This window comes from Notamacropus eugenii, chromosome 2 (assembly GCF_028372415.1).
Source record: "Notamacropus eugenii isolate mMacEug1 chromosome 2, mMacEug1.pri_v2, whole genome shotgun sequence".
Classification (NCBI taxonomy): domain Eukaryota; kingdom Metazoa; phylum Chordata; class Mammalia; order Diprotodontia; family Macropodidae; genus Notamacropus; species Notamacropus eugenii.
The window spans coordinates 71,714,018-71,774,965 of NC_092873.1; the positions used below are offsets into that span (position 1 = coordinate 71,714,018).

At 37.3% G+C, this 60,948-nt stretch overlaps 1 protein-coding gene across 1 annotated transcript; it reads right to left on the minus strand.

Annotated features, from left to right (window-relative positions):
- Nucleotides 1-13,586: 13,586 nt before the first annotated feature.
- Nucleotides 13,587-56,363, minus strand: LOC140525470 (ketosamine-3-kinase-like). Its single transcript, XM_072640900.1, has 6 exons — nucleotides 56,055-56,363; nucleotides 42,225-42,376; nucleotides 41,147-41,238; nucleotides 37,816-37,898; nucleotides 15,870-15,992; nucleotides 13,587-15,317 (listed from the first exon to the last, which is right to left on the minus strand). Exons 1-6 carry the CDS (start codon nucleotides 56,193-56,195, stop codon nucleotides 14,979-14,981), a joined length of 930 nt encoding a protein of 309 aa, XP_072497001.1. The 5' UTR covers nucleotides 56,196-56,363; the 3' UTR covers nucleotides 13,587-14,978.
- Nucleotides 56,364-60,948: the final 4,585 nt, after the last annotated feature.

Genomic DNA, 60,948 nt, shown 5'->3' on the forward strand with positions numbered 1-60,948 from the left:
CTGTAAAAGTTCTTTCATGTCTCTTTTATGTGAGATAATTGATCATATTCTAGCTCTCCCTTCCCCCTTCTCCCAATGTATCCCCCTTTCTCAGTCCTTAATTTTATTTTTTGGATATCATCCCATGTCAACTCACACCCATGCTTCCTGTCTATGTGTATTCCTAATTATCCTAACACTGATACAATTCTAAGCAGTTACAAGTATCCTCTTCCCATGTAGAAATGTAAACCGTTAACCTTATTGAATCTCTTATGATTTCTCTTTCCTGTTTACCATTTTATGCTTCTCTTGAGTCTTGTATTTAAAATCTTAACATTTGTTTTTTAAAATTCTGAGTTCCAAATTCTCTCCCTTTCTACTCCCCCATCTCCTTAAGGGGGGAAGCAATTTGATATAGATTATACATGTTCAGTTACACAAAACATTTCTATATTAGCCATGTTGCAAAAGAAAAAATAGAGAAAAAAAGAGAGAGAGAGAAACCCAAGAAAAATGAAGCTAAAAAAACTATGCTTTGATCTGTATTCAGACTACATCAGTTCTTTCACTGGAGGTGGATAGGATTTTTCATCATAGGTCTTTTGGAATTGTCTTGGATCATTGTATTGCTAAGATAACTGAATTGTTCACAATTGATAGTCTTACAATATTGCTATTGCTGTGTATAATGTTCTCCCAGTTTTAATCATTTTACTTTGCATCTGTTGACATGTCTTTCCAGGTTTTTCTGAAACTGTCCTGCTCATCATTTCTTATAGCATAATAGTATTCCATCACAATCACATACCACAAGTTGTTCAGTCTTTCCCCAGTTGATGGGGATCTCCTCAATGTCCAATTCTTTGCCACCACAAAAAAGAGCTACTATAAATATTTGTGTGTGTATATGTATATTTATATATATATATATATATATGTGTGTGTGTGTGTGCGTGTATGTATGTGTATATATATATATATATATATATATATATATATATATATATATATATATATATATATATATATATATATATATATATGTCCTTTTCCTTTTTTTTCTTATCTCTTTAGGATATAAACCTAGTGTTAGTAGTATTGCTTGAGTCAAAAAGTAAGCCGTTTTATAGACCTTTGAGCATAGTTCCTAATTGCTCTTCAGAATGGTTCAGTCAGTTCACAGCTCTACCAATAATGTCACAATTTTTCCACATCCCTTCTTTTCTTTTTCTATTAGCCAACGTGATAGGTATGAGGTGGTACCTCAGAGTTGTTTTAATTTTCATTTCTCAAATTAACAGTGATCTAGAACATTTTTTTCATGTTACTATAGTTTTGATTTCTTCTAAAAATTTCCTATTCATATCCTTTAACCATTTTTCAATTGGGGAATAACTCATATTCTTATAAATGTGACCCAGTTCCATATTTAAGAGATGAGATCTTTATCAGAAAAACTTACTGTAAAATTTTCCCTACAGTTTTCTGCTTTCCTTTTAATACTGGCTGCATTGGTACGTGTGTGTGTGTGTGTGTGTGTGTGTGTGTGTGTGTGTATGTGTGTGTATGTGTGTGTGTGTGCATGTAAGTCATTTTTTATTTCATGTAATAAAAATTTTTCATTTTATCCATTTTATGTGGATTTCTAATGCCACACCCCACCCTCACCCCCACCAACTAAGTAGTGGAGGCCATTCTTAGTCTCATTTCTTACCCATCCTTAATCACTGAATGAGCTTGCTTCAGTCAAACCAATACCTGCTAAAGACCTTAGCTTAAAAAGGTCAAGATCTCCCACTGCATCCAGTGCCACCTCCAGTCATCTTGATCCATATCCTGCCACTGGACCCAGATGTCTCTAAGAAAGCAAGGATGGTGACTTTGTACAGCTCTTCCTCACTTAAATCCAATTCACTTGCATGTCATGGCATTAACTCCTAGATGTCATGGTCCTCTTTGAGAATGAAGGACAAACAACAACTTATTCTTCTTGCGTCCCTACTTGCTTAAATTTTCTTCCTTCCTTTCATTTTACATCCCTCCACTGGACTTTGATTAAATCCCTTCAAAATTGCCCGTCCTTATTCTGATTGAACATTTCTACTTTCTTCTACTTGCTTAATTCCTCTAGTCTTTATTTCCTAATCATATCCAAAACTGTCTACAGAATTAATCTTCCTTCTGATGAATTTCCCTTTAGACTTTATTACACAAAACAAAAAATTGTTATACTGTCACTTTTTTTGTCTTCTTAAAGGCTTAAAAATGAACTATGGTTCAATTATTTGGGGGCCTTTGGGGCAATTAGAATTGGTCACAATCACACAGTTTTTTTAAGTGAGACTAAAATAAACTCACCAGCCCATGCTATAGTTTATTTGCTTTGGGTAAGATTGTTCAATGATCATTTTTCTAATGTTCAGTAATCAAAAGTGTCAAACAGTTTACCAACTGAATTTCTAGTAAGCTTAGACCAAAAGTCATTTAATTTAACAGAACAATCCATGCTTTCATCATTCCTAGCTGAAATAGCAGCTTACTTTGACTATAGGATTTAAGCAGTTTTCCTAGGAAGGGAGAACAGTGCCACCTGTTCCCATTGTCACCCTGTAAAGGGATATTAAATGGGAAACCAGCAGTAGTGGTGACAAATGACTCAGGGAGGACAATTATTAAGAAGTTGCTACAAGTGACCCTTGTGGAAGAGGGCAATGACTTGTGGGGCATCCTCCACTGGTGTCAGTCAAGGTACAGAATACAATTATTTCCCATAGAGCTTTCTCCTTTATGAATGAGTCAATTTAGAAAAGCCAATTGAATATAATGAATTTAAGCAACCAATTGTTTTATCAGCTGAAAAGCTATTTTACTTTGGATTTATCTTCCAGATCAGTTGTTTTTCCAATGATATATTTCACATTTTGTCCTATTTTTCTTCATTCTTTTGATTTTGTTTCATTTTTTTCTTGATGTCTTGTGGAGCCATTAGCTTCCATTTGCCCAATTCCAATTTTTAAGTAATTATTTTCTTCAATGAACTTTTGTACCTCCTTTTCCATTTGGCCAGTTGTACCTTTTAAGGAGTTCTTTTCCACTAAAAACTTTCATACCTCTTTTTCTATTTGGTCAATTTTGCTTTTTTAGGAGTTCTTTCCTTCAGTGTGTTTTTGTGCCTCTTTTACCATTAGGTAAATTCTGTTTTTTAAATAAAAGTGCTATTTTCTTTAGTATTTGTTTGTGCCTTTACCAAGTTATTGGCTCTCTTTCCAAAATTTTCTTGCATCACTCTAATTTTTCTCAATTTTTCCTCCACTGTTCTTGTCTTTTTCTTTAGTTCTTTGAGAATTCTTGTTGGGCTTGTGTCCAATCTATATATTTTTTTTATTCTTTGCTTATATCTGTTTTCACCTTCTTGTTTCCTTCTGAGTTTTTGTCTTGATCTTCTGTTACCATAGTAGATTTTTATGATCATTTTCTTTTTGTTGTAGTTGTTTGCTCAATTTTCCAGTTTATTTCTGGACTATGAATTTTATGTTAAAGTTGGGCTCTGCCCACCTAGGGCTGGGGAGAGCATGGTCTCAAGCTTCATACATTTAAGCTACTGTTTTCACAGGTAGCTTTGGGGGTTTGTAAATTTTTAGTCCTTTTAAGGAAAGGTGTGGTCTCTACTCTCCTGGTCTGAGCTCCAGTCCTTATGCAGGAAAAACTTCTGCTCTCTTTCCACTGCAAGTGCTCCTCTCCACCCTGGAACTGTGACCTGGAACTGGGAATGTGAAATGGAGTTACTGAACAGGGCCCACACTGCTTCCAGGGCTAGCAGATAATACTATAATGTCTTTCTGACCAGTTGTTCAATCCCCTTAGCATCTATAGGCTAAGAGCTCCTAAAATTGCTGCTCAAGTTGATGCTGCTGCTCTTGGAGCTACAGTAGCAGTCTCCAAGGCCCACATCTGATGTTGCTGCTGGGTGTGTTCCAGGCCAGTCCCCACCCCAGTGTCACAGGTCTCTCCTTCTGACATCATCTTGGGCTGGAAAAATGTCCCTGACTTTTTGTTGGCTATGCCACTCTAGAATTTGATTTGATGTTTTATTTTAAAGTTATTTAGAAGGGAAAGTGGAGAAGTTCAGCTGGAATGCTTCCTCTACTCTGCCATCTTGGCTCCTCACCAAATTTGACCCTCTCTACAGAGGGTTTAAACATCTTCTGTGACATTTTAAAATCCATTCATACCTAGGTAAGTCACTCAACTGCTGTCTAACTCAATTTTCTCAGTTGCAAAATGGAGATAATAATAGCACGTACCTTTCAGGGTCATTATGAAGATCAAATGAGATAATATGGGAAAATGCCAGGAGCTCCTCAATGGAAATGCCATCTGAAAATAGTACCAGTGTGTGTGTGTGTGTGTGTGTGTGTGTGTGTGTATATTACTGGGAGGTTGAAAGATGACCTTATGAAGGTAATGGCAGGATATTCTTGATTCAGTTTTTGCAGTCAGCTATTTCCTTCTGAACATGAATATTTCCCATTGATAAACCCTGAGCTTGGCCATGAGATCCTTTGAATAATGCAGATCTCTATTACATGATTGGCTCCTACAAAAGGTATTTTTTACTTTTACCTGAAATCAAGCAGAACTGAAGAAGCTTTGACTATGTTCCCTATGATAGGTTACTCTATGATGTTAGGCTTATTAGCCCTGAGGGAATGAATGGTCTTGATATTAGTATAGCTATATCTTTTTCTTTCACAGCAAATTTCTCTGACAATGGTAGAATTGCAAATATTTTATAATGAATCTTACCGTTACGTCGCTTGGCATCACTAAAACCCCATAACGAGATGCAGATAGAGACCCCTATTGCTTTCATTTTGACTGTTCTGAATTTGTAGCCATTACTTGTTTCAACTTTAAGGGTAAATCAGTTCTTAGATACCACTCTCTTTATTTAGTGGTTTAATAACTATATATTCATGTAGAAGATAATGTTCCAGACAGTATCACATTCTTTCTGATTGATATAAGAATAAAATATTTTATCGAAGGAAGGCAGTGATAAAATGAAAAAAAAATTCATTTTTAATTAAACAATAAGAAAAACATCAAATTTAGATTATTTCTATTTGGAGACTAAGATATATATGGTTGGCCCCCAAATGTTTTCCAACAGGTAAAAACATATTTAAAGAACTTATGATAGCTGTAATTGTATTATTAGCTTTAGAACTTTTGCCAGTGTGTCATTGAAAACAATAACAAAAAAACTAAGCAAAAGTAGTGATCTTAGATGATATATTTTAAATTTTATCCTGCAGGTGATAGGGAACTACTGAACCTTCCTCAGAGCCATTTGGATATCCACAGATGAATTTCATACAAAAGCCTGAATATACTGGCTTTAAATATGTTCTAGTTGATAAATTCTCAAGTAGGATTGAACACAGTGCCAGGCACATATAGGTACTATAGAAATGTTTATTTGCTTCCCTTCCCACTTTTACATACAGAATGGCTTTAATACTTGTAAAAAAAAAAACAAAACTTTTTAATCATTTTTTTCACATTGCTCTGTCTCTGTCTCTGTTTCTCTGTCTCTGTCTCTGTCTGTCTGTCTGTCTGTCTGTCTGTCTCTCTCTCTCTCTCTCTCTCTCTCTCTCTCTCATATCAAGAGACAAAAGAACCCATTTTTCAAGTCAGGTTCTCAAGGACCCTTTTAAAGATTCTTTCTCTAGTCTATACATTGTATTATCCATACATATCACATACAGGACTCAGGAGGAGAAAGAATAAATAGTATGTGAATATTAAAAATTCCCTAAACTTTTGAATGACTGGACTAGTCTGAAATTATTCCTATAGCCTCAAGTTAACCCAGAAGATTTGCACTGGGTTTTACCATATGAACTAATTACAGGAAGGCCAGTGGGATTAGGTTTTGTCAAGCCCTAGCAAGATATAATAAGTCTTATCACTAGTAGGTTTGAATAACATGATTTGGAATCTGGAAAGTGGATATACCAGAAGAAATATCTTTGCAAATTCACCCAAGGCACAAAGGGGAAAGGCTCATCTCAGTATAAGCAGACAGAGCTAGACAATTTGTAGATAATGATCAATGACAGATTCCTTTGGCATAGAATCTCAAAGAAAAAATATTTCCCAAAAGACTTCATGAAATAGACAGCTAAGACAAAGTTAACAGAATAAAAAACCCTGCTATCGATGGATGTTATTCCTTTTTGTCCTCCTAATTATAAAGGCATGTTTATCATACAGTGCCTGTTAAGATGTTCTCATTGTTTAGGGAGATTAAGATTTAGGTGTCTAATTTAAGACAAAAATCAGAAGTTTAAATCCAGGTTCTTCTTGTTCTGATTCCTTCCAAAGTTAATGTTAATAATGTTGAGACAATGTCTATGACTAGAAGGATCCTATTCTTAAAATTCAAGTTATCAACTCTAAGTGTGAATAATTATGCTAAACAGTTACTGTTCTTCAAAATAACAGGAGCATAAGTTGTGTAGGGGAAGACTAGATTTTGCATGATTCTCCAATATTGCTAAGAGGTTTTGTTCAAGCTGGTTTTTAAAATTTTTTTAAATTTCTTTTCAGATTTGTTGTAGTATAATTGGTTAATTTGATTGATTGATGTTTACTATTTAGTTTTTAAAAGAACATTCTGGATTTCTTATGATTTGTTAATCACGTGTTTGTTTCATAAGCCATTATAACCCTCTTTGAACTAAGCTGCCTTTCTGCTATATAAACAAGTCATTTGCTGTATGGTGAATCTTAGATTTTAAGCTAGATGGTCCAAGATAAAAGTTTATCTAGGGGAAAGGGGAATGGTTGAAAGCATATTTTTAAAAATTAAAAGTTGGTATAACTAATTCAATTTTATTCTGTATTCACTATTTTGCTCCATATGGTCCTAACATGAACTGGAGTAAGACCTTACTTCACTGTCTTTTCTCCACCCACCCCATCCCCCAATTTCTACAAAACATCTAATTGGTGCAAAGGGCTTTAATAGCCCAAGTCCTTTATCTTTTCTCACAAGTGATATGTCTAGAATGAATAGTTATACTAACAAGAACACATTCCTTTTCTCTCTCTCCTGAAACTAATAATATTCAGCCTCTTTAACAAGCACTTTTTTCTCTTTGTTTAAGCAGCTGCTCTATAATGAGTAGCTATTTTTCCTCTGCTTCATATAACAAATTGTATAAATACTACTAGCCAAATTGTAGGAGACATACATTTACATCAATAGTTTGGTGGCGTGTATCTCACTCTGAACAAATAAAAACTTCAGTGTTCCTGTCTCTGAATAGTGACTGGTCTATTAGCAGTGAGTAGTCAACAAATCCAAGGAGAACTTTTGCAATAAAGAAGGGAGGAGAAAGGAAAAATAGAATCTAGGACACTGGAACTAAGCATTTTCCTCTCTCATCACTCTCTTTGACTTCATAAAGAGGAAGTGGAAAACTCTGATAGTTGTAATGAGTTGCTATGATTCCCAAGGACTCATAATGAAACATGGTATCTACCACCTAATAGAAAGGTGATGCACTCAGGATGAATACTGAGATTTTTTTAGACATGTCCAATGCCAGGATTCATTTTATTTAACTATGGATATTTGTTGCAAAATATTTTTATTTTCTTTCTTTTTCAATAGAAGAAGGGTAGAAAGGAGAAGAGAGGTGGAAAAGAACGTAGTTTTAGTTAATTAGAAATAAAATTAAGTTTTAAAAAGTGGTCCAAGTTGAATACAGCTAAGATTAAAAAAGAAACAAGTAACTAGGGAAATAAAATCTTTGCAACAAGTTTCTCTTATAAAAGGTCTTATTTCCAAGACCTATAAGAATAAGAGCTATTTCCCAAAATATCAATGGCCAAAGGTTGTGGACAGGTGGTTTTGAAAGGAAAACATTCTTTATTAATAGCCAGATTAAAAAATGTTCCAAACCATTAATAAATAAATTAAAATTAGAGTAATTCTGATGTTTTACCTGACAGCCCTCAGATTAACAAAGTCAATAGAAAAGGAAAATGACAAATGTTGAAGAGGTTGTAGGGAAACAAGAACATTACCAGCACAGCTGGTAGAGCTATGAATTGGTTCAACCATTCCAAATAGTAATTTGAAACTACAGCCCCAAATTTACTAATTGTACATGTCCTTTGACATAGCAATACTACTACTATTCCTATATCCTAAATATATGAAAAAAAGAGAAAAGAACTGATGCACACAAAAATATGTATAGCTGTTCTTTTTTGAGGTGGCAAAGCACTGGTGCCCATCAACTAGGGACTGACTGAACAAATCATAGACTATGAATCTGATAGAATACTATTGTGTTATTTTGTTGTTCAGTTGTTTCCGATATGCCCAACTCTTCATGACTCCATTTGGGCTTTTCTTGGAAAAGATACTGGAATGGTTTGCCATTTCCTTCTCCAGCTCATTTTACTGATGAGGAAACTAAAGCAAACAGGGTTAAGTGACTTTCCCAGAGTCACACAGATACTGAATGTCTGAGACAGCATGTGCCCTGAGTCCAGGGCAAGGCACTCTATCCACTACATCACTTTACTGTTAGTCTGGCAGAAATGATGAAGGGGATAGTTTCAGAAAAAACTGGGAATGCTTGCATGAACATACACAAAACAAAGGAAACAGAATCAGAACACTTTCTACAGGAACATTTTAAATACATACAGTCTTTAAAGACTTAAGAACTTAGAACAGAGCAATGACCAATCAATTCTCCAAAAGACATATAATAAAGACTATTTCCCACATTTTGATAGGGAAGTAATGAATTAAAGAGACAGGAGAGTTTCTCCTACAACATCATAAGATGGTTTGTCCACAGGTCAGGTGTTTTGTTTTGTTCCAGTATTAAATCTGAGGTACTAGATTGGCCTGGCTGGTCCTGGTTTCAAACAGGTGGCAGTTTTGGAAAAGATGGAATAATCTCCTTGAAGAGGAAAAGGAACTATGTTGAGGAAGATGAGCCAGGATGACTTCTATGCTTCTGGCAATGCCCCTCATGTGTACTTATTATGAGGCTTTCTCTATTATCCCAGAACAATTAATGAGTAAACTGCCTGTGACCCACCATTCAGCCAATGTGGATACAAAGAGAACTTTACCCTGAGGATAAAACTATTGTTGATTTTGCAAGTTTGGAGATGATCATGATTTCCAGCTCTCATGAGGAGATTTAAGCTTCTTCCAAGTTCTTCTAAATGAAAGAAAACTGTTAACATCAAATGTAGTATACACTGCCACAATCTCTTAATCATCCTAGAAATGTCAGAACTCCAGTAATGTCTTTATATTCCCACCCTTAAGATGTCATTTAGGCTGAGCTGAGTCACACCTTAAGCCCCAGCCCTGTAATGTTTCCTTGTAAACCAAACCAGCTTAAGCCAACTCTGCCCCAAAAGTTGCCCCTTATGTCCTTACTCCTTCTGTTGGGATTCATGGGATGAAGGGCATGAATGAAAAGGTTTTCCTTGTTCAGATTGCCAAGGGCAGCTGACATCTCAATGATCTGGCCTTGCTACCCCATACTAACTCCTTTTCTTCCCCTCATGAGTCTCTTGGTTGGAAAATGCATTATGCTCTGCACTTGTGGGTGACCCCAATTTTCCTTTTCCTTCATTTATGTATTTGGTTTATTTCTGGACCTGAACTAAGGAATTTCCTTAGAACTCAGTTTCCATCAAAGAGGAACAAGGAGAGATTAAGTCTTTTTTTTTGGATGGGAAGGCCATCCTGATGAGGGTTGGAAAGGGGAGAATGGATTCTGAGAACCCCCGAAGACTAGAGTACAGGGTGGGCCACCTGGAATGAAATTGTGGACTCACACATTCTTGAAGTCAAGGTGGTAAAGGTTTATTATGCTTTTCAGCAAGCAAGAGTTCTTAGGGAACCTGCAACCTTAGAGGGGTATAGGTAGTATTTATATAGGATGTTCTATAGTAAAATATGTGCCAAATATGCTAACTAGGTGATTCAGGGTAGGAATAGGGAGTGATTAGTTCTTAAATGAACATGCACTTTTAGTACCTACTGAGAGGTATTTTATCCAGAGTTCACTGGGAAATAGCCCAAGTGTGGGCTACACGGAGGTGTGGTTTTAGGCCTGAAATGTCACTAAGTCAACTAGCAGTCAGGACTGACTAAGGAATACCAGGCTGCTCTCATCAATGTCTTATTAGACAAGATAAACGTAAGGGAGTATATATATGTCTAAGTCTAGGATACATATGATTGGTCAGTGAGTAGCAAATGCTGTTATGACCCAATACACAGTCCATTCAGCTAGTACACAGCTGGTTCAGACTAATAAGTTCTGTAAGTACAGCTGGCTATTGTATCAGGAAGGGAGATAACGGTTGTTGTTAGGGCAGACTATATCTCTGGGCTGGGGAGAAACTGCCTGGGAGAGTGTTTTGAGGCTAAGGAGACATGATTTTTAGGGAGAAATGTGATTTTAGAATTGGGGTCCAAGTACATGCACCAAGTACAAGTATAAGCACCCCATCAGAATGAGTTGTATAAATTTATTTGCCACAGACATATGGGCATTTAATAAATGTTTGCTTAATGACTGATTTTGTATCATGGACCCCTTTGGTAATCTGGTAAAATCTATGAATAAGAATATTCAGAATACTCAGAATAATATTTGCTGCCTACATTCATAACTGAAGGAGATTTAAATTTCAGTTAAAGGTTATTTTAAATAAAGAAAGTGGAAAAGACTTCCACTTTCTGCAAAATAATGGACAAAAGTATCTTCTTGTGAGAAACGTGTTTGCAAAAGAATAGGACATTAATTACTGAACCCAGGAAGACATTTATTTCATTCTTGCAAGAGCAGGTAACCAATGCATAGGCGTGTTTGTTCAAGACAAATACGTAATTTTTATACTTTATCCCAATTCACATTTCTCTCCCCTGCTCCCACTGGCTGGGAGTTTCAGAGTTTACAACCTATCTGAAAACGTCTAAAACCCATCCCTATGTGGTCTCTGCTTCTGATTACATTTCACATTTCAAGCTCTTCCTCCTCCCACCCCCCATTCTTATTTCCTTTATACTTTATTTAGTAAAGGAATGACAAGTCATAAATATTTTTAAATGAATTTTTGATATGAGCTGAGCCCAGAATGTCTGGGTTTCCTTCATTATTAACATAAGAAGAGCTCCAATATTCAAGATAAAGTTGTAGAAAGAAGTTCTCCTCATCAGATATGCTGATAAGCAGGTGCCCACATTCTGGTGAGTGAAGTGTTAATCAGCATCCCCAAGACTTTCTCTCTAATCAATGTATTTTCCTGCATTCAGCAGGAAATAAAAGACTTTCTAGTATTATATGATTTCTGTGGAAACATAAGTTCAATTCATTTCTTACATCCTCATACTCCTTAACTGAGCTAAGTCATTATAATTTCAAAGTATTTCAAAATATTTCATTTCAGTTATTTTATTATTTCTTTTTTCCTTTACATTGTTGCATTCATTGTGCATACTGCTTTCCTGGTTCTTTTTACTTCTCATTTCATCTAAGTCTTTCCATGCTTTTCTGTATTCATCATGGTGATTTTTTTTACAACTTAACTAATTTTCCATTACATTCATATAACCACCTTTTGTTTATCTATTTCCCAAATGTAAACATTTACCTTTTACCCCCATTCTTTGATATCATAAAAGTTCTGCTACAAATATTTTTGTATGTAAAGGGCCTTTCTTTTTATCATTAACTTCCATAGCAACAGAATCTCTCACTCAAAAGATATGGACATGGGGCCAATAGGTGGTGCAGTGGATAGAGGACCTGAGTTCAAATCTGGCCTTAAACACTTGACACTTACAAACCGTGTGGCCCTGGGTAAGTCACCTGCAGGAAAAAAAAAGGAATGGACATAATAATCATTTTGTTTGCACAATTCCAAGTTGCTTTCCAGAATGGTTGCACTAATTCACAATTCCAACAATAGTGCTTTAATGAGTTTTGTGTTACTATAAACCCTCCTCCAATATTGTCTGTTCCCATATTTTTGGCATAGGATTTGCCAATTTGTGGAGTGAGAGGTGTATCGTAAGAGTTGCTTTAATTTCCATTTCTTTTATTATTAGTTATTTGACCCCTACTATTACATGGTTGCTAATAATTAGCATTACTCACATTATTTTACCACTTATCTATTGGGGAATGACTTCTGGTCATATATTTGTTAGTTGTCAATATAGCTGAGATATTAGATCTTTATCAGAAGGATTTGATACAAAAACTTTCCCCCAGTCAACTTCTTCTCTTATGGATGGATGAATTTTGTTCATGTGAAAGCTTTTCAGTTTCATGTACCCAAAATTTTATAATCACTTCTAGCCTTTGTTTGATTAAAAATGTACTTCCTACCCATAGTTGTCAAGGCCAGGTGACATGGTTAGTTTTAAATTTTAGGAATATAAATTTGGCAACTATGCAGAAAATGGATTGGAATATAGAGCAATTGGGAGAGGGAGATCACTTGGAAAGGTATTGCAGTACTGCTGAGGTTTAGGGGTACTGGGACCTTGAAATAGCAACACATGAGTCCTGCTCAAATGAATTCGACTCAAGCCTTCTTTCAGCCAAAGAAAAACAAAGTTTATTAAAGATCTGCCATATTGGGTAGACTCTTAAGGAATCTGAGCATTTGTAAAGCTTGTATTGGCAAGCAGAACAGAGTGAATCTAAGCACTTTCAAGGAAACAAGATAGATCTTATATACAGAAAAACTGTGGGAGGGATCTAGGGGTGGTCAAGTAGTCTGGGGTACCTGAAGGAGGGGTCCAGGGAGGATCTTGAGGAGGAGTCTAAGGAGGATCTTGTGGAGACTGGGGTGACTAGATGTCAGAAGCGAAGAAGCAAGAGAATGAGATTTTGATAGGATGGAGGGAAGTAGCTGGAGGCAATCTGAAGGTAACTGACAATGGAGAGCAAAGCCAGGTTAAGAGTAACAGAGATTTGGGCTTAGGGATGATGAAAAGCTTATGACCTCAGATGAATGCCAGATAAAGTGGGAAGATTTAAGGAGAATTCAAGGGGGTTCCCAGAGCCTGTACTGATTCAGTAGTAATGGCAAAATGGAATAAGGGCCTAAAATAAGGATGAAGTTGTGTGAATGGATGCAAGTGAGTGGATGTGGTCCCTTAATAATCCATTATGTATGTAATAATAAATTTACCTAAACTCTTCCCAAACCTGTTTTTAGCTTGTATCATTTGTACATTTCCTCAGAGTACATAGAACTTCCTTTATTCATTTGTAATCTTTTATATTTCTTATCTGTATTTCTCTTCCCTACTCTCATTTCTTACCTGTCTGCAGTACTTGGGGGCTTTTCTGACTAACTTTTAACTTTTTTTTCCCCTCCTTTTTACAAGAGATGGTTCATTTGGAAGACAGAAAGAGATATATCTGGAAATGAAAGTGATGTAAAAACAAAAGACGTAAATTAAAATTTTAGTAACAGAAAAGAATCAATTACAAATGACACTAACAAGAAAGCAACAAGGTCAAAATGGATCTTGTAAGAAACAATCTTTGTCTATTTTATTACCATACAGGAATGTTACAGCTGTTATTTAGCCAAATTATAAAACAAACCACAAAAGTAAATACGTTATCAGATATCACTCACTGAAACAGCTGAAAGTTCATTCCAATTATCATGGAAAAAGGGTAATAAAGCATCAACACAATTTCTTAATTTACCACATCAGAGAAATACTAAGTAAAGGAAGCAAGTTAAATTTGTTTCAAGACCCTAAGAACATAAGATAACTGATAAGGCTTAGGAAAACTCAAGGACAAGATGGAGTTAAATAAAAAAAGCAAATGAAGTACTTCACTTAGCCAGGACTATATTTAAGCATTTAAAAAGCTCATTTCAGGATACACAGCAAAGGAAGCAACAGAAAAAAAACAACAATACATATCTGGGTAATTTGGAAGTCCCCTTTGCATGGTAGAATCTAGACCCAAGTCAGCAATTCCATTATAACATTTCTGATCTGCAATTCTTAGGGCAAAAGAGTACCAATTAACACAGTCCTTCAAAAGTACTCTGAAATGACTTCAGATTTGTAAGTAGCTGAGAAACAGTTCCATCTCCCAAACTTTTATGCTCCTCAGTTCATGAACCTACATCTCTGCCATCAAAATGGAAACACTTGATTTCTAATATTTGAAAGACAGTTCTTGGATCAGTAAAGAGATTCTAGACCTTTCTAGGGGGAGAAAACAGAACACTTCTTAGAAAACACAAGAGGCTGCGACATCTCTTTTTATCAGATGCAGTAATCCTGAATGTTATGAAGCTTCTAATTAATGACCTTCCTTTCCAGATTTAGGCCATACCAATCAAAAAGCAGAACCGACTACTTCTTGTGTTCTGTTATAGGAAGACAGCTAGCCAATAAGAATTACAAAAGCTGAAAGGAATGTGTTTAAGTGATCAGGAAAGAAATAAGGGCATCTATTTATTATCAAACTTTTCTACACTTCAAATAAGCTTGATTACTGTCCTTTCCTGTTCTATCTTGGTAACATGATGGCTAATGCTGCCACCCATTACTTCACAGTTTCTTTATCCTTGTAGCATCTAGCAAAATATTCAACTCTAAAATAAATTTTTCTCTAAGCTGTGAGGTATTTTTCATGGCTTATAAATAAGCTACTGTATGTTTTTGTGGGTTCTGGATTATAAAGCTTAATACTGAGCTACTCTAATTACAGGAAAAAGTTAAAAACAAAAAACAAAACCCAATTCATTTGGGGATATGGTGGTATTCAAGGGAAAGAGAAACCCTAGATTTTAGATGTTAAGACTATAATGTTACATACCTCCTTAGGGAAATAATACTACGTTTGAATGACCAGAATGGGCTGAGGCCAGAACGCTAAAAGAAAGAGCATTCATTTTAAAAGGTTCCTCATTACATTCAGGGAAGAACCTCTATATCCTGATCCAAAATGATTCCAATGATTCAAGTAATGAAAGAGCTGATAGAGTTGAAGCCGTTTCTCAAACCCTGGAGCTTTGGGGATTTTGCTGTGGTAAGCTGAGTAAAAAGAGCTGCCAAAGCCCCCAAACATTCCAGCTATGGCAAGCTCAAACTCTGAGTGGCCATAAAAGGAGGCTGGATCAAAAATAATTGGCCCAGAAGCATCTTCTGCAACATTTCCACCCCAAAGATCTCCATGGAGTAAGGCAGGTACAATTTCCAGGCCTTGGAACATTCCAGGTATCTTCACCTGAAGAAAGAAAGGGGGAAAAAGATGTTGGTGATGGCCATCTTTCCAATTTCACCAATTAAAGTAATAACAGAATCTCAAAGTAGGAAGGAACCTTGGCCATCCAGTTCAATCTTTGTCTGAAGCATAAATTCTTTCTGTAATATCCCCAATAGGAGATCACTTAGCCTCTGAACATTTCCAGTGATGGGGAGCTCTGGGCAGCTCTCATTATAAAGAAGGTTTTCTTTATATTAAGCTGAAATTTTTGCAAAGGAGTTGCGGATTACAAATTGAATTTCTTCTAAAAAGCAATTCACAATATTCAAGCAAAATTATTATGCATTACGCAAATGATGGGGTGACATGAGACTCAGCTTGGGATTCTAGCAAAGAACTATCAGGAGAGATTTAACTAATCATTTACTCTGGAGAAACACAAAAGGCAGGTTTGATTTAACCCTTCCTCTGTGAAGGAGACAACTCAAAAGAGACCTTATCTCAACTCAGATACTGTCAGAGAATATGTTTGTCAAAAATGGCAGCACTTAAGAGTTTGTGCATAATTCTTACCTGCAGCTGAGACCAAAGTTGTCTTGCTTCTCTATCCCCAGACTCCTTCTCCACCAAGTCTATCTGAGGCTGAATTCGAGAGCCGGCATAGAATGTTACCCAGTCCTTCTGCCAATCATTCACCTATAAGAGTAAAATCAAGGAGGAGGAAAAAAAATATGAATGAGAATTACCTTTAATAGTGACTAGCAGAGACAAAATATAGAATATTAAATTAAGTTAAAAATTACTAAATATAATTAGGCATTACTGAAAAATGCAGTATATTTTATAGTCTACTATCTCTGGGGAGTTCCAGCTCTCTACAACAGATATCAGAGCCACAGTATATCACAGAAGGGAAACCCTCAGAGTTCATCAAGTCTAATCTGCTTATTTTTTAAAGATGAGAAACTAGGGGTCCAGTGAACCCAGGTCTTCCCAATACTACCAGTTGAGTGATCTTTCCTTTCTCTTACATTACATAGCATTTTCTCTCTCTCTTATGCTCTTATAATCTCAAATAGTCAGTGTACAGTATTGCATATTTGTATATTTATCATATTACTCTCCTAAACTGCATTCTCCCTGAGGGGAGTTTGTGATAAAGGAGAATAAAGCAGGGGTATAATCTCACATGTGCCTTGGATTTTGGAAAATCTGATTTCAAAGAGTTCACAGAAAGGTAGCATCTCATGGATATCAGGCCAAGAGGAACAGTAAATTCCCAAGAATGAAATTCTGAGGACACAAAGGGAAATAATTCCAGGAAGGAGAAAAGATGGGAATAGTCTAAAGAGAAAAATGTAGATAGAGATATAACATATATTAAAATACAACTTAGATATTAAAAGACAGGTACATAAACAGCAAAGAGAAGTCATAAGGGACTTACTAAAGTTGAACTGTTTACATTCCTACATGGAAAGACAATATTTGTAACTCTTGAAACTATTCAGTATCTGGGTACTGGGTGGGATTACACACACACACACATGCACACACACATGCACACACACACATAGAGACAGAGTGTACAGAGTGAATTGAAGAGGATGGGATCATATCTTAAAAAAATGGAATCAAGCAGTGAAAGAGAAATATATTGGGAGGAGAAAGGGAGAAATGGAATGGGGCAAATTATCTCTCATAAAAGAGGCAAGCAAAAGACTTATTAGTGGAGGGATAAACCGGGGAGGTGAGAGAAAAACATGAAGTTTACTCTCATCACATTCCACTAAAGGAAGGAATAAAATGCACACTCATTTGGGTATGAAAACCTATCTTACAATACAGGAAAGTGGGGGATAAGGGGATAAGCAGGGCGGGGGGGGATGATGGAAGGGAGGGCATGGAGAGGAGGGAGCAATTTGAGGTCGACACTCATGGGGAGGAACAGGATCAAAAGAGAGAATAGAAGTAATGGGGGACAGGATAGGATGGAGGGAAATAGAGTTAGTCTTATACAACACGACTATTATGGAAGTCATTTACAAAACTACACAGATTTGGCCTATATTGAATTGCTTGCCTTCCAAAGGGAAGGGATGGGGAGGGAGGGAGGAAGAGAAGTTGGAACTCAAAGTTTTAGGAACAACTGTCGAGTACTGTTCTTGCCACTAGGAAATAAGAAATACAGGTAAAGGGGTATAGAAAGTTATCTGGCCCTACAGGACAAAAGAGAAGATGGAGACAAGGGCAGAGAGGGATGATAGAGGAGAGGGCAGATTGGTGATAGGGGCAATTAGAATGCTCGGTGTTTTGGGGTGGGGGGAGGGGACAAAAGGGGAGAAAATTTGGAACCCAAAATTTTGTGAAAATGAATGTTAAAAGTTAAATAAATACATAAATAAATTTTAAAAAAAAAAGAAAAAAAAGAGGTACAAAAATAGCAAAAAACTAGAAAAGTAGATGCCCATCAATTTGGGAATGGCTAAACCCACTCCACTTTGTGGAGGTGAGAGGTTCACAGCATTGCCCAAGTTCCTGGATCGTTTCCAACGTACTGATAGGTTATGCTGATTGTTTCCCCTTCTATTTCTTTGTCTTAAAAAAAAATACTATTTGTTCTATGTTGGCTCTCGGGGGCAGGGGACATCTGGGGAAAACTATGATGATATAAAAAAAGACATCAATAAAAACTTTTTAAAAATATGAAAGGGTACAGAAAATAGGAGCAAGGACAAGTAACATGGTGAATATAGGAGTACATGGGTCTTAAAAAGCAGTGTCAAGTAGAAGTGCTAAAGTTAAGAATGCACATAGACTAGCAAGGGATTCTAAGGTTAATTTTTTAAAATTCATATTGAAGTAAAGAGGCGAATTAAAAGAGAGATAAGGCAACCACCTGAGGGTGAATGGAAGGATGACAGCAACAGAAAAAAGGCAGAGCCTCTCAGTCTCAACTTGCTTGTTTTCTCTACTAAGGGCAATGACTTTGTGCTGGAAATGACTGCATAAAAATAGCTAATATAGAGTTAATGCTCAAGGAAAATAAGGAGATAGTGATAAGGCACCTATTTGGTATTGATAAAGTCAAGTCACCAGATAAACTCTATTCTCAGTCAATGAAAGAATAGGCAGATATGATTGCTAAAGTCATTGCTGGTGATACATAAAAGATGCTGGAAACGAGGAGAGGAAGAACAGGACTGGAGGAGAAAAATGACAACTTTCCAAAAAAGGGAAGAAAAACAAGTGTAAAGACTAACGTAAATGTGCAAGTGATAGGTGGAAGGTAGGATGTTTATTAATTTAACAAATACATCATATTTTAAAATCTTAAGATTTTAATGTACTGCAAACTAAGGATTAGTCAGCACTGGGATTTAGCAGCTAAAAAAGCTAATGTGGTCATGGACTACTTTAAGAGTGGCACAGCTTGCAGGAAAAAGGAAGTAATAGTTCCTTTGTACTCTGCATTGGCTAAACCCTATCTGGAATACTATACTCAATTTTGGGAGACTTAGTGATAAAGGACATTAATAACCTGGAAAATATCCAGAGAAGGCGAAGGGTTCATTTCATATGAATATTGGTTAAAGGAACTAGAGACGTTTAGCCTAGAGCAGATGAAGCCCGATGACAACTGCTTTTAAGTATTTGAAATACTGCCTTGTGAAACAGGCATTGAATTTGTTCTGTTTGTCTCCAGTAGGAAGAATCAGAAGCAGTGGATAAAAATTGCAAAGAGGAAAATGTAGGCTTATTGGGGAAACTTCCTAATGATTCTAGCTATCCCAAAGTGCAACGAGCTGCCTTGGGATGTGATTTTACCCAAGCTGGAGATCTTCAGACAGAAGAGTATGTCATAGTGGGAATTCCTTTTGGGTATAAGTTGTTCTAGATAGTTGTCCCTTCCACCTCTAAAATTCTGTGGAATAGGAAGATCATGCAGAAATTATCTTTCTTCTTCCCCAAGTACCTAATACAGTAGTTTACATATAAAGGGCACTAAATAGTTATTGAATGAAATGATTTGCCTTTTTTGTGGCATCACCAGAAGTGGAAACTCCATCTCCAGACTCCCCATGGAAGCCAGACAGATAAGAGAAAACAGTAATACTCCTTCCTCTGGTTCTACCATCAATTGCTATTGCCACAGCTCAGTAGTTATTCACAAGGTTCTAGTTTTATAACTTCAGTATCCTCATGACTAAAACTTCCATATCATTACCAGAGCTCTGCAAGCATTTGGGTCACAGTTATTTCACTCTGACATCAGAATAAGCAGAAATAGTACATTCTTATTTTTGCTTATGTAAAATGCTGCTGGAGACAGTGCTAAATATTGTCATTTCGGTGAAAATGTGAATGCAACTGCCCACAATACAAGTGCCCAAACTTCCTGCTTCAAACGTAATGAAAAAGTCAAAGCAAAATTATTTTAAATGTTACCATTATAATCTTAATATATATTCTTCCCAACTCAGGGATACATAGGAGGCAGCTATGGCACAGAAGGACCATGGAGCAGGATGACTCTGAGCTTCAGAGAACCAGCGGGCAGATGCCCTTCCTCAAATTGTGCTGCTCTTACAAACATGATCTCCTAGGTAAGCCTGTACTCGAGAAGGGGAAACCTCTCATTTGTTTTCTTTTAGGTACCAGAGCCTTACAAGACCTTGAAAAGCAACTTATCTTCCCCTTTCCTGAGCACCCAAGCAACAGGATATTGGCAACTGGTCCAGTTTTACAAAGAGAATGGCTGAGAGGGAAACAGCAACCCACAGAAAAAAAAACTACCATAAAAAGCAGCTAAGCAGCTAGGTGGCACAAAGGATAAAAGCTAGGTCTGGATTTTAGAAGATTCATTTTCCTGAGTTCCATCTGGCCTCAGACACTTACTAGCTGTTTAAGTCTGGAGGAAAATAGTTTCCTCATCTGTAAAATGAGTGGGAAAAGGAAATGGCAAACCACTTCAGTACCTTTGCCAAAAAAACCCCAAATGGGGTCACAAAGAGTCGGACACAACTGAAAATGAAAGGTAAACAACACCTTAAAGAAAGGAGCTTACTTGGCATGGGGATGTGAAATGTAAAACAGTTGTGTCCCCAAAAGGAAAGCTTATATTATGTAAGACTCTCAAATGACTATAATCATCCTTTGATTATTATATAGTGTTCCCTTTCTGCATAGGATTAAGACTACCAGATAGATCAATTTTTAAAAAAAAGGAACTGGATTTGGGCACAGAAACCTAGGTTTTAATTCTCACTCTGCCACATAACATCTAAATGACCTTAGGCAAATCAACTAATAGCAATTTTTCTTGAGTATCAGTTTTTTATCTGTAAAGTTCAGACTAAATGATCTCTACGATCTCCTCCAATTCTGTGCTTTTTAAACTGCGGGTTATGATCTTATATGGGGTCAAGTAATTGAATGTGGGAGTCGCAAAAAAATTTGGCAAAATTAAAAAGTTTCTGAACGTGCAATGACAAAAATTTATTCAAAATCAAACACATAATTGTTCTAGGAAGCACTTGCCCATGTTGCATCGCACAACTTCACTGTAGCCTTGGTTCTGACCACATGGCATGTACACTTTGCACTGTGCATGCCATCACTCCACACAATACCAACGAACTGCTGGAAATACCTTGGCTCAGATTCAAGATTATTCTATGTTTTGAACTGTAATATTTTTACTGTACACACAAAATCGCTAAATGAATTTTGCTTTGGAATTAGGACAGAATTTACAACAATTTCTAAAATGGCCCTAAACACACTTTTGCCATTTTGTACTATGTATACAAAGCAGTGTTCTCAGCACGGACAATTATAAAAGTAAAACAGTGACTGACTCTGAAAAATGTTGAAGATGCTCTACATCCTGCAGCATCAAATATTCCACCAAGATTTAATTCTTTATGTAAAAATAAATATGTATATCCATCTCTTTAGAGTGCAAATTTGCTTTTGTCTTTAATAAATGGTAAGATTATATGTATACCAAAGAATTGTTTTAAAATGCTTAATTTGCATACCTGTTTTATATACATATAGACCTAGGGTTGAGTAAAAATTTCTTGAGTGAAAAAGTTTAAGAAAACCCTGCTCTAGTTCAAAAACCTATGGCACAATGACTGTGATATCTAAGGCTGCTTTCACCTCTAAGTTGTTCAAGTCTCAGATCTCTACCTGAAATTAGGGAAAATAAAATTTGTACTAATGTTGCAAGGATAATAGCTTCGTACACCTTAGAACACTACAAAAATGCCAGTTATTTTTATTCTTGATCTTCACAACTCTGAAAGCAGAGAGAATATATCACCACTATTTTAGGGATGACAAAACCTGAAGCTCTGAGAGTTCAAGTAATTCGCTCAATGTCATGCAGTCAGGAATGATATTGCTAAGATTAGAAACAATCTTTTGGTTCCTAATACAAATTATCTTTTAAAATATCAATAGCATTTGAAAATAGTTTTTGATGAAAACAATTTTTAAAAATACATTATTATCCTATATTACTGAATAATCGGCTTGTAATCTAGAAAAACAGATATGAAATGTTGAGAATAATATTTAATATAATTTCATCTAAATGATATCTAAAATAAGAATAAAACAGGCTCAGAGCGAGTGAAATGCAAGGGCTTCAGTGTACAAGTTTTAAGGCACAGATTTTAGCTTTCATTTAGGCTGAGGCTTTCCGATTTTGAAAAATTGCTATTAGTTGAGTTTGTTGACTACAGATCCTACACGCTTTTCACAAATCATTATATCTTACGGGACTCAGGCTGTTTTTCCCTATTTTCAAAGGGACCATTACTAAAACAATGGTTGCTATGGAAGTATTTTGTAATTTCAATATTAACCTTTATTTCTAGGACACTTTGGTTTTTGGCTAGGAAGTTCATCAAAGAAGTCTGGCAACTATGTTATCTGACAGCATACATCTTTAAATAAAATCACTCTATGTCTAAATCATGTGATATCCAGCCCTGTATTCTGTCTCTGACATGGAGGGACACATTTTTATAAGGATGCAATAGCCATGTCAACCTCACAGAATTAGGGAAATATGCCACATATCCCCTTCTTTTATTAAGAAGTCAAGTGTATCATACGTAAAATTTAAGTGTCTCAAATCCCTTCTTTAGCCTATACAAATGTATACTCCCTCACCGTATGTAATACCCTTCTTAAATGTTTACGTTTTACCTAGCATTATGTCTGTCTCTGTAATGTCATCTATTAGGTTTAAGCTTCTTCAGGGCAAAAGATATCTTCTTTATCTTTTAATTTCCCCCAGGACTTACTGAAGTGTATTGTACATACTTGGCACCTAGTTAATATTTAATAAATGAGTGAATATTAGAGAAACAAGTTCTAAATTTCCAGAACATATAATTTAATGTATATGAGTACTCCTTCTAGTAATGTAGATCCCAGTTTCTCTATTACTTAGTAGACAATCTTTGTGAACTGCTATGGCTAAAAAATGCTTACCACCTGGTGATCAATCTTCTGGTATTAAGTTATATCAGTAATTTTTAAAAACAATAGTATTTATCCTAAAACTTTAAGGGATGCCTCATTCTAAGATTTAGCGAATAAATTATCTCATCTTACATCCCTCTAATTTAACTGGACTGTACACTGCTTATTTTTCCTATGTCTGTTTTTTAAATGTGTTTCTTGTAAGCAACATATTGGAGTGGGTTATTTTCTTATTTAACAAGTTGCTATTACTGTTTTAATGGATTATTTAATTAGTTCACATTTAAAATTATGAAAGTTAGGTTTATATTTTCCTCTCTCTCTAACGTTGAGGGTTCCCCTCTGAGATATTAATTTTTCCCTCTTCTGCTGTAAACACAATATTATGTTCCTTCATTTACTTTACCTTTTCTTAAGATGTCCCTGTTCCCTCTGGCTCTCTCCCCTTCACCTCTGATGCCCTCTTTTCATTTGTTACTCTTTTCCCTTGAAGTTTTGTTTATTAGTTCCTTTTTCTCCTCCTGTTTTTATCTAGATACATAATCCCCCACCCCAACGCTGTCCTTTCTTCCTCCCAATCAAGCAGATTCCCCCTTCTTTTCTTCTCCAACTACTCCTGTTCATTAGATTTCATTTTTTATGTCCTTTTCCAAAAAGAATTTCTCTCATTCTCTTCATTATCTACTTCATCGTCTACTCTAGATCCTCATTCTGATTCATGACTCCTAATGATGATCTGGGTTTTTCTTTTCTCTGTCTCCTTATGCGATTAAAGCTTCCAAGGTATCCATTCTGGGCACTCCTCTCTAGGTGCTTTCTGCCACTTCCTTGTAGGACTTTCCCCATAGATTCCCCTTGTCCATTATGCCATTTCTGGAACAATTCCAATTCTTACAGGTGTCAGAGGACATTGCCAATGGTAGGGTTCCTCTCCCCTCATGTCCTTATTTATGCAGTCTATGTCTGAGCTATATCCTCCCCTGGTTACCTTTTTTTTCCCCACATTTTCCTCAAAATCTCCTTGTGCCCATGTTTTCCCACTGCCCCAAGTATAAGTTCTAACTTCCCTCTCCCACTGTAGAACAAGACTTTTCAAACACGAAATCACTGAAGTACATCCAGTTTAAGATCCCCATCTCTCTTCACCCATAGGTGCATTCAACAGCAGAACCCTCTCCCATTGCCAAAGGAAGGTATACTTTTCTCCCCATTTTCAATCCTTTCCCTCTCCTCCTCCCCATTCGCTACTCTTCTGAGACCACAGAAGTCACCTTCCCCTCACTGCTAATACTTTATCTGATCCCCAACACATCACAGACTCCTCTATCTTCCTGTTACCCCCTCTTTTCACGTACCCTCACAAAGAAAGCATTAATTCACCTATACGCGGTACCACCAAATTCTGTCCATAATACCCTCTACCCACCTCTTTACTTTTTCCAGATTTTTGCCTTTTATTCCTATCACTTCGTGTACATTTAGAAAAATTTTGTAGCAGCAGTGTGGCTGTTGTCACTCTTGTTACTACGGCTCTCCTTGCCTGCTCCATCTGTTTACTCCTGCATTTCTGTTGTTTGGGGTGTTCTGATTTTCTCCCAGAATGTTTCAAACTCTTCTTCATTATTGAACACTCATCTTTTTTCCTGTTTGGTTAAGCTCAGATCAGCATACTGCTGATAGCACTTGCTACTCATCAGAGGAGCATTCTATGCTGCATCCTGAGCTCCACTGCTCTTTGGAAGCATTCCACTATTCCATTCCCTATGGGTACAGAATTGCATTATTCAAATATCTTTTGCTTTGTATTTGAAGGTTTTCTCCTGACCACTGGCTGAACTTGTGGTTTCTGTTAAACTTAAGCACTATGTGACTTAGGATCTGCAGACTTGGGTTTCTTTTCCAGGGGTAATCTGTGAATTCTTTCAATTGGAATTTTATGTTCTATGATCAGAAATGCAGGGCAGTTCTCTTCTATTACTTCATTATCGTGTTGAGGTTCTTTGTCCTGTCATAGTCTTCTGGGAGACTTTCTCTATGTATCCTGCCTTAGGGATCAGTATATTTTTCTCGCACAGTGAATAAATTTTCTTTTAATGTTCTTGTTTTTTGCTTCTTTTCTTTTAGATTGTCCTTCACTTCTGTTTATTTGCTTTCCCAATCTATAATTTTTATTCTTCGTTGAGACTTGCCATGGAAGATTCCATTATTATTGCTATGTGCCTACACATAAGTTCTGCTCTCATAATTCTCATTTCTCTTTTTCAAACGACTCAGGAACATCATGTGTGGTTCCATGTTCTCAAATTCCACCAAATACTCTGTTTCATCAAAGTCATTTTCCTTTATTTTGCAGTATTTATTCTTAGATGCCTGAATGCATTTACTAAATCTGGAGGCTAACCTTCCTTCTGTTGCTACTGTTTTTTCAGTTGATATGTATCTGTTTATGCTCAGGATCTTTTGAGTTTTCTTCTTCCTGAAATTTTTGGTCCTTTTAGTCTTTTCTTTTCCCCCTGATTTTCCCTATTACTCAGTTTCTAATTTCCTCCCCTCTGACTGTGGTTTCCTTGGGGGATGGATTCAAAGCGCCTCATTCTCCTCCTGGTTCACCAGCATAGGTCTCTGCCCCAAATACCTTGGTTTGTCAGAACTGTCCCCAGTTAGATGCTGCAACCCAACCCACACATGGTAATCTGTCAGGTTGTTTTGTCCTGCTCCCTCTTAGATCTCAGGGCTGGCACTGGCAGTCTGGAGCTTTGGAGCACTGTTGCTCTAGGGCTCTGGCCTGGCTTTTGCTCCTCAGGGACTGTGACCATTTGGTTGTCTTTTATAGCAGGGCATATTTCCAAAGCCTGGAGCCAAGTTTTCTACACAAATAGAAAGAGTTAAGGGGAATTAGAGCATGGGAACGGGTTTTGTTGTAAGCCTATATTATGTCCTTGGGCCTGCTAGTGTTGTGGGCACCATAGGGAAGGGGTTCTAAGTGAGCTCAAGGTCAGTAAATATCAGTTCATGGGTTTATGATTTGCTTGGGTTTTTTTTTAACCTTCTTTTAGACTCTGGATGTCCTAAACCAGGGACGGGGAACTTGTGGCCTTGAGGCCTCATGTGGTTCTCTAGGTCCTCAAGTATAGCCCTTTGACAGCATCCGAACTTTACAGAACAAATCCCCTTAATAAAACGATTTGTTCCTACTAAAAACATTGGAGAACGTAGGAATAAAGGGAACTTTCCATAAAATAATAAGCAGTATCTATCTAAAACCTTCAGCAAGCATTATATGCAATGGGGATAAGCTAGATGCATTCCCAATAAGATCAGGGGTGAAACAAGGTTGTCCATTATCACCACTATTATTCAATATGGTACTAGAAATGTTAGCTGTAGCAATTAGACAAGATAAAGATATTCAAGGAATTAGAATAGCCAAAGAAGAAACTAAGTTATCACTCTTTGCAGATGATATGATGATTTACCTAGAGAATCCCAGAGATTCAAGTAAAAAATTACTTGAATTAATAAACAACTTTGGCAAAGTTGCAGGGTACAAAATAAACCCACACAAATCCTCTGCATTCCTATATATTAGCAACAAAGTTCAACAGCAAGAGATAGAAAGAGAAATCCCATTTAAAGTTAGGGTAGACAGTATAAAATACTTAGGAGTCTACCTGCCAAAACAAACCCAGGGACTATATGAACACAATTACAAGACACTTTTTGCACAAATAAAGTCAGATTTAAGTAAGTGGAAAAACATTAGTTGCTCATGGGTAGGCCGGGCTAATATAATAAAAATGACAATTCTACCCAAATTAATATACTTATTTAGTGCCATACCAATTAAACTATCAGACAATTACTTTCTAGAGCTGGATAAAATAATATCAAAATTCATTTGGAAAAACAAAAGGTCCAGAATATCAAAGGGACTAATGAAAAGAAATGCTTGGGAAGGTGGCCTAGCGCTACCAGACCTTAAACTGTACTATAAAGCAGCAATTATCAAAACCACTTGGTATTGGCTAAGAAACAGAGAGGTAGACAAGTGGAATAGACTTGGCACTCAAGATGCAGTAGGCAAGGAATATAGCAACCTTCTGTTTGATAAACCCAAGGACCCCAGCTTCTGGGATAAGAACTCATTGTTTGACAAAAATTGCTGGGAAAACTGGATAACAGTGTGGCGGAAATTAGGCATAGACCCATACCTGACACCGTACACAAGAATAAAGTCCAAATGGGTACATGATTTAGGTATAAAGATTGATACCATGAATAAACTGGAGAAGCAAGGAATAGTGTATTTATCAGATCTATGGAGAAGGGAAGAATTCTTTACTAAAGAAGAGATAGAATGCATTATGAAATGCAAAATGGATAACTTTGAGTACATTAAACTGAGAAGTTTTTGCACAACCAAACCCAATGCAACCAAAATCCGGAGGGATGTAGTAAATTGGGAAAAAATTTTTACAGCTAAGCTCGGGGATAAAGGCCTCATTTCTAGAATATATAGAGAACTGACCCAAATGTATAATCATACAAGTCATTCCCCAATTGATAAATGGTCAAAGGATATGAACAGGCAATTTTCAGAGGAAGAAATTAAAGCTATCTATAATCATATGAAAAAATGCTCTAAATCACTATTGGTTAGAGAGATGCAAATCAAAACAACTCTGAGGTACCACATCACACCTATAAGATTGGCAAACATGACAGAACAAGAAAATGATAAATGCTGGAGAGGATGTGGGAGAGTTGGAACACTAATTCATTGTTGGTGGAGCTGTGAGCGCATCCAACCATTCTGGAGAGCAATTTGGAACTATGCCCAAAGGGCTACAAAAATGTGCATACCCTTTGACCCAGCAATATCTCTACTAGGACTATATCCCCAAGAGATCATAAAAATGGGAAAGGGTCCCACATGTACAAAAATATTTATAGCAGCACTCTATGTAGTTGCCAAAAACTGGAAGTCAAGGGGATGTCTATCAATTGGGGAACGGCTGAATAAATTATGGTATATGAATGTAATGGAGTACTATTGTGCCATAAGAAATGATGAACAAGTAGACTTCAGAGAGGCCTGGAAGGACTTATATGACCTGATGCTGAGTGAAAGGAGCAGAACCAGGAGAACTTTATGCACAGCAACAACCACAGTGTGTGAGAGTTTTTTCTGGTAGACTTAGATTTTTGTAATAACACAAGAACTTCTGAAAAAAAAAAAAATCCCAATGGTGGACCTCAAGGCAAAAAGCCTTCCACACTCAGAGAGAGAAATATGGAAGTCACTCACATAATGTAGCAGATCATGTTTGTGTATGTGTATCTGTTTGTGTATCATGTTCTGATTTGTTATACGGATTCTTTCATTTATCTTAGTCTGACTACACAGCATGACGATAGTGAAAATATACTCAATAGGAAAGTTTATGTAGAATATATACAGAATTGTATGCAGTCGTGGGGAGGGAGGGAGGTAGTGGGGGGTGGGTGGGGAGGGATAAAATCGCAATTGTATGGCAGTGATTGTTAAACATTAAAAAAAATTAAAAAATTAATAAAAAAAAAAAATAAAACGATTTGTTCTATAAAACTTGGACTTGGTCAAAAAGCCATACCCAAGGACCTAGAAGGTCACATGTGGCCCTGTGGTCACACATTCCCCAGCCCTGTCCTAGATCACAGAAACAAAACTATTTATAGCAATAATTTTTATTGCTGGAAAAAACTGGAAATAAAGTGGAGAAGCTGCTTTATCTTTATCTTCAGCACAAAACTTGTTTTGGAGAGGTTTAAGAGGTCATGGATAAGAGAAAAGAACTCGTCCTTCATGTAACTCAGAAATTCCCTTCTACTTCTTTAATTACTTCTCCCTGCCACAAAGGAGATAAATATATAAAGCTATTTTATATCACATTTTAATAGCACTTTTTATGTTCGTCTGTAATCCAGTTGGAATCCACTGTAATATACAGTGTGATACTTCATAGCTATATAATCAAAAGGAAGTTCCTTAAACTTCTCTGTCAGGCAACTCTCTGCTAATTGGTCATCTTGAACCGGATAACCTATAGACACCTCAATTCTACACATACAAAACTGAACACACCATTTTTTCCTCAAAACCTTCCCCTTTGTCATGGGTGCCACCATTCTCCCAGTCCTACAGGATCATAACCTTGATGTCATTTTCAGCCCCTCACTCTCTCTTACCTTTCATATCCAATCTGATGTCAAGTTCTGTCAATTCTACAGCCCTAATCTCTCCCTAATATGGTTCCTTTTCCCCCCTAACACTGCTACCACTCTAATGCAGGCCCTCATCACCTCATACTTGGATTACTGAACAGACAGCTGATTGGTCTCCCTGCCACAAGTCTCTCCTGACTCCAATCTATCCATCCCTCAGTGTTCTTCCTAAGGCCTGAAGGTCTTCCCCCTAAGATTTCCTCCAATTTAGTGTGTGTGTGTGTGTGTGTGTGTGTGTGTGTGTGTGTGTGCATAAGTTCTCTCTTCCACATCATGACTTTCCCCATCATGCTTTCTATTGTAGGTTGGCATAAGAAATTAAATGAGAATTTTGAGGGAGTTTTGCAGAAGCTGCAGACAACACACAAAGACCAGCAATTGACACAGAAAAAGTTTAGAAACTCAGAAATGCATAAAGTACATGTATAGTATTATATAATATCAACATTTGACTTTTAATACCATAAATACTAACCATTTCTCTTTTAAAGTTAAAATAAATAAAAAGTTAAAGTTTGTGAAAAGAACGCAAAAGACAGCAGATGACACACAAAAGCTAGTATTTTTACTTAACATTGTCCTTGATACTAGTCTATGACCAAATACCTAACCCAAATTTTAGAATAAGGTACTGCAAACACCTCATAAAAGAAAAAGAAAAAATTCAGACTTCTTTGGCATGAACGGAGGGCCAAAATTTTTTTTGAGATTTTCCAGACCGCAGGGACACCCCTAATCCCCACGATGTAGAAGGGATAACTGTAGTTGTTTGCATACTGTGTCTCCCATCAGATTATGAGCTTCTTGAGGTCAGGGATGGCTTTTGCCTTTTTTTTGGTATCCCTAGCACATAGCACAATACCTGGCTCAAAGCAGGTATTTAATGCTTGTTAACTTGATATGCTGCTAAATTATAGATAGGTTGCAATCTTTGTTGGTAAAAGGAATTCTAAATCCCAAATCTAGCCAATTCTCAAATCACTAATGTACTAACAAAAAAATATAAAACAGTTACATTTTCCTATTATATTGCTTTTCCCAAGGATGTGTATATCAAACAGTAAATAGTTTCTCCGCATTTTTTTCTCATAGGTTTATGAAACATTAATATTTTGTATATATTTGATTCAATGTCTGGAATCTCTATTTTGTACTACTGATCTATTCCTCTTCCAATACCAGATAGTTTATATTCTTGCTCATTTGTATGTTTTGGTTGTTTTTTAAAAAATGTGTATTGGTCTTTTGTTGTTACATCACTTTATTTCCTAGCATATCTCTCCTCCTTCCTCATCCATTGAGCCATTCATTCTAACAATGGCTAAAAAGAAGTAGGGGGAAAAAGCCATTTGGAAAAACCAATGACACATCAACGAAGTTCAACAGTATATATGATGTACTGTATACACAGTACACAGTACCCTATCTACAAAAAGGGGAGGGAGGGGCATTTTCACTTCTTTTCTTTAGGGCCAAACAGGGACACGCCCATTTGGTTTTCTATATAATGCGCTAAAATTTGTTATCAATATTACAATAAATGAGGCAAGGTGACATCCTGAATAGATTCAGAAAAATCTATCTGGATTCTAGTCCTGCCTCTTATAGAAACTGGCTGTGTGAAGACAGAAAAAAATATCTCCTAATGCTCAAATGTACAAAAGTGCTATTTATTTATATGGAAATTAAGTAAATTATGTATAAATTAAATAAAATAAATTACCATTTACAGTAATCATTTTATTGCTTAAAAAACTGGAAATAAAGTGGGGAACAGCAGCATAAATTTTGATCTATGAATTAACAGAATATTACTGAGAAGTAAGATGGTCAATATGACGGATTCAGAGAAACCTGAGAAGACTCGAATGAACTGATATAGAGAGAAATGAACAGAACCAGAAGAATAATTTGCACAGTGATCACAATGATGCAAAAGAAAACAACTCTGAAAGACGTCAGAACTCTGATCTATGCAACTACCAACTTTAAAAGGTTGATAATAAAGCATGCCCTTGGCACAAACGAGGTAATGGACTAGAGACACAGAATAAGACATTTTCAGATATGGCTAATGTATAGACTCATTTGGCTTGTTTGCATATTTTGTACAATGGAGAGGGTGTATAATTTTGTACAATTTGGGAGAGGGTGATTATAATATAATAACACCTTTAAAAAAATACATAACACCTTTAAAAATAGACTAACCTAAATATCAAAAGAGATGCAAAAAAAGAAAAAGAAAAGAGCATCAATGAAACATTTTAAAATTTATGCAGAAGATAAAAAAAGCTCAGAAGGGAATGTAATTTGGTTACTAACAAGCAAGGCAATTTAAATAGGATAATTTGTTTTTAACTTATTAAACTGAACATATATTTTAAAAAGTGAACTGTAAGCATTGTTGCTTCACCAATTGATTCACAATTTTCTTTTATATACTGAAATATTTTTGTTTGTTGATTAAGTTCATAATTTAAAAAAGGAAAACAAAAGGCACTTAATTTCTCCAGATTTGCAGTGGAGAAAAATTCCAAAGCCAAGAGTTCCCCACACTAACAATAGTCACAGCCATAATTTCTTTCCCTGCACTGCCATTCTTCCCCTCTACCTAGTTCCCCTCTTCAAATAATATCATGTACATCTTTGAATATTCTAATTTTTAAATATATTAACTTCTTTCAGGAATATGGAATCATCCTCCAGTGACTCAGATCTTTCTTAATTTCCGTCATCACAACCATATAGTTGCTCTTAAAATGGTCATTTGTATGTGTACCTAAGCTAACTATCAAATATTTAAAAGTTCTTGTGGCAATGAATGCCATAAATGATGAAGGGAATAATAAATGTGGTTTCTCATTTTATGTTATTTTCTTGATCTTTATCACTGTTGCATGAGAATTAAAGTGATTTTTGTGGATTAATGTTGTATTCTGCAAACTTGTCAAATTTATTTGTAAGTCATAATGTTTAAGTTGAGATTTTCTGGGTTCATGACAATATATTCTGCAAATAATGCTTTGGCTCCCGACTTCTAATGCCAATCTCTAATTTTTCCCCCAGATTTATTGCAAATGACAATCTTTTGAAAAACACAGGTGAAGAAAGTAGGTAAACTGCATCTGATTTTACTGGTTATATTTCTAATTGTGGCTCCTCATGTGGGTAGATACTTTTTATTATGTTGAAAATGAAGCTATTCCTATTTTTATTTTTTAAAACCATGAATACTGGACTTTTCAAAAGCTTTTTATCTATGGAAATAACTGTAGTTCAGTATTTGAGATGGTAGAGAGAAATGTATCAAGAACTTACTAAGACCCTCCAAATTCAATCAACTTTTCTTTTGATGACTTCAAAGCACAAGTGAAAAATGGGCAGCATATCAAAAAAACTCTGGAAAATATGGCTTATGAATAAGAAAAGAGCACAATAGTTTATAATCTACACAGAAATATTACAACTACATAGCATTAATTTTTCTTCAAGGAATCTGAACAATCAACCAGCACTATTCATCAAAGCCTTCTTTATAAGTAAAGGCAAAGCTGGGGGCTTTCCTTTCCTGAAGTTTATTGAACCTGGAGGTAAGATTATACTAAATTCTGTGCCCTGAATTATGAGTCTAAATGGCTCAAACCTCCTCTTCTTCAGCAACAAAACAAAACCCATTATTCAGAGGATTCATGTGGCTTGCAGAGTCCTATAAGTTGATGGGACAGTTGTGAAAAAAAGATGGTATTATTTTGGGTGCCTCTACTTCACATATCCCAGTTTGCAAAAATTTAAGTGATGAACCCCACTCAGTAGAGTCAATTTTCAGTGCTACTGCGATTTATATTTATTGTCAAGTGTTAAATTTTTTTTTCTTCAAGCAGAGTTAGAAAGTGCTAGTCAAATACCAAGCATCACAAAAAATGAAATGGTATCTTAAAAGACAGGAGATAAATGATTACTAATTTGGCTGTCATTTCCAAATTAGCTGTCTAAATACTGTCACATGGCTGACTTGTTAGAGCAAAGAACAAACTGAATACCAAATTGGAAGAATAAAATGAGGAAATACAACATACTACTAAAACATCTGAAGCTAAAATAGAAAATGAATTTTAAAAGACACAGACACAGATTGTCACCATTTCATAAGGAAGCTTACTTAACTGTTATAAATCAACACTAGAACAAGGAAAGGAGAAGAGCAAAGAAATCACCTCATTCAGAAAGTATTTGATTCCTTGCCAGCTGCATAGAGATAGCAACCAAGGGTCATGCCAGTTTAAAACATAAACTCATTTGTAAAACCTTGCAAAGATGGATGGTGAAAGTATTATCCACAAAATAATGGAAAGCAATAGAGGTAAAAATATATTTACAAGAAAATTGGCAAGAAAGATGTTCAAATAATATCATGCCACGAAAATTTAAGGCTGAAACTATAAAGACAACAAACATGAAAACATCTATCAAGATAATTTCACACCATGTAGGGGCGGGGAGGGGGGGGGAAGCCAAGATGGCAGAGCAGAAGCAGAGACTTACTAGAGCTCTCCCCCCAACCCCAGCCAAATACTGTACAAAACGACTGTAAACAAATTCTGGAGCTGCAGAACTTATAGAATGACAGAGTGAAGCAAATCTCTTGCCCAAAACAGCCTAGAAGGTCAACAGGAAGCATTTATTGCACCCACTGGGAGTAGAGCTCAGTCTAGAATGGGCCATGCTGGCACAGATGGGACCTGAGCAGGCCTCACGGGAATTGAATCTCTGGCACCTGTGGTGGTTTCCAGACTTCATAACCCCAAAATGGCAAGGACAAATTGGAAGGAAAAAAACCTGTCAGACTTATGTGAAAGAGCAGAGTGGTCCAGCTGCAGGCCCAGGGCAGTGGAAGGGGTGAAGGAGCCTGTGACAGTCACAGCAGCACTAGGGACAATGGCAGCAACTGTTTCTGGAGCTCCAGGCCCACATATTTTAGGGGGATCAAGCAGCTGACAGTACACCTCCCCCACCCTCACTGAAAGCAGAGAAGTACCTTGACAAAAAGCCCCAAAGTCAAGTAAATGGCTGGGGAGATGAGCAAAAACCAGAAAAAGAATCAGACTATAGAATCTTACTTTGGTGACAAGGAAGACCAAAATATACACAGAGAAGAAGACAACAAAGTCAAAGTTCCTACATCCAAAGCCTCCAAGAAAAATATGAATTGGTCTCAGGCCATGGAAGAGCTCAAAAAGGATTTTGAAAATCAAGTAAGAGAAGCAGAACAAAAATTGGGAAGAGAAATGAGAATGATGCAAGAAAATCATGAAAAACGACTCAACTGCTTACTAAAGGGGACCCAAAAAATGCTGAAGAAAATAACACCTTTAAAAATAAACTAACCTAAATATCAAAAGAGATCCAAAAAGCCAATAAGGAGAAGAATTCCTTAAAAAGCAGAATTGGCCAGATAGAAAAGTAGGTCCAAAAGCTAACTGAAGAAAATAATTCCTTAAAGATGAGAATGCAGCAGATAGAAGCTAAGCTTTAAGAGACATCAAGAAATTATAAAACAAAACCAAAAGAATGAAAAAAAAACTGCAGACAATGTGAAATATCTCATTGGAAAAACAACTGACCTGAAAAACAGATCCAGGAGACACAATTTAAAATTACTAGACTACCTGAAAGCCATGATCATAAAAAGAGCCTAGACATCATCTTTCAAGATTATCAAGGAAAACTGTCCTGATATTCTAGAACCAGAGAGTAAAATAGAAATGGAAAGAATCTACCAATCACCTCCTGAAAGAGATCCCAAAAGGAAAACTTCCAGGAATATTGTAGCCAAATTCCAGAGCACCCAGGTCAAGGAGAAAATATTGCAAACATCCAGGAAGAAACAATTTGAGTATTATAGAAAAACAATCAGAATAACACAAGATCTAACAGCTTGTACATTAAAGGATCTCAGGGTTTGGAATATGATATTCCAGAGGTCAAAGGAGCTAGGATTAAAACCAAGAATCACCAGCAAAACTGAGTATAATACTTCAGGGGAAAAAATGGTCAATCAATGAAATAGAGGACTTTCAAGTATGCTTGATAGAAAGACCAGAGCTGAACAGGAAATTTGACCTTCAAAAACAAGAATCAAGAGAAGTATGAAAAGGTAAACAGGAAAGAGAAATCATTAGGGACTTACTAAAGTCAAACTGTTTACATTCCTATACGGAAAGATCATATTTGTAACTCTTAAGACTTCTTAGTATTGGGGTAGTTGGAGGGATTATATACATATTGACAGAGGGCACAGGGTGAGTTCAATATGAAGGGATGATATCTAAAAAATATAAAATTAAGGGGTGAGAAAGTAATATATTAGGAGGAGAAAGGGAGAAATAGAATGGGGCAAATTATCTCTCTCATAAAAGGGGCAAGAAAAAGTTTTTTCAGTGGGAGGTCAGAGGGAAAGAATGAACCTTACCCTCACTGGATTTCACTTAAGGAGAAAATAACATGCACACTCAATTTGGTATGAAAACTCTATCTTACACTACAGAAAAGTAGAGGGGAAGAAGATAAGCAAGGAGGAGGGGATAATTAGAAGTACATACCTTTGAGGAGGGACAGGATAAAAAGAGAGAATAAAATAAATGGGGGGCAGGATAGGATGGAGGGAAATATAATTAGTCTTTCATACCATGACTGTTATGGAAGTGTTTTGCATGACTACACATGTATAACCCATACCGAAATGTATACCTTCTCAATGGGAATGGGTGAGGAGGGACGAAGGGAGAGAAGCTGGAACTCAAAGTTTTAAAAATGAATGTTAAAAATTGTTTTTAAATGCAACTGGGAAATAAGATATACAGGCAAAGGGATATAGAAATCTATCTTGCCCTACAAGAAAATAGAGGGGAAGGGAGATATGTGATGGAAGGGAGAGCAGATTGGGGGAAGGGGTAATCAGAACGCATGGTGTCTTGGGATGGGGAGGGGAGAGAGATGGGGAGAAAATTTGGAACTCAAAATCTTGTGAAAGTGAATGTTGAAAACTAAAAATAAATAAACTTTAAATTTTTTTAAAAAATTAAAATAAAAAATAATAATTTCACACCTTTTTCTCCATCAATGACAATGAAACCATTATATCTGACTCTTTTCAACATGAAGAAATGGAAATGACACTAAAGAAAATAAAGCTGAGAAGAGCAACTAGACAAGACCAAGTATGCAACAAGTGACATGCTACAGACAACAAATTTTTAAGTTATTTAAAGATTCAGTCAAGATAACTGAAAGAAAAGGTACCAAACACTTGGAAAAAATTTGTAGAAGTTATAAAGGCAAGTGAGAAAATATCAGTAACTACCTACACCCACCCATGACTACTTTCCCATCCCTAAAAATCCTTTATAAAAATTATATATATGTATGTGTGTGATGTTAATGATGAAGGCATAAATGAAAGCAACAGTCTTTCACAAACATTTTCTAGAGTAGATTCAGTATTCATAGTCACAAAACTGACTTCAAAGTTTCAGAGGATATAAGATCATACTTTTTAATTTGTTGATTAGAAAAACAATTCTGAAAGATTTAAGAACTCTGATGAATGCAATAACTGATCACAATTACAGAGCACCTAATAGGTGAGGTGCTCAGTAAGATGTACATTTTAAAATATGGCCAATTTGGGAATTTGCTTTGACTTTGCAACTAACCTTATTACAAAGGTTAGATGGTTTTTGTCCGTTTGTTTTAGCTCAATTTGGAGAGTATGTTTCAGTCTAGGCCTGACTTTTGAGCTTGGCCTGACTCAGGACAGTCCCTTAATAGTCTCTGCTCAATACTGGAGTGAAATGAGAACTCAGAGGTCGTTTAACCATTAACAAAAGGATACTTTCTAAGCCTTAGCAGAGGAAAACTATTCAACAAAAATAATTATCAACATCATAAGCTGATTCAGCTGAGTGAAGCCCCCCTGCCTCTGAGTTGCCCCTAGTGGCCCATTAGCCAACCATCCTGGAGTTCCTTGTTACTTGTTTTGCACTAAGGAAGTAATGTCAACAGATTGCGCTTTTAGTCCCCGAGTCACTCCAGTTTCCTGGATCGTTTCAGTATCTATTAAGGGAAAATTAGCCTAATTTGCATAGAGCTAGAGGCAGGAAGAGGGACTGGTGGAAATGAGAGAATATTGCTCTCACCACAGGAGAGCTAGTATGAGGGTTAAAAACAAAACAAAACAATCACTGAAACAATTTTTTAAAGAATGCACAGAAGAGGAGACAAAAGGAAGGCCAGAGGGAAAAATAACAGGACAGTTACGAAAGTGAAATGCTTAATTTATTATATATTTAAAAGGAAAAGCAAGATGTATATAACAGAGATTCACAGATTCACATACAATTCTCTTTTTATTTACTTTGCATGTGAAAACATTAATTTTGGCGTTTAAGTTCAAAATAAGAAAAATTTTCAAAGAAAGAAAAAAATCTAGGTTGAATTTTTTAATCTTTAAAAGAATGTTTAATTCCTAGCCACCCTGAAGTGTCACTATGCAATCGATTATTTCTTACACTGAGCAGGCCCTTGAATGTAAAGCACGCATACCTAGTGTCATTTTTTTTAGCACTTCACAAATAAAAGATAATATAGTAAATTATGATTGAAAAGTTTACCAAAAAAAGTAGCTTTATCCATATAAATCTAATAGCCAGAGGTGACCAATTAAACTGAGATAACCTTCCATGTCACTTACCTGAGGGAGGTATCCACAGCAGGTTACCACATCAAACCCAAACTGGTCCACAAACTGAAGCTCTGCCTGCCCTCCTCCTTTCCCTTTGCAAGCAAAAGAACAAAAACCACCAGTTACCTTCCTCAGAGAGGCCCTGGCTCCCACCCATGGGAATAAACAGCTTCCAGTTTCTTAGTCACTTTCAGAAACTGACTAGTGTCTTCTTCTTCATCTTGTTTTCTTATCTAGAGATAAATGAGGGATCTGGTTTCAACCAACACCAACAATTAGAGGGAATTTCACCAAGAGAACATCAGGAAAATAATCCTGGTTCCAAAAGGAGTAACTGAAAGTATCATCTGCTGATGGTAGCAGAAGAGGAAGGTCAGGAGGATGGAAAAAGAAGAGAAAGGAAGTCAATTCATTATGGAGCTAAAATTCATGACCAACATTAAAAAAAAATACATTTACTGATGACCAGCTCAGCATACTTACTTCTGAGAGAGCCAAGATTATATACTTTAATCACAGCTTCAAGTGCCTTGGAACTTGTAGTTAAACAAATCTTTAAGAACAGAAATACAGTACAGGCAGAGCAAAAGGTATAGGGACATCTGTGTTCTATTAATTTGTTTGTCCTTTTAGAATATACTCTTTGTTATTATGCACAGTCAAGAAATGAAGTATTTTGATTAATGAGATATTTGACTAAATAAGACGATTATCCCATACAATTTACTCAATTCAACCTCAAATTTTAATATAGAATAATGTGAAAATACATCCTATCATGTAGCATAAATTTATACCAATGTAAATAAAAAACTAAATTATTGATGTACTTAAGAATCTTGTTTCAAAAAGGATCACCAATTCAAAGGATATGAACAGGCAATTTTCAGAAGAAGAAATTAAAGCTATCTATAATCATATGAAAAAATGCTCTAAATCACTACTGATTAGAGAGATGCAAATCAAAACAACTCTGAGGTACCACATCACACCTATAAGATTGGCAAACATGACAGAACAAGAAAATGATAAATGCTGGAGAGGATGTGGGAGAGTTGGAACACTAATTCATTGCTGGTGGAGCTGCGAGCGCATCCAACCATTCTGGAGAGCAATTTGGAACTACGCCCAAAGGGCTACAAAAATGTGCATACCCTTTGACCCAGCAATATCGCTACTAGGACTATATCCCCAAGAGATCATAAAAATGGGAAAGGGTCCCACATGTACAAAAATATTTATAGCAGCACTCTATGTAGTTGCCAAAAACTGGAAGTCAAGGGGATGTCCATCAATTGGGGAATGGCTGAATAAATTATGGTATATGAATGTAATGGAGTACTATTGTGCCATAAGAAATGATGAACAAGAAGACTTCAGAGAGGCCTGGAAGGACTTATATGACCTGATGCTGAGTGAAAGGAGCAGAACCAGGAGAACTTTGTGCACAAACGACCACAGTGTGTGAGAGTTTTTTCTGGTAGACTTGGATTTTTGTAATAACGCAAAAACTTCTTATAAAAAAAAAAAATCCCAAAGGTGGTTCTCAAGGCAAAATGCCTTCCACACTCAGAGAAAGAAATATGGAAGTCACTCACAAAATGTAGCAGATCATGTTTGTGTATGTGTATGTGTTTGTGTATCATGTTCTGATTTGTTATACGATTTCTTTCATTTATTTTAGTCTGACTACATAGCATGACTATAGTGAAAATATACTCAATAGGAAAGTATATGTAGAATCTATACAGAATTGTATGCAGTTGTGGGGAGGGAGGGGGGTAGTGGGGGGCAGGTGGGGGGGGATAAAATCTCAATTGTATGGCAGTGACTGTTAAACATTAAAAAATAAAAAAAAAAATAAAAAGGATCACCATTATGAAATTCAATCATTGCTGAATTATGGTAATAAGAAATGTATAAAGCTTTACTTTAAGGCTTACAAAGCACTTTAAGAATTGCAGAGGTACTGATTAATAGAAATTCCCAGTTGATGTAATGCCAAAATGAATTTTCATGATGCTCATTTCTACATACCAAGAAATTCTATAAGATAAAGATTATCTTAGATAACCTTAGAACTAAGATTAATTATGGGTCCACAGACCTCCAAGAGGGCCCTGGAATGATTTCAGTAAGTCTTAGAATTTAGATAAGAAAAAAATTACCTCTTTATTTAAAATAACCTCTAAATGAAATTTAAATCTCTTTCAATTATGAATACAGGTAACAAATATTATTCTGAATATTATTATTCATAGGTTTTACCAGATTACCAAAGGGATCCATGATACAAATTCAGTCATTAAGCAAACATTTATTAAATGCCTACATGTCTGTGGCAAATAAATTCATACAACTCATTCTGATGGGGTGCTTGGGTGCATGTGCTTGGACCCCAATTCCAAAATCACATTTCTCTCTAAAAATCACATTTCTCCCTAGCCTCAAAACACTGTCCCAGACAGTTTCTCCCCAGTCCAAGCAACAACCTGCCCCAGCAACAACCATCATCTCCCTTCCTGATACAGTAGCCAGCTGAACCTATAGAATTTATTAGTCTGAACCAGCTGTGAACTGACTCAACAGGCTGTGTATTGGGTCATAACAACATTTACTACTCACTGACCAATCACATGTATCCTAGACTTAGATATATGTATATTCCCTTACATTTATCTTGTCTAACAAGACATTGATGAGAGCAGCCTGGTATTCCTTAATCCTGACTGCTAGCTGACTTAGAGACATTTCAGGCCTAAAACCACACCTTCACGTGGCCCCCTCTTTGGCTAGTTCCCAATAAACTCTGGGTAAAATACCTGCTTAGTAGATATTAAAAGTGCATGTTCCTTTAAGAACTAACCTCCACTTAACCACTCCCTAACCACTCCCTAATCCCACCCTGAATCACCTAGTTAGCATATTTGGCACACGTTTTACTATAGAATATCCTATATAGATTCTACCTGTATCCCTCTAAGGTTGCAGGTTCCCTAAGAACTCTTACCTGCTGAAAAGCATAATAAATCTTTACCTTGACCTCAAGAATGCTTGAGTTCACAAATTTATTCCAGGCAACCCGCCCCTGGTACTCTGGTCTTTGTGGGGGCCTCACCTACCCCCTTCCTGCCTTCATCAATTCCTAACAGCAATCTACATACCAACTCTATTTGGCATTCTTTGGCTCTTATGACCTCACTTTGCCCAAATTGACTACTTTTCAAAATTTAGCATAAATCCCAACTTTTGCTAAATAGTCCTACTGCTTGAGTCACTCTCACAGTATATATGTATGTGCATATATGTGTGTATACATATTTAAACCATTGTAACATACCAACAGTTTTCTCCTCCTTCCTGAGAGTCTCACCAAGCTTCTTGTTATGAAGGTGTAGATCAGCTAACTGAGATCCAAGTTTTGCAGCATGACTACAAAATCAAAAGAAATCAATTTGTCCAACAATAAAAGATGAAAGAGATAATACCAAAGTTACCAAAAAAATCTACCCTTAAGATCTCAATACATAAACATGGCATAATAAAGTATGATGCTAATGCAGAATTTTTATTTTTAAAAATATTTCCATTATTAATTTATTTGTTTTTAGTTCTCTACAATCGCTTCCATAAGCCTTAGATTTTTTTCCCCTTACCTCCCTGAGATGGCATGCAATCTCATATGGCTTCTACACATACATACTTCTTGAACACATTTTCACATTAGTCATGTTGCATAGAAGAATTACAATGAATGGGAGAAACCATGAGAAAAACCCAAACAACACAAGAGAAAATATTCTGCTTCGTTCTGCATTCCAATTCCATAGTTCTTTCTCTGGACATAGATGGCATTTTGCCTTTGGGAATGTTTTAGGTACTTGCATTGCAGTGAAGGGTTAAGTATATCAGAAAGAGTTGTTACTATGTACGGTATTCGCCTAGTTCTGTTCCTTTCATTCAGCATCGGTTCACGTAAGTCCTTCCAGGTCTCTCTGAAGTCTTCTGTTCACCATTTCTTATGGCCCAATAGTATTCCATTACATTCATATACCACAACTTGTTCAGCCATTCCCTAAAGCAGAATTTTAGCACCAATTCAGTGAAGAAGGGCCTAACTTTTTGATATTTCTCTCTTCCTCCTGAGATTCTTAGCCCTCATCATCCTTAAAAATTTTACCTTGAAATATTCCTTATCTGTTTACCTTTTAGTCAGTATTCCACAGGAAACGATGGTAAAGTAACTGAAAGGTCAGTACTGTTAGATTCTGTAGAAAAGCACATTGTGCTGTGGTGCCATGTCTTTTTAATGTGGTATTCATCAAAACCATCTCCTCAAAGTACAAAAGTACAGAATAAACAAGCCGCTACAAAGAAAAAATATGCAAAGTTTAGGAGAAAATTGGTCCATGACTTACCTGTTTAAATATCTCATATCCAAATGCTCCATCACTAAGAGATTCCCACCTCCTGGCAAATCTATCACTTTTATCGGTTGGGGTACTCTCACAGTGTTTGTTTTTAGGATAGCAATTAAACTTGCCATTTCACCTTCAAACATTTTTTTGGCCTGTCAGGAAAGTAATGACAAGGGGAAGAAATAAGAAAGGTCAATACTGGGGGAAAGGCAAAACAAAATCAACAAACTCTGATATATAGGAGACAATTCCTAGGAAAAGAACATTTCAAACCAAAAATGTCTTGATCAAAACTGAGTTCGTAAAGACAATTTGTCCCCAAATAAACCTTCAAATACAGCAGAATTAAGAATTATGCTCATGTATGTGTTCCAAATGTTAGTTTTTTTATGGCACAGTTGTACCTAAAGAGGCTGTGCAAGTAAAAAAGTGAGCCAGATAGAACTGCCATTTACAGTTTCAAGGTACTCCTGATGATTATGTAGCACAGTCTAAACTCTTTTTATTACAACAATGATATTTGCTTCTTTTGAGGGAAAGGAGACAAAGTATTACACACACGCATGCATCTAGGCTAATAAATAACATGTATATCAGTAAATACTAAATTACCCTGTGAATAATATTTAGTGTGAATATATGTGCATATTCACGTACACATCCATACATACAAGTTGGATTCATAAGACAACATAAATTATTGGGCTAGGCCTAAGTCAGGCCAATCATCTGGTACCTGAGATTCAATAATTAAATCAATTGAGATACAGTAAGTCATTCAACAACTAATAAAAGATTTATTTACTTAGTCATAACAAGAGAAGGCTATTCAATAAGGGCAGGCACTAAGAACACTGAGTTGAAACAGCTTAGCCAAGCACCCTACTTCCTTCGGTTCCTCTTGGTGACTTTACATTCAGGCAACAAGTCAACCAAGTCTCAAGGAATGTCTCAATACCTTATAAGGGAAAAAATAGCTTAACCTGCTTGGAGAGAAGACTTAGGAAATTGCTCCTACTACATTCTACCTCTTGGTAATAAGGTCCTTAAGATGTTCTAGAGGGCATTCTACCATTTAAATGACTTTAAGGCCCTATTATTCAAGAAGTCTACTAGAGCCAGTAGTGAAGGAGAAGGAGAAAAACTGAAATAGAAATATAGTAAGAACAAAGCAACGCAAGTTCCCTGAAGTAGCTGAATCAGGAAGTACTGAGTCCCCAGGCTAAACAATAAGGTCCTTACGGTAGGTGATGCCAAATCTTTGCAGTTCATAATGTTAAAAAGTAGGAACACTAGCAAAAATAATGAAATTTCCCATCTAGTTACTAATACTCATCACAGGTCACAGAGAATTGCTTTGTACTATCACCTGCTTAGCATTCACTGGAAAAAGAGCGAGCACCTGTCCTATCCTAGGAGCCCCATGAGGGCAGGGGAGTAAACATACAGATTCTTTGCTTTATGAGAGCCAACAATGCTACCTTATAGTCCTCCAACTCCACTCTGGGGAGTTGCACAACAATCACTGAGCATGTTATACTGGCAACAGAGGGGCCAGTTTTACATTATAGTACGCAATGAGCTACAGTGGACCTGCCTTTTGTCACTGCACAGTACCCACTCTTCTGTCCTTGGGGAGCTACTGTTGCTTGGAGTCAATGCTACTGGTATTGGTCTGCTACTGTTAGAACCCAAATCTCTTTCCATTGCTGTCTGCCATTAGGGTTCATCAGTCAGCATGGCCATTCATTCTGCCAGGATCAGCTGCTACCTCCTGTTCAAGGGCTACTAGGACCTAAGCTCTTCTGCCCCATGATGAACAGTGTTACTGTAGGTCTGAGCACTATTGTACTGCCACTGCTGGGGTCCAATTCCATCTCAATATGGCAGGCCAGCCTGTGCCTTTGTATGGAGAAGGTTTCTGAGGGTGTACACTGCCACTCTACCCGGTCCACCACAGTAGATGCTGCTACTGCTGGAGGAGAGATGCAAAGCAACACAAAAAACAACAAAGCCAGAGACTTATCTCAGTCAGTATATATCCTTTATTTCCCATGTGCAAGCAATATCATTTCTGGGTGGTGGAAATTCTCCAGGGCCCTAAGTTCTAGCTATTCAGAGGATTCTCAATAAAGCTCTTGAGAAAGAGTTCAAAGTTCAGGGGTAAGAGTGGAAACTTTAAAAACTGATGCAGCACTTACGTCCTCAACGAATTAAATGAAAGGCAATTGGCATATTTATCTATATCTCTAATTCCTGAAATGTCTCTGTGCTCTTGGAATTTATCACTGCCCTTTTAAATGCCTCCTCCAATTGCCTTGCATCAAATGATCATCATAAAATCCAAGTGGCAAAATTGAGGGTGATCTCTCAAATTCCAGATTAGGAAAATAAAAATTCAAATAGTTTCTTCAGTACAATCCTAAAATTCCAGAGATCTGCCTGACTTTGCATTATTTCATTATTAGGGTCCCTCTTATCACCCCTCAATGGCTCAGTTACGTGTATAGTATAGTAAATAATATAGTATATGGTATGGTATAGTAATAGTATAGCATAGTATAATATTGTATAGTATAGTATAGTATGGGCTTGGGCTATGCTGGTTCAGCTTGCACTGTCATTTTTTAAAAAGCCATTCAAAACCAGTTTACACAAATGACTTCGTGAAGCTTTTAAGACCCTTCCTTCCCCCTGAAGCAATTGGTTGATGATGACCACTAAAAATATTAAGGCATCCAGGCCCAACAAGGACTAAACACTAGTTTTTCTGAATCTGTCCTTTTCTAATGAGGTGAAAATCTGTCTCCAACCCCTCAGAACCAGTCCTTTCAGGTTACTCTGAAGGTAAACTGAGCTCTGAAGAAATGCCATTTCAGAACTTGGAGAAGGCTTAAATAACTAGGTCCTTCATGGTTGGAGAGTCTAAAAGTTTGCCACAATTATCTTCAAGGTATAGTTCTCATTTTTTTTTTTTTTTGGTTTGTTCTGATTTTCAGAATATTCAGTTCTTGGATGAGTTTTTCTACTCTCTGTTTCCTTGCTCTTCTTTCCTCCCTAGCCATTCCATCTTATATCTGTAGTTTCCTTTCTTCCCAGTACTCTTGTACTCCTTGTGGTCTGGATATATTTTTTTCCTCCTGGGCTTTAAACCAGACTACTTTTGAGCTTTCTTTTTATCTTGGTGTTTACTGTCTGGGTGTCTTTCACTTCAAGGTATTTCTTCACATTACTCTTGGTTTTTCTTTGGTTTGTTCATCTCAATAGCCTTAGTGTCTAGGTTGGGTGGCCAGTGCCTGGGTCAGACTATATTCCTGTACTTCTAAACAGAGTAGACTAGATAGGTCGAATGATACCTAAAACTAGGCCCTTCCTTCAAGGGACTCCTTAGCTGTTTAGTCACCGGGCTCTGCCTTAATCTTCCCTCTTACCACAGGGTTCTTATGTTAGACTTTGCCTGGGCTCCTTCTCTGATCTTGATGGGATACAACTATACTGCAACCACTCCCACATTGGACTCCAGACTCAAGATTTTATGGTCTTTACCTAGGGCCTGCCACTCGTTTTAGACCTACTTCTTCATCTGCTTCCATTACCCCACCATCCCTCCAGCCCCATGCCCAACCTTCTCTAGGTGCCCTGAAATTGCCTTCAACCTATTTGCCTTGTTTCAGGGTTCCTGTGGGATTCCAGTGATTTATCTGTTACTCCTGGACCGTGTAAAATTTAGTGGGTGATTTCTCCTTATTTTACCAGTTAATGGGGCATTTTAAGATTTATTAGGGTGCTTGAGGGGAATTTGGGCTCCCTTAGGTTCTAGCACAATGATATCTTTCCCTAATGATTTTTTTCTTATACTTTACTTCTCTTGCTTTGATTTTCTCTCTGTAGTTGAAATTTGTTTTACCTGTGACTAATTCCTTTCCAACCATTCCCTCCCTCTTAAACTCCCGTCTCCCAGAGCCTTCCTAGTTCCCTGTTCAATTTATTTCTATAACAAATTGTGTGTGTCTCAGTGTGTTCAACTCTCCTTTATGCAGATCAGAAGGGTAAGGTCCAACCTATCTCCAGGTTGGTATTCTCTTCTTCTGGACTACTATAATTATGGAAAGTAAGAAATCCCTCTCCCTTCTAATTAAGTTTTTCCCCATTGTATTTTTCCCTTTCTTTTCTTAAAAGCAACAAAATTTTACAAAAACACTCCTAGACACTATGTTTGCCTTTGTCAGTCAGTGGGAATATTTAATAATAAACTCTTGATTATCATGAATCTCTCCCAAATGTTCAAATGTGTTTTCAAGGTTTGCTTGTCTCCTGTGTTTTAATTTCAGAGTTTCTACCCTACAGAAAAGTTTGACCTTTACATCAAGAATGCTTGAAAGCCCTCTATTCTTTTAAAGATCCATTTTCCCTTCAGAATCACGCCCAGTTTTGAAAGATAAAAATATTCTTCTTTAAATACTAAAGCATAGTCTTAAGATTCCGACAGGTCCCTTGATACTGGAATGAATTCTTTCTAGCTGCTTGCAGAATTTCTTTTCTTGAAAAATGTTTAGTATTTTGAACTTAAAAGAGCATTTCTCTATATAAAGTGTTACATAAAAAAGAGGATTACATAAGAAACTGTGAATCTCTACTTCTCTTTGCTTTTTTTAAAAAAGCATATGATAAATTTTACCCATTCTGAATATGAAGATAGCATTGTACAAGCAAGATAATTTCTGCTCTCTGTGTGTTTAAAAAATATTTCACGGTCTTTTGCCTCCTTTTAAAATTGGTATTACCATTGTGGCACTCCCATTCCTAAAATTCACTCCCCAACAGAAAACAGGAAAAAACCTAGTAAATAAACACAGTTAAAAAAATGAATCCGCATAGTGGCTGTGTCCAGTCTCTTTCCACACTTTTGAGTTCATCAATCCTCTGTCAGTAACATGCTTGTTCAAAGAGCCCCTGGAAATGTGATGAGTTAGTGCTCTGATCAGAGTTTAAGTTTTTAATGTTGTTTTTCTTTACAATGTTTTTATCACTGAATAATTATTGTCCTGATTCTGCATACTTCATACCGCACTGGTTCTTGCTTCTTGGGATTCTCTGAAATCATCTCTTTTGTTGTTTATTTTGCTAATAATATTCCATTTCATTCATATACCACAATTTATCCAAACATTTCCCAACTGATAGGTACCCCTTAAGTATCCAGTTCTTTCTTTTCCCTCCACTCCTCTGTCCTTCCCTTTCCCCTTCAGGATGATGAAGTTTGCTTTGCTTGTGACTATTCCCTCCCCTTATTATCCTCCCTCAGCCCCCCTTCCCTAATACCACGTGTTATCCTGTCGAATTCTGTGTGTTCCTACACCAAAATCTGTGTGCAAGTTCAACCTTCCTTTGTCCATTTCAGATAAGAGTATGGCGCTCCCCTCTCTTTTCTATGTTTTATGCACTTCATTTAAGAGAGACAAGTTACATTCCCTAGTTCTTCTTTTCTATACTATACTAGTGTATCCTAGACACTTTAAATTTAGGCAGTGGTTTTTTTTTCTTTCTTAGAAATATAAGTTCTAGCCATTGTGGAGAGGAGGGAGGGGGAGAAAACTTAAAACTCAAAAGCTTGTACAACTGAATGTTGTAAACTAAAAATAAATAAATAAATTAAAAAAAAAAAAAAGAAATGTAAATTCTATAGCTCTGTGATCCTGGGCAAGTCACTTACTTAACCCACATTGCTTTGCCAAAAAAGAAAAGAAAAGAAAAGAAATGTAAGTTCTGGAAGGCATTCTTTCCCAGAATAAGCCTATTTGATCCACATTAAAAATTTGTTCATCAATGTTTCCACCTTTTCTATAGATTATTTTTTTCAAATATCAAGACATGTAGTTGTTTTATGCTCATCTCACCTTAATAATTTTAACACTGGGCAACTGAACTCAATTTTTTAAGCAGCTGAACCAGTCAGCACTTGCACTAAAAATTTCTTTGTTATCCACTTTATTTGTATTTTTTTTTTACAGCTTTCCATAAACTTGAAGCATGTGTATAAATGGCTGCCCTGTCAAGAGGAATGATGAATACTGGTTGCAATCTTCAATCCAAATAACTAAAGGACACTCCATTTCTATCATCATAACACTTCTTTTCTTTGTAGCTGTTTACCAAACACAAAAAGCCGATGCAACTTTGCCTTTTTATTTTATCTTGCATTTTAAAATACAGAGTCAGGCACTGTAACATCTTACTCAATTTTAGATTACTATGGGCATATTTATACCATTCAATGTCACTGATTTTTTTCTTGTAAAACTATAACAGGTCTTTTGTTTTGGCAATGTTTCCATCTGAAGTATTTTTTTTTATCCATTTTATTAAGCTCTCTTTCTTAAAATATTTAACATAATTGTTGGCAATATGGTGCACAGCAGCATCTCACATCTAGAAATGATGACAAGCAAATGAGGACATGTGGAACACATTAAAACCCTCAATTAGTTCACACTGTTGGCTTACATTAAATGTGATTTGGTATCTTTTTATAATTCACATCAAAACACATTTCATATTATTCTAACATATTAATTGTGACCTAGGTGTATTACTTTTTTTCTTCTTTTTTTTAATCTTTGGATTTTATTTTACTATTTCTTGCTCTCAAGGAATTATTGTGGCTACATGTCGTCATAGGCTAGTCATCCCCTCTAGATATGAAAGCTGTTGTGCACCCCAGAAGGAAAGAGGCATTCAGGCCATGCCATCCTCACTGCTCTTGTGTCCATCTTGTAGGAAGAGGGGACATACCATTCCATCGCATTAGCCTCCTGTCACTGAAGTGAGAGGAGAGGGCACCATCCCATTAAGTTTCTAGTCTGGTCTCCTGCCATGGAGAAAGCTAAGTAACGCCATCCCTTCTGTTCCACATACTTGATCCCTTGCCTAAACTGCCCAAGGTTCTGAAAGGATTCCATTCCCAGGTCAAAACTCTATGGACACTCTAAATCTATCTAAATTTTTCATTAACGACGAACAAACCACTCCCTAGTCATATCCCCCTCATGTGAACCCTGGGCTGTCATCATTTAAACCTCATTTCCCATCCTCCACTGCCAAAAACCTTATTCCTATTCCCACTTCAGTTCTCTCTCACAATGTCTTACGCTAATACTATCCCAATACTACTTCCACTGTGCTCTCCGGAATGCCCACTCTATAAGTAACAAATTTGTTTTCAATTCAAAACTTCTTCTTTCCCACTCCTTCCATCTTCTGGCTCTCACTGAGATCTGGCTCTTTCCTGATGACAGAGCCTCCCTGGCTTCCTTTCATTGTCACTCATTCCTATCAGCTCACTGGTCCAGTAGAATTGTAATACTCCTTGCTTCCCCTTGATGATTTCAGGTTCTGCCCCTATCACTATCACTCAGTAACTTCTCATCCTCTTTGATATTAACGCAATCTATATCTACAACCCAATCAAAATTCTGTTAACTTTTGTCTATCTCCCTCAGTATACTCCCCTTCCTGAGGTCAGTACCTGGCTCAAATCTTTCTCTCCCCCGCCAACTCTTGCTCTCATATTAGGGCGACTTCAACATATATGCTGATACTCACTCAAGCACCCTACACTCATAGTTCCTCAACATATTCATTTTCCATGACCATCCCACCTCAACCACAAACAAAGATGGTCATACCCTTGATCTTGCCATCACCCACAAACGTGCCACTTCATGTTCATGAACTCTGAAACTCCCTTATCTGAACACTATCTACTGTCATTCTGCGTCTCCCTTTACCTTGTACCCCCAAACCCTGTTCGTCATCTATTCCAGGGCCTCCAATCCTCAACTCTTCAATTCTCTCCCAAACTATCACCCAATATTAGCCACACTCTCCTTTCCCCATTTTGTCCCCTTGGTGAACCAGTTGAACTCTATCTACACTGTCCTTTTCTCTTGAGTCCCTTGTTCCCTTATCATTGTGCTCTACCAAGCCTCAGCACTGCTCCTACACACATGCTGCTGAACAAAGCTCTTCAGTCTCCTTTGCTAGACCTTCCTACAGGGCTTTGTCCTGGGACCTCTTCTCTTTCCCTCTATACTATTTTATTTAGTTTTATCTCATCATCTTCTTTGGATTCAATTATCATCCATAGAGATTATTCACAATTCTACTTATCTAGGCTCTCATCTCCAATTGCCTACCTACTGCATATCTCAAAATGGATGTCTTATGGACATTTTAAGATTAAAATGTCCAAAACTGAGCTCATGATCTTTCCTCTAATCCCTCATCACTTCCTAATTTATGGGGTAGTCAAGGGTACCAGCATCCTCTCATTCTCTATATCCAATCTGTTTTAAAAGTCTGTCAATTTTGCCTTCACATTATCTATTATACTGTCCCCTTCTCTTCTCTGACACTGCCACCATTCTAGTGCAGGTCCATACACCCTCATGGTTGGTCTTCCTGCCACAACTCTTTCCCCACTCCAGACCATTCTCTACCCAGTTGCCAAAGTGATTTTCCCAAAACATAGATCTGGCCAATGGTTCCCTATTACCTGCAGAATCACGTAAATATAAAATACCAAAAGTTCCAGGTAGGATCCCATCTTCTATAGCAAGCCTTTCTCAATACCCTTCCCAATTCTAGTGCCTTCTTCCTACGGATTATTTCTAATTTATCCTTTATACAGCTTATACAATTGTACACAGTTATTTACACATTGTCTCCCCTGTTAGATTTTGATCTTCTTAAGGGTAAGGGACTGCCTTGTGCTTTGCTTTCTATCCCCAGCACTTACACAATGCCTGGTACGTAGTAAGAGCTCAAAAAATAGTTAGTGACTGACTGAGGAAGGCACTGGCAGATTCTTTATATTTTTACCTTTCTTTCTCAGTCGAATAGCTCTGATACATTTTCTTTTTCAACGTCTTTCTGCTTTCTTTGTCAAAAAGGATTATCTTTAGACTTGAAGGATATACTACTACTAGTAGTCATGATAATTATAACAATAATAAAGCTACTCCCACTTATATAGTGCCTACTATGTGCCGGACATTTTACAAATATTACATCTTTTGATTGTCATAACAACCCGGAGAGGTAGGTGCTATTATTGGGTCCGTTTTATCGTTGGAGAAGCTGAAGCAACTAGAGGTTAAGTGACATAAGTGACAAGATCACACTGCTCAGCTCTGACTGACTCCAGGCTCCGTTCTCTATTCATTGTGCCACCTAGCTACCTCAACAGAACACAAATAGATTTTAGGCAAATGGAACCCAAAATGGGTAGGGGAATTCTAAGAGAAAACCTAATTGCTTTTGGTAAGTTCCACATCCCCAGATCTGGACAAATTATGTCCCATGGTACTGAAAGAACTAGCATGTGTGATTGCTTAGCTACAGTTTATAAGATCATAGATCTAGAACTGAAAGAGACTTCAGAAGTCCTGTACTCTAACCCCAACATTAATAAATAGAGTCCTAGGGAGGTTAAATGACTTGCTCTATGTCATACAAGTACTAAGCATGGCTAGATAGGAACCATGGTCCTTCTTTCTACTGTACAATGTCTGCTTCCTTTGAAAAACAGAATGGGAGAGGTGCTGCAGCACTGGACAAGGGCAAATGGCCTAATTTTCAAAAAAAAAAGGAATCAAGTAAACCAGTAAGCCTGACTTCTGTTCTTGAAGATATTATTCCAAGGATAGCTAGAGATTACACAGAAAAAAAAGGTCTCAGTGAGCAAGCATGACTTCCTGAAGTCACACCATGGCAGTCAAACGCTTCTTTTTTGAATGGAATAGCAGATGAGGGGATTGAAGTAGACACTGCTTACCTAGCAAAACATTTCATTTAATTTTTCATGTAATTCTCATAGAGATAAGGGTAGGCTAATATAATTAGGTGGAACTGTTTGAATGGTTTGACTCAAAGAGCAAAGAGGTCAATGTAAGTCTGAAAGGACACCCCCCCTCCAAGTTCTGTGATTCCTGTTATGCTCTTAGTGACCTGAATTAAAGCATATATCAAGTACAGACCAAGTGTGTGTTCTTTCGTTGCTGAAGAAGACCATGCCATCAGAGAAATGATGACATGACTTGCACTTGACTTTGTTTTGAGTGAGGGAGGGCTGTACGGGCCACCAGCCTCACTTCTCCTCCAGATCCACCAGAATCCAGTGACCAGATATTCATCAGGATGACTGGAGATGACTCAGGATGAGGTAATTGAGGTTAAGTGACTTGCCCAAGGTCACACAGCTAGTGAGTGTGAAGTGTCTGAGGTGAGATTTGAACTCAGGTCCTCCTGACTCCTGCACTGGTGCTCTATCCACTGCACCACCTAGCTGCCCCAAAGCATATATAGTGTGCTTATCAAATATGCAAATGACACAAAGGTAAAGACAGCTTTGAGGCCAGTTCTCTGCCTACTATGCTGTGCATATGTGGTGACCTGCACAACCCTCCCTCACTCAAAACAAAGTCAAGTGCAAGTCATGCCATCACACTTCTCTGATGGCATGGTCTTCTTCAACAACGAAGGACAAACACAATGCCAAGTTAATTTTTAGAAGCAGAAGCAAAGCAAGAATTGAGCAGCTTCTCTCCAACAATCTGCCTAGTAACATCCATGTTTAATGACTATTCTTCTTTGAAACTCTGTTTTTTCCCAATATAATTTTGAAAGCAGGAAAAAACATTTTCTTCTCAAAATATGACTCAAGTTATCTGCAAAGAATACATAAGAATAGTTAATGGAAATAGAACCCATTTTGATCTCTATCCTGGTTTGAGGTAGAGAAGTAATCAAGTCAATTGTAGTTTAAGAATTATTTTTAAATCTGCCACGAGTAAAAAATACTACAACCAACATGACCAAAAGTCCCATCGTCTGGCCTATGGTCACTGTATTTATCCATTATTTCATACTGTGTGCTCCAAGAAATCCAGTACATGATCTAAGCAATCTGCCTTTGTACTTTCTAATACCAGGCATCCTCATCTTCAACCGTGCCATTTTCCTGCCTGTTTTTGCACACATACCTTCTTCTACAGCTATCTGCCTTCCATCCCTTGCTCAGAAAGCTTTAATCTTATAAATGCCACCATAACTTACATAAAGGACATACCAATGAACCACTTATCTATTGTGCTACATTGTTACTTTTCAGATCAAAACTCCCTTCCCTGGTTACCCTCTCTACCTGTATCCTCTCCCCCATCAAAATGTAAATTTCTTAAAAAGAGAGATTATCTCTTTTATATTTGTATCTCCAAGGCTTAGCACTGTGTCTAACTCATAGTAAGCATCTAATAAATATTTATTATTTATACATATTATGGTAAGTTTGGAAATACCTATCAAAGGATTAAAAATGGGCTTACACGCAGAAAACAAAAATGGAAGAAAAGAAAATGAATATGTTAATGAAAAAGAAAAAAAATAAGAAACAGCAAGAGCAGAGATGTTCATAAGGCCTCACTAATAGCTTCAATTCTAAAATGTTATCAGTAATCCAGAAACAGTGCCAGCAAAGGTGGAAACACAAAGGGACGTGAAAAAGACGAAAATAAAAAATAATTAGAATCAACCTGGAATAAAGGCAATGTAGAAGAAAAAGAAAAACTCTTAAAACAATCATGGAAAAACATCTGGTACAATAGTGTAACACAGTAAATCCAAATGAAATACATAGAATAAGGATTCTTAAAGGATGTCAATGTCACATATAATTTTTTAAAAAGGTAATAGATTCACCTGTCTTAACAGCTATGCTTAGAGAAAGGATATACTCACTAATATTTCTGAGCGACAGGTCAGTAAACATTTTATAAAGATCAGATTTTGCAAGGATAGGTTCTGAGGAATGAGTCAATGAAACAGCCATACCATGGACTCACTATCTCATAGCTACTTCTTGACTAGATGATACCTTCTGAAGTTATGTGGTGCATCCATGAGCCTTCTGGTCAACTGATAAAAATTATAAGATAAAGAATGACTGAATTTTTTTCTAAAGAGTAGGAACTCTAACAGCTGAATTCTTCTACACTCTCTGCACATGTCCCCTAAGAATCAGTACTTATGAAAATATAAGAGATATTTACTAGAATATTTTTAAGCATTAAAGTCCAATTCTGATCTGTGAAACTCAGTCTTATTTAAGGACAGAGGTAGGCAAAATAGGCAGCTTTCAAGTATGATATCTTAAATAATGTATTATGTAAAACACATATTTCTAAAAGCAGAAAGCTTTGTTCTCCATGACAAAAAATATCACACACAAAAAATCCCTAACAAATTGCATGTTTTGCAGTGAAGATTCAAACCCTACAGTGTTAGAAGTAATACAAAGGTAGTACAATTTGCAAAACAAACCAAACATACTTCTTTGCCCTTGGTTCCTGCAAATAAAAAGAAATGACTCAAAAAGTTTGGTGAAACAACCCTAATACTAACCATGGAAAATGCCCTATGATCTTCACTATCCAAGTTAAGGCCAGTAATTAAATCCTAAAGCAGATGAGGGATTACAAAGCAAATTAAAGGTTTACAAAACTCCTGGTATTACAAAAATAGTATTATAATCATAATGTTATTATTATCATTATAGCAGCTAACATTTATATGGTGCTTACTCCATGCCAATTTCCCATCATCAGGGAAGTGGGGGAAGATGGAAATGAGCATTTCTATAGAATCTCATTTGTTGCTTACAACAACCCTGCAGGGTAGGTAGGTGCAGTTATAATCTCCATTTTACAGCTGAGGAAACTGAGGCAAGCTGAGGTTAAGTGACTTGTTCAGTTAGTAAGTGTCTGAAGCCAAATTTTAACTCAGCTCTTTCCAACTCCAGGCCCAACCTCTTATCAACCACACCACTTAGCTGCCCCATCAGCTTCTGCCTCAACAATATGAAAAGAAAAATATTTCAAGTTATTCATCTAAACCTCTAGCACACACTTATGTAAATACATGTGCTGTGTTTATGTGCATACGTATAAATAAAAACACTGGGAACTTCTTGTCATGGCCTGTCCTGTTAATGTGCATTCTCCCATAATTTCCCAAAATATATCTTTGGAATACAACATTGGGAAGTATTTCAAAATACACATTAGAGAACAGAAAGAAATTGACACAGATAAGCAGGGTTCTTTGTACTGGTATGTGAAGCTGAAACAATGCTTAAGAATAAATGTATTATTGAGGGAAAGGAGGCTTGCCAAGAAAACAAAAAATGTAAAATTCTAAAGGATCTTCTCCAATAGAAGAAAGAAGGCGACAGATTGGAAAGGGGTGAGGATAAAAAGAGAAGACAGAAAAGAAAGGGAAGTCTTTTCCCAGCTCTTTCCTCTTCCTATGTCCCACCTTCCCCACCCCACCCCTTCTCTTCCCTCACTAGACCACAGGTTGCCCCACAAAACTGCATAGATTGCTCTAGGGGAGGAATAGATTTTTGTTGACAACTGCAACAAATTCTCCATACAGCAAGGGGCGGGGGGAGGGGGCAGAAGGGAGGGGATCTAAAAGGGAGGGGCCAGAGACCAAAAGGGAGATAAAAAGGCGCCGAGGGCAGAGCCTGGAGGTCCCTCAGCCCAGGCAGGGCTCTCCCGGACCCAAAGGAGTGACCATCGTTTCTGGGCGGGCGGGACCCGAGAAGGGATCCACGCGGAGGCCTCCTGGGAACCCAGATGGGCCGCGCCATCCCCAGCCTCTGCGGAGGAGCCGCTGCCAGCCCCAAACCTGCCCTCTGCCCGCTGCCCGGCACCGCCCCCTCCCCCGCCCGGGCCCCCTGCCCAAAGGAGAGGGTCGCCCTCCGGCTCTGACCTCCGCCTTGTGGTTCACTTTCACAAACACCCGGCCTCGGTCGGTGTCGTAACTCTGGCCCTGGCTGATGCACCCGCCGGCCGAGTGGCCCGTGGCTTTGGCCGTGGAGCTCTGCAGCTCCCGCTTCAGCAGCTCCTCCATTTTTCTCTTGTACCCAAGCCTGGCCCGCTAGAGCAACTTTGGGGAGGGAGGGGTAGAGGGCGGAGCGCGCAGGCTTAGGGAAAGGATGGGCCAAGTTGGGGGCGGGGGGAGGGCACAAAGGCAAGTTCTGGAGAAGAGCCTGGCCGCTCCCCCACCCAGGACTGAAGAAAGATACTTCAGTGGAGCCAGCTAGTCCAAGGAGCTAGTCAGTTTCCTAGTCAGTTTCCTAGTCAGTTTCCTAGTCAGTTTCCGCAGGGAAATTCATGCATTCCTTCAATACCATTGAATAGGCATTCTGTGCCTTTTTAAAAATTATTTTATTTTCAGTTCACTGAAAAAAACAAGCATTTCCATAACAGTACAATAAAAAAAGATGGTTGCACATGAAACTGCAACCTCGTACAATTTCATATTTCCTCCAAATATACAACAGATTTCATGTAGATTTCTCTTTTCCCCCTTTTTTTTCTTCCTGCCACCTCCCCCCATGGCCACCATCAGATACACATATACATATGTGTGTGTATGTGAAATTATTCAATACATACTTCTATTTCTCAGTTCTTTTTCTGGATGCAGATAGGGTCTTTCTTCATATGTCCTTTATTTTTAATTTATGTATTTATAATAGTAAAAATGGCAATGGCTCCAAGTTGTTCTTAAAACAATATTGCTGTTACGGTATATATACAATGTTCTCTTGATTCTTCTCACGTCTCCATTTTCTGCAAGTCTTTCCATGCCTTCTAAGATCATTGAGCTCATCATTTCTTATAGCACATATATAGTATTCCATCACAACCATACACCTCAACTTGTTCAGCATGGGGATCCCTGAAATTTCCAGTTTTTTACCACCACCAAGAGAGCTGCTATAAACATCCCATTCACATCCAAAGTTATAATTACCATCTGTGAATTTTCCTCCCATCTTATTTTTATTCATTATTTTCTTTCTCAGCTTCTCTTTTTATTCTATCCCTGTTACCTTCTTCTCCCCTCACTCTCCCATCCCCCACTTCACCCATTCCCTCCAAGTTTTTTTAAAAAAGTTTAATTTGTTATATTGCCTTAATTTCTAAATAATCTCTTCCTCACACCAATAACCATCCCCTGAAACAAAAAATTAAAAAGTAAGAGGTAAAATTGGCTTAGCAAATATTATCAGTAGTCTCACAATGTATGCAAAATTCTACCTCTATAGTCTTCTACCTCTTCACTCCATCTTCAGATCTTAACGAAGCATTTGTCTGATATGAGGGCTTGCTGGGCCCTTCCAGGATTTCTCATCCATCTTTCACCCAACTCTCATATGGCAAAAAATCTGATAGAATCTTATTTAGCTCCTTGAAGGCAGGATAAGTTTTCTATCTTCTCCCTCCCACCACATTTCACCAAAACCCACCCTTTCCATACTTCTGTGGTGTGGTGAGTTACCAAGGTTCATAATCTCATAGCCATTCTTTACTTTTCCCTCTTCCTCCTCCCCTCCCTGTATAGGTTGATTATGGAGGACTAGCTCTTCTGATATGACGGCTTGCTGAGCCCTTTTCTGGGCTGCTCATTCACCTTTGGTGTCCATCTGTCACCCAACTTTAACCTGTGGCTCCAAGAAACTGTATTGGTCACACCCCATTAAAACCATTAGGCCAGACTGAGAGTAATTGACAGGTCTCAAACCCTTAGGCCTGTCTGTGAGTTAGGGGATATCTACCCCAAGCACGTAAAGACTTTCTCCAATGGAATGTGCAGATAAGAACAATTTGTTTCAATGACCACAAAGTCCGTTGAAGCAGGCAACGTGGAGCACTTAGAACCTGGTCAAGTACTGAAAACACCAAGTTCATCCATTGCATCCTGGGCCATCATCGGTCTTCCTGACTTTTCTCTTGGCAGTGATTTCTTTGACTCTGGAAGAGAGAATGAGGCTACTGACTTTGTGCAGCTTTGCCTCACTTAAATCCAATTCATGTGCAAATCAAAACATCACCGGAATGACAATCAGGTAAAGGTAATAGGCATTAAGTGTTTACTGTGTGCCAGGCATTGTGTTATGTACTGAGGAGTCAAAGAAAGGCAAACACGCTGCTTGTGCTCTTCAGGAGCTCACGTTGTAATAGTGGAGACATTATGCACATAACTAAATACAGTATATGTTATACTCTTAGGAGGAAAGGACTAGTGTTGAAGGGACTGGGAAAGGCCTCCTTCAGAAAGTGAGACTTGAACTGATTGTTGAAAGAAGCCACAAAGTGGTGAGGAGACAAAACATTCCAGGAATGGAGGACAGCCAGTGAAAAGACAGAATGACCCACAGAGGTAGGTGGCTCAGTGGATTAAGCACCAGCCCTGGAATCAAGAGGACCTGAGTTTTAATCTAGGCTCAGACACTAACTAGCTTTGTGACCCTGGGCAAGTTATTTAACCCCATTGCCTGAAAAAGAAAGAAAAGACAGAGTGAGGAGATGGAGTGTCCTGTGCTAGGAAAAGCATGTAGGCCAGTGTTGCTAGATCAGGGGAGGGGAGAAAAGTACAAGAAAACTGAAAGATTACAAAGGGGTCAGGTGGTAAAGAGTTTTAAAATGCTAAACAGGTGATTTTATAGTTGATCCTGGAGATCAAATTGAGATTTGATTGAGAGCTGCTGGAGATTATTGAGTGACACAATCAGAAATGCACTTAAGGAAAATCACTTTACCAACCAAAAGGTTGTTGTAGTTCAGGTCTGAGGTGGTGAAAGTCTGAATTACATTGGTGTGAGTGGAGGGAAGAGGATGTATATGAGAGATGTTGCTGTGGGAAACAAAGGAAGGAGTTCTGTTTCAACAGGGTTAGAACTCCTCCCAGCTTTGAGTGATAGCAGTTAATCAGAGTTGTGACCTAGTATGGTCAGGTGAAAGGTCAGAAATTTATGCATAGGCAGAAGCCTAGCAGAGAGGAGAACATGAAGTGAGGGGTTCAGGAGGCTTCTAGCCAACGGATAAGTGTCCGAGGTTAGATTTGAACTCAGGACCTTCCTGACTTCAGGTCTGCTGCTCTATCCAGTGAGCCACCTACTTACTCCAGAGACCTAAACTATGCTTCAGAGAGTGCAACTCTAACAGGCTGGCCATGTTGTTCAAATGCAAAATGTACACTTGCCAAAAAGACTATTTTATGGAGAACTTACATGCAGCACATGATCACATGGTGGTCAGAAGAAGTGATACAAGGACACTCTCAAGGTCTCTCTCAAGAACTTTGGATTTGATTATGCAACATGGGAGACACTGGCACAGGACAGCTCAGCATGGTGCACCCGCATCAGAAAGGCTGCTGTGCTCTATGAACAAAGCAGAATTGAAACAGCACAAAGGAAATGTAGGATGTGCAAATTTGAAGTATCCACCCCAAATGTTCACATGGACTATCTGTGCCCAATCTGTGATAGAGTATTTCGAGCTTGTATTGGTCTGATCAGCCATATACATTGAAACTTCACTTTATCATGGTGAAGCCATTTTGGTCCTCTTCAAGAACAAAGGACAACAACCAGACCAGCCAATAGAACATGTGGCAAAAAGTTAAACAGTATAAAGGGCTTGTATTGGTCAAATTGTAGTCTTCCTCTAACCTACACTTGAGAGCTACCCGTACATTCAGGGGGAATGAATGTAGAAATTAATAAAAGCTTTCCTGATTTCACAAGTATTGTTCTTTGTTTAAAGTGGGCACGTTTCTCACATTGTGAAGATAAAAGCAAGAAGTTCTGACAACAGATTGGATATGTGAGGTTAATGTAAGTGAAGAGTGGCAGAAATACTAAGGTGTGTGAATGGGAGGATGGAGGTGCCCTTAACAGTAAATTGGGAATTTAAGAAGAGGGGAGGGTTTTCTTTTTTTTTTTTTTTTTTAAGATATGATCCCATCCTCTTCAATTCACTCTGTGCACTCTGTCTCTATGTATGTGTGCATGTGTGCATGTGTGTGTGTGTAATCCCACCCAGTACCCAGATACTGAAATGTTTCAAGAGTTACAAATATTGTCTTTCCATGTAGGAATGTAAACAGTTCAACTTTAGTAAGTCCCTTATGACTTCTCTTTGCTGTTCACCTTTTCATGGTTCTCTTCATTCTTGTGTTTGAAAGTCAAATTTTCTTTTCAGCTCTGGTCTTTTCATCAAGAATGCTTGAAAATCCTCTATTTCATTGAAATACCAATTTTTCCCCTGAAGTATTATAGTCAGTTTTGCTGGGTAGGTGATTCTTGGTTTTAGTCCTAGTTCCTTTGACTTCTGGAATATCCTATTCCATGCCCTTTGATCCCTTAATGTAGAGGCTGCTAGATCTTGTGTTATCCTGATTGTATTTCCACAGTACTTGAATTGTTTCTTTCTAGCTGCTTGCAATATTTTCTCCTTGACCTGGGAACTCTGGAATTTGGCCACAATGTTCCTAGGAGTTTCTCTTTTTGGATGTCTTTCAGGCGGTGTTCTGTGGATTCCTGGAATATTTATTTTGCCCTCTGGTTCTAGAATCTCAGGGCAGTTTTCCTTGATAATTTCATGAAAGATGATGTCTAGGCTCTTCTTTTGATCATGGCTTTCAGATAGTCCCAAAATTTTTAAATTGTCTCTCCTGAATCTATTTTCCAGGTCAGTTGTTTTTCCAATGAGATATTTCACATTATCTTCCATTTTTCCATTCTTCTCTCTTTGTTCTGTGATATCATGCTTTCTCACAAAGTCCTTAGCCTCCATCTGTGCCATTCTAG

Bases quoted from the DNA above. Each gene is read 5' to 3' on its own strand.
- LOC140525470 (XM_072640900.1), bottom strand. From the start codon at position 56,195: ATGGAGGAGCTGCTGAAGCGGGAGCTGCAGAGCTCCACGGCCAAAGCC. The intron at 37,899-41,146 runs GTATGTTACAAT...TTGCTTGCAAAG, and splicing joins GAAGGAGGAGAAAACTGTTG to GGAAAGGAGGAGGGCAGGCA. The intron at 15,993-37,815 runs GTAAGTGACATG...TTACTCTTATAG, and splicing joins GCTGTGGATACCTCCCTCAG to GTGAATGATTGGCAGAAGGA.